Below are 63,181 nucleotides of genomic sequence, written 5' to 3'. Positions count from 1 at the left end.
GAGAAATCAAATGGATAAAAGCGAGCTAAACTTGTGTGCATTTTACAATCCAAGGAACCACCAGCCAGGGCTAAAAGAGGCAGTGGTTTTAGGTACGAGATGACTTCTGCCCCCCTCTCCCCACCTGTAGACAAGGAGGAGGCTGGGAAGGAGTTTGTACCTCTGATGTCTGAAATGAGTATGGCCAATGGGGCTGACGGAAAAGGAGGAAGCTTTTAGAAGGAAGGAGAGTGAACCAGAGCCACTTTCAGGAGCAGAATCAGAGAGACAGCACCCACTCCAGAGCAGGGGACCTCACCCTGGGACCAGGGTCCACACATGCACTCAGCAGTGTCTTGGAAATATCTCCATTCAGTTTAAGAAGTTCTTTTTAACACCACCATGTGTAAAAAAAAAAAAAAAAATGGGCTTCCCTTGTGGCTCAGCTGGTAAGGAATCTGCCTGCAATGCATGAGACCTAGGTTTGATCCCTGGGGTGGGAAGATCCACTGGAGAAGGAAAAGGCTACCCACTCCAGTATTCTGGCCTGGAGAATTTTACTATACAGTCCATGGGGTTGCAAAGAGTCTGAAGTGACTGAGTGACTTTCATTTTTTCACTTTTTATGCATAAAGTGCTGGTAAGAAGTTGCTGTATAACACAGGGAGCCCAGGCTGGAGTTCTATGATGTTCTAGAAGGTGGGATGGGGAGAGGGGAGGAGGCAATATATGTATAATTATGCTGATTTGCATTGTTGTACAGTAGAAACCAACACAACATTGTAAAGCAATTTCCCCCCAATTAAAAATAAATTTAAAAAATTTATACAGAAAAAAAGTTGTTTTTAGTCAAAAGTTACCAAAGAGGAGAAAACCACAGGCCAGAAACCAGGAAAAGATATTTGCAGCACAAGCAGAACAGCAAAAGATGAGTTGTCTAAATCAAGTGAGGGAGCCTTGCTTCAGTCACTAAATTGTGTCCGACTCTTGTGACCATGGACTGTAGCCTGCCAGGATCCCCCATCCATGGGATTCTCCAGGCAAGAGCACCAGAGTGGCTTGCCATTTCCTTCTCCAAAAAAGAAGTCTTACGTGTCAGTAAGAAAGAGGTCAAAAGACAATAAAATGAGCAAAAAATAGAGCTGTCACAAGCAAGCAAATTTGAATGGCACGAAATAGGGAAGGGCACTTCTCTGAGGTCAGTGGGCAGCACACTAAGGTCAGTGAGCTGAGTTCGAGGCAGGGCTGGTGAGGATGTGGGGCCACGGAACTCCTCACCGCTGGTGGACTATTGGCTGTCTTAATCCAGCCTTTCTCTTCTGAAATTAAGATGAAAATGCTGTCTCCTGTCCTCATCCACTGTAAGTAAGTATTCTCTGGCATGGAGAATGGTTTGTCTTGAGGCCATGTGTACAGGAATGCCTCTGAAGAGCACAAGAGCCATGAGATACTCTCTAGCAAGATTTCGTGGTCAAAAGTGACCACTGGGGATGAGTCTTACCTACGTAGGAACAGGGAGACGTGTCCGCGTTCCGTCTCGGGTCTCTAAGACTCTGTCGTTCGTCAGGATGGTCTCCCAAGCCCCAGGGTGTCAGGGGCCACGTGGTAACCAGGGTTAGAAGCGCATGAGCTCCGTGTGAGTGAGGCAGACGACGCCCAAGTCAGTGCGTGGGGACACATGCTCAGGAGTGGACGGGGCTGGAAGCCTTTGACTTGCGGGGGTGACGTGGCGTGCAGAAGGAAGAGGCAGGAAGCTGAGTGCTCTACGTTGGCAGCATCTGCCCCTCATGTCTACCAGGCACAGAGAACCCTATCAGTCTGCTTTCCTCCTGAGCTATGGCCGAGCGTGTGGGTGCTGAGCCCTCAGGAGACGACCCCACGTTAATGCAGAGAAGAACCTCGTCTCTGTCACAGCAGGTCGGGTGGAGGGAAGCTGAGGGTCGCGTTTAAAGCACGTTCGGTGTAAAATTGGTGCATGTCAGTGGGGTCATCACAAGCTAAGAGCCGGCTTTCTCAGGCTTTTGTAGCAAAGAAAATGTAACGTCAAAGACACAAAGTCAGGGACCAACACGAGCGTTTGTTTCAAGGATGAGGAATGGTAGCAGAGCACAAATGTTAATGCTCTGGTCAGCTCTTCAGATGTCACAAAATTCAGGGAGAACTGTGTTCCCCACCTGGCCCTGCCTTTGGGAACCTCCCCAACCACCGTTTGCCTGCCTGCTCCAGGTTTCCCACACAGACGAGAGGAGCACAGTCAAGTCTTTATTCTCAGGTCAATGCAAGTTTGTTTTCAGTTATTGATCGTGCGAAAAATGTTTTTCGACCAGCTTTTTTTTTCTTTCTTGGCTGTGCAGCATGGCTTGTGGGACTCAGTTCCCAACCCAGGGACGGAACCTGGGCCCCGGTGGTGAGAGACAGCCTGCACGGGCCCAGGCGCGGACGCCGGGGGCTCACTGAGGGAGGAGTTCCCCACCCAGGGACGGAACCTGGGCCCTGGTGGTGAGAGACAGCCTGCACGGGGCCAGGCGCGGACGCCGGGGGCTGCTAAGGGGTGGGAGCAGCTCTGGGAGGCGGGCTCAGCGCAGGCTGTCCCCCACTAGCGGCTTCCCTCTTTGTCCCCAGTGCTCCATGTGGGCCTCCGTAGTCCCCAGGGGAGCCTCTTGGGGCTTTTTCTGTCCCTGGGAAGCTCCCTGCAGGCCTTGGCAGAAGCCAGATTTCAAAATCCACCAGTCATTTTACTGGAATGGAAATGGTCAGGATGGTCGGTGAGTCCACAGTGCAGCAAAGGGGGCCTCACAGCCCGGAGCGGGGAACGCCAGGCTGGCCGGCCTAGGGTGCCTGGCCAGGCCCTTTGCTGGTGGGCAAGCCTGGGGCCAGGAAGGCACGAGACCAGGAGGCTCCACACCCTCAGCTGGTTTCCATCAACGCCAGCGTGTGGCCCCCGCCTCCGCATAACCAGGCTGGACCTCAGGCCAGCGACAGATCTGACTTGACGTTGATGGAATATGAAGCAACCACGGAAACAGGAAGGGGGTAAAAAAGCAGAGAGAAAAGAGGCAGATGCAGAAAGGTAGCGGTCATTTATATTAATTTCTCCGCAGCCGCCGAGGCTTGAGATAAGAAAAATTGCATCGGAAAAAAAAAATTCTAAGCATGAAACAGTGATTAATATTGCAGTCATTGGAGCAGAAGGCATGCAAAAAAATATCATGAACATTTCAGGGGACTATTTTCCTCATAGAAAGCTTATTCTTATAATATTACTGCATTTCAAAAAATACAATTTTAGAGAAAAAAAATGAACTCTAGCTCTTTGCCATGATAGGCGACAGGTCAGAAAAGCATTTCAGAATAATTTTACACCTTTTAACCTTAAAAAATACTTTGCTGACAATTGAGAAAGGGCCTTAAAAGAAGCTCTGATAGGCATTCTCACAGCAGGGTTGCCATGTCCCATCACCGCGCGGGCGCGTCTGGCATAATGCATCCCGTAATAAGGAAGGCGCTGCACATCACGGAGGCTGGAGAGGGTTTTAAGAGCGTGAGCCTCGGCAAGAGCCTCTATTAGTCGTGACACTGAAAGTTCGGTGCGTGAAACTCTTGAGAAGACATGAAGGAAGTAAACTGTTTAAAATTTTGATTTGAGCCAGGAAATAACGACCGTGTCGTGGGATTTTGCCTGCATTTAAATATATATCAGCCTTCTCCGTTTTTCCTCTCTGCTCGTGGTTGGACATCTTGTTCAATAAGAACCCTACATGGTGTAGTTCGAGGAATGGCCCTCTCCCCGAGTCTGTGGCTTGGAAGCGTTAGAAAACCATCACGACAATTATACAAATTCAAACACGATCGAGGATGGCCACGTTTCCCAGCTGCAAATCCTGTTCAGAGTTGCGGAAAGCCCGACGGTATTTCACTATCACAAATATGAAAACCACGGGTCAAGGAGAGATGCTCCAAGACGGACATCAGTGCGCGTTGCAGCAGGAATGGACCCCGGGCATGCGCGCTCAGCCTCGGGAGGGGGACGCAGGGGGCGGGGCGGGGGCTGGGGACAACGGGCTCTTGTGGTTTTCAGCACAAATATTCCTAGAGAAAAACAAGGAGAAGAGGGTGGGTGAGACATATTTCTCAGCAAAGGCTGCTTCTTCCTCTGCTGGGAGGGCCTGTCAGGGACCCCAGTGGTCCTGGGAGGCCCTCAGTATGTCTGCCCTTCCCCAGGACGGAGCTGACCCTAGGACTGGACTTGGCGTGGAGCGCTCGGTGGTTAGCGGCCCTCAGAGATGCAGTGTGTCGGGCTTGAATCCCTCTTAGAAGGGTGCAGAGACGCCCTCTGCTTTTATCTTTTCCTGCTTTCATCTTTTCCCTTCTTTCCAGTGTTTCTCTTCCAGTTTGGGTGACAACGTGTTTTTCAAGTCACGAGGATTTGCTCCAAATTTCCTTCTTCCTGCCCCACAGTCCACTCCCGGAAGCTGCCCACCCAGAGAGGGGGGAGGTTCTGGGCTTTCTCTGCTGCCTCCTGGCGAGGACCGTCTCACCCCTGAGGCTCAGAGGCTCAGACCCATGGCAGCATCCTCAGGCATTGCTCGAGAACCGGTGTTCTGATTTCTTGGCTGATTAGCTCAGTTTACAGGGGTTCTGAACCTCGCACCTCATAAATGCAGAAGAACTGGGGTGGGTTGGGGGCAGCGGGCTGTTTGTGCTGCTGGCAGTTGGGGGGGTGCTTCCAACCACCATCTGGTTTTGCTGCTGAGAGAACATTGCAGTGTTAGATCTGGGGTCTCACAAAATCACAGGAAATTGTTCTACATTGTTAGATTATAATTGTTAAATTATGACTTAATAAGTCATTTTATATGTTTTCACTTTGTTTATTCCTAAAATGACTCTATCACACCCCAGAACATAGGTTGCACATGATTGCATTTGAGTATTCCATGTTTGCGTCAAATGTGGAGACTTGTTTGGGCCTGTGGCACAGCCAGCAAGGTGACTGGTCCCAGTGTTGTGAGCTGTGGGCCCCAGCGTGACGACCCTGCACAGCTCCAACCATGGACTCATCGTGGACATGAGGCAGCCACGTTACCTGTCTCAGTCACTGCGGCAGTTACGGACTTTCAGGACTAACTCATCCATTTCTCTTGTCTTGTCAGAGAGCCTGGTACACAGAGACGTGTGTACACACAGACACACCCCCCCCCCGACAGGAGGCAGAGAATGATACACAGAGACGTGCACACACACACACCCCCCTGACAGGAGGCAGAGAGGCTGATACACAGAGACATGCACACACACACACGCACACACACACACACACACCCCTGACAGGAGGCAGAGAATGATACACAGAGACGTGCACACACACACACACACACGCACACACACACACCTGATAGAAGGCAGAGAGGCTGATACACAGAGACATGCGCGCGCACACACACACACACACGCACACACACACACCTGATAGAAGGCAGAGAGGCTGATACACAGAGACATGCGCGCACATACACACACACACACGCACACACACACACCTGATAGAAGGCAGAGAGGCTGATACACAGAGACATGTGCACACACACACACACACACACACACCTGATAGAAGGCAGAGAGGCTGATACACTGAGATGTGCGCACACAGACACATACACATACACCCCCGCCCCGCCCCAATGGAGGCTCTTCCGGGATCTAGCAGAAGCATAAATTTCACCTTTTCCTCGGGAAGCGCCTCCTGTTGCGTTTCTGGTAGGGAAGCGGCAGCTGAAGCAGTTAGTTCTTTCCCCAGACGTTTATCTTCTAAAGAGATGAAAGGGGAAGCCCTGCCCTTGGTGCCTATTCCTGGGATGCCCAAAGGCTGGAAAATATCCCCAGATCTTGCCTCCTGACCGTATGTGCCTGCCTGGCCCCACGTCAGGAATGGACTTTCGGTGGTTCTCAAGCTGAGTAACTGACCGGCGATGAGGGAGGAGAGGCCTCTGCTTCCTCGATGCCTGAGAGGGCGTCCGTTTCATTCAGGGATGCCCTCCATCTCACGGTGGGCTGTGAAGCCCAGCACTCACGTCTGAGCACTTCCTCACTGCGTCCAAAGAACTGGCATGTGAGGAACGAACCGGGGTCCTTTCTCAGAGGAAGACCCAGGATCTGGGGTCTGCACCCAAAGTTAGAAGGGCCAGGGCTGTGGCACATGGAGACCTAGATGCATTTCAGTCATTTAAAAAGCCATGACTATTCAGGAAGCTCAGCTCTTTGCAACGACTTCCTGACGACACCCGGGGACGGGGGAACGGATCTCTGCTCTGTGTACATGCCGCTTGCCCTCTGCACCTGTCTTGGTAGCGATGCAATTCAGTAAAGCTCTGCAGACACTTGGGCCTCCATCGTGAATGTGACGTTAAGCACAACAGCTGCAGAGGGCCACGATTCGGGCAAAGCCTCCGGTGTTTGGGTCCAGAGGGAGGAACTCAGGACCTCAGCCGCTTGCTTGAGTGGGGTCCCCACCCCCTCGTGGATGGATGGAAGGGTGGGAGGGCGGCGCGGCCCGAGGCGGCATCCTCTGGGAAACATCAGCCTTGGGCCTCACTCCCTGCCTGTCCCCTCCAGGCCCGTGTGCCGCCCCGAGGGGAGGCCTCGTCCACGGTGGGGTGGGGGGGATGAGAACCCAAGCCCCGGGGGACACCGCCCACACCTGGCGGGGAGCAGTGACTGACGGGGGCAGACACTTGGTGACAAGACCTGATCATGCCATTCATTTGCAATCACACGCTAATCAATGCTATTTACACACATCACTCGGCGCGGTTGAGCGGCGTGTTGGCACCTTCACTGGGCTGCCTGGTGACGAGGCCTCACTGTGGGGGGAACGTCACCCTTCTCAGCAGCAAGAGGCGTGTCTTTTCAGGTTCCATCCCCAGGACCAAGGCCACAAGAGCCTCGTGCTGAGACAGAGGCTGACGTGGTACCGAGCGGTGGACTCGGGCTGGTACCGAGGGGTGAGCTCGGGCCGGGGCGAAGCCAACCCCGGGAGCATTGACACCCCGACCCCGGCCACCTGCAGCTCGGGCTGACCAGTGACACAGGTGCACTTAGCGATGCTTAATCCCAACCTTCATCCACTCAGGCAGTCACTCTTTCAAAGAACCATCACGTTTACTAAACTCCACTCTCTGTGCAAGTGTAAGTCCCCTCCCTCCTGCAGCCTGCCTCGCAGCGAAGCACTCCAGAGGTCCCATTCCATCCTCTGATCCACTTCAATACTGCGGGATCCTGCTTTCCTCTGTCAGGTAAAAGCCCAGGCTCGCAACAGCACACTCTGTTGGTACCGCCATCCAGTAAACACCCTCACTCCTGGCAGGGAGACGCGCGGCCCAGCCCCCGTGGGGGAAATCAGGGCTGGCGTGGGAAAATGTTAGGTCCTGCTCCCAGGAGTCTCTTCCAGAGATACATGGGCCAAGATACAGAAGGAGATTCACGTGGCTGCTCCCTGTAGCAACGACTGTGATGGCAGAGACAAAGACATTCCCCAAATTGGAAGCAACCTTCTCCCCTGAGTGGGCTTCCCTTGTGGCTCAGCTGGTAAAGAATCCACCTACAATGCAGGAGACCTGGGTTTGATCCCTGGGTTGGGAAGATTCCCTGGAGAAGGGAAAGGCTGCCCACTCCAGTATTCTGGCCTGGAGAATTCCATGGGCTGTATAGTCCATGGGGTCGCAAAGAGTCGGACATGACTGAGCGACTTTCACAAATTTACGGTTTATTCACATAGGCAGAGAGGAAGCCTAGACAGGGTCAGAAGAGCTAGGTGTGTGGTCTGTTACCATTTACATAAGAAGGGGAGGAGGGCACCTTCAAATTTCTGTACACATACAGAGACAGATAGAGTTATGCTTCTTGTGACAGAGGACGAGGTGATTGTATGGCATCACCGACCCAACGGATGTGAGTCTGAGCAAACTCCGGGAGATGACGGGAGTGATGGACAGGAAGCTGGCGTGCTGCAGTCCGTGTGGCCACAAAGAGGCAGACAGGACTGAGCCAGTAAACAAGCAAAATGCATGCGTGTGTCTGTCTGTACATGAGGCATGCGTGCCCAGCTGCTCAGTGCTGTCCGCCTCTTTGTGAACCCACGGGCTAGCCCGCCAGGCTCCTCTGCCGTGGGCTCCTCAGGGCCCAAGGCTGTGCTCACAGAAGCGCAGACGGCTGAGCGGGCGGCGCTCATCTCTAGGTTTCACTTTCCTGCTGGCATGAAGTCCCTCCCCAGGGCCTGGGGTCCACAGTCATTGCTGGGTACCTGTCTCCCCATCTTGCCACTCTGATCACCTTCTGGGGAACTGGGCGGGTGAGTAAAGCTAGAGATAGTTCCAGCTTGAAAGACGTCCTTAAAACGACCAGTTCAGTTCATCTGAATGTGACACATGGACCATGCTGTCAGCAGCCCCTAAGCTGCGCTGTCTTCCTAGATGTGATGCCTGGGAAAACCTACAGGAGGAGGCTTGACGTCCATGCAAGGTGATGCTGTGGACAGCTGTGGTCCCATGTTGCTGATAGAAAGTCGGCACAAAACTAGGTTAGCTAGCAAGCGATGGAGGGGCTAGGTTGGCTAGCAGGCGATGGAGGGGCTAGGTTGGCTAGCGGGCAATGGAGGGGCTAGGTTGGCTAGTGGGCGATTGAGGTGTACAAGCACTTCTTGGTGTAATCTGCAGCACGCTTAATTACTCTTTAAGTTCGACCCATTAGCCTAGAGATGGAACCCAGGTGCTCATTTATGTACACCCCACACCTTCTAGGAGGCAGCCTCCAGTCCAGCCCGAAAGATCTGCCCATGGCCACTGGGCAGCCTGAGTCCCCGCGGAACAGCCCAGAGCGTGTATTTCCTGAGGCGTGGGGAGGGGGCACATGTGGCTTGAGGGACAGCCCGCCCTTCCACACCTCTCTCCATCCGGCACTAAAGCTGAAAGGAAAGAGAACGTGCATAATCAACAACAAAGATACACCTGGCTTTTCTAACTTTATTGCTTACCTGCATTTTCCTATTTTATTTGCATTTTGAAGCATTTTCCTGCATGTAGATCATGGTTATGGAGGCTGAAATTCTAATGGATTCCGTTTAGAAAGATGAGCAGGAAATAAAATCAGCAAGCACTTCCCAGAACCACTGTCAGGTGGGCTGAGAAGGGTGGGCCTTGCAGGCCCTAGTCTACTTGTCTGGTTTAACAGTCTAAGAAATTACTTCCTGCGTTGGCAATAGCATTGATAAAATCATTGCATTTGCGACTTCTCCTGTGTTTGAAGAAGTACAAAAAAATTCAATGTGGAAAAAAAATTCCTGAATTTATTTTTTAAAAAGGAAAAATGTTAATGATGAAATATTTACAAAACCTTCCAAAAATGAGTTTCGTTAGAAAATAATATACTCCTGTAATTTATATTTTAAATCTCATAAAACTGTGTAAACTTTTAAGGATTATTTTAAAGGTTTCCCGGAAAATGTGTAAGATAACTGTTTTTCTCCTATCTGAGATAGAGCTCTCTGCTTTTTCTTTTTGTAACATTTGTAAGTAACAGAATAAAACCCAATACAGTGTCAGTGTCGAAGAGGCCTGTGGGGAAAAGAACATAGGCTACAAACCGGAATCCTGTTCTTGGTTTTAAAACCATTTCCACACAGACACTGTATTGAAGCCTTCCTTTTTTTCATGTACAAAGTCCAACTGGGAAGCCAGGAAGGCTGAGATGGATGCGCTCCATGGCAGACGTGGGAAGACATCGTGTTGTCTTTGTAACTCTTCAGTTCAGTCACTCAGTTCTGTCTGACTCTTTGCCACCCCATGGGCGGCAGCACGCCAGGCTTCCCTGTCCATCACCAACTCCCAGAGCTTGCTCAAACTCATGTCCATTGAGTCAGTGATGCCATCCAACCATCTCATCCTCTGTTGTCCTCTTCTCCTCCTGCCTTCAATCTTTCCCAGCATCAGGGTCTTTTCCAGTGAGTCAGTTCTTGGGCTCCAAAATCACTGCAGATGGTGACTGCAGCCATAAAATTAAAAGACACTTGCTCCTTGGAAGAAAAGCTATGACCAACCTAGACAGCATATTAAAAAGCAGAGACGTTACTTTGCCGACAAAGGTCCATCTAGTCAAAGTGATGGTTTTTCCAGTAGTCATGTATAGATATGAGAGTTGGACCATAAAGAAAGCTGAGCGCTGAAGAACTGATGCTTTCGTAACTCATTTCCTCTGTAAATCATACCTGAAAACAGACTGGCTTGATACTGCTTGCCAGCAGCACAGAGGGTGCTCTGCAGAAATAGAGTTTACCGGCCCTGGAGGGCAAGGGGCTTTCCCGAGAGGAGACTGTGGACCCTCAACCATTGGTGGTGGCAAGTGTGCGTTAGTTACCCAGTGACCATCACACGTGCCTGGAACCCTGGGCCAGAACCCACTTCTTATTTTTTAATTAAAAAGGCTTTTGAGTTAATTTTTCAAAATACCTCTGTTTTCAGGGGAGAAAAGGATATTTTGCTATCAGAACACAGTGAGGCCTTTGCTGTCACAAAGATCCATGCTAAACTACCCGAAGTCCCTCTCGATTTATGAATGTCAGGCTTTTCATTGGTTTTCAATATTAACATTCCAAGTAAAGGAACACAGTCGCACAAGTTAGTAATTTGAAGTGGAGTCATGACCTGTGTTCTTAGAAAAAGAAACCAAAAAATAAATGGGCACTGAGAGCCCACCTCTTTTCTGAAAATCACTGAGTGTTATGAGGTTTCTGGAAATGCTTTTCCCTTTTCTAAGAACTAGATGAGCCCCCACCAGTGGGATGGGGCCTCTGGGCTTGGGCTCTTGGGTCTGGAGGGGAACCACCTCCTTATGGACACCATCCTGAGGCTGAAGAGCTCTTTCATCCGTGGCTTTTAAGATTTTCTTGAAAACCTGTATTCTCCATCAAAGGAAGGTGAGGAAGATGGGGAGTCTCGGGCCGGAAGACACAGCCCCCACTGCCTGGGGACAGTGGTCCCTTCCAGACGACACTCAGCTTTACCCCGAGGTGATCCTTGTATGTGTGTGCAGACTTGCTTCCGAGAACGCTCCCTTTCTCGCTGGAGTTTCAACCCCGTCTTCCCATCCCTGAGCAGGGGCTGCCTCCTTCACTCCTGGGAAGGCCAGGCCTCGGCCCTGGGGACGCAGCCCCCCGCCCCGGGGCTGCCGATTCCCAGGGGAACCCCTGGTCTCACCCGCAGAATGTGGAGGAGGCCAGGACGGGGCGGCCAGGGAGGCGTCAGCACGTTTGCAGCCCGCGGGACAGTGCCAGCCAGGAGCCGGCCGCCACCCCTGACTCTCCACCGCATTCTTCTGTGCGGTTCCCACAGACCAGGGGCGGGAGGTCAGAGGGGCCGACACAAAGGGGACCCCCTGCCGCTGGGCCTTGGCGCGCGGTCAGCACCCCTTTCCCGACCTCACCTTTCACCCGCAGATGCCTGGCAGCCAACAGGATGCAAGTGTGCTGAGCCGGGGAGGGGACGGGGCTGAGGCACCCTAATCAGGACTCAAACCTCCTGCTGCAATAGGCGTGAGCGGGCTTCTTTCCCGAGCCGGCCTGATGACGGTGGTTGGGGGGAGGTGGCAGCACGGCGCCCCGCCCCCGCAGCCCACGCGCAGGCTCTCAAGCTGCCGTCTGCGGCGCCGGGCGTGCCTCCTGTCTGCAGGCTTACGTTTGGGCAGAAACCATAACTGGCCAAAGTGCTGCTACGGAGACCAGCCACGCGTCTGTGACGTCGGACAGTCGGCGTGCGAGCGTCTGGCTTGACGGCGGGATGAGCACAGACGAGGGCGCGAGGCGTGCGTGTCCAGAGGCCCTCTGCTCTGCGTCGCCGCGTGTCCCCGCGCTCCGCGTCTGTCTGCTCTGAAACCTGCAGACGCGTTAACTCGTCACGCGCTTTTACCAGTGATGGACACAGAGTCTCCCCAGAGAAGTCAGTCTCATTTCCTTTTAATCAACAGGGCCTTGGCCCTCTGTCAGGGTTTTCTGGGTGTTTTTAGGCGGTGCTTTGAGGATGCTGGGGGCGGGGGTGGCCTTCCAGGCAGCGACGTTCGTGAAGGGAAGGGCCTGACGTGTATGTGTGTGTGTGAGCATGTGAGTGTGCGCGTGTGCACGTGTAAGTGCAAGTGTGTGTGTGCACGTGTACGTGTGTGCATGCGCGTGTGCACACATCTGCGAGTGAGTGAGGGCTTTCACCGGAAGGTCTGCCCCGGGCAGCCCAGGCCCTGGGCCCTGGGCAGAGCTGGCTCGATGCCCCGCAGTGTCTGCCCTCCTGAGCCAGTGCCCCGGGTCCCCTCCTGCAGACGCCCTCAGCAGTCCCTTCCCCGGGCTGCCTCCGGTTGTGGCCGCTGGACCAGAGCCTCTCGGGACCTGGTATCTCTCTTTGTCAGCAAAGGCCTTATCGGCCATCGCCTCAGAAACGGGTTTCTCTCTTTAAACGAAGAGTTTTCAACGAGCAAGTTGCCAGGTGCGCAGCTGGACGGTCAAAGCCCCACCCGAGTCAGTAACTGGGCTTTTGTTCTCTGGCAGAAAACGGGGGACAAGGAGGCCCAGGAAGGCCACCCGGCTTGATTTTCCGCTGGGCACAACTTTCTCACGGAGTGGCCTCTCGTCTCCTCCCGCCTCCTCCCTGGGCGCCTCCGTCACCAGTTGCTGCTCCCGGGACCGACGCTGTGAGACCAGTGTCTTCCGGGGCCGCAGCCTGGGGGGGCCCGGCGGGGCTGGGCTGTGGGCGTCCCCGGGCGCGCGCACGGCGCTGGCAGGTGCGTGTCCCCAGGCCTGTGGCCAGGAGGGCGGCGAGGGGAAGGGAGGCGCTGGGGCGCCGGCAGGACCCGCCCCGCCCTGTGTCCGGAGGCCCTCCGCCCGGCCTCCCTGCCGGCTGCCCCGCGCTCGGCCGTCGGCACAGTCCTCATGGGCTGCTTAGAGAAGCCGGCGTTGAGGGGTGGGTGGCGGGGCTCAGATTTGAGGTCTGGGGGAGGAAGATCTAAGGACCCTCCTCGGGGCCCTTCCCACGGGGTCAGCCCGGGAAAGCCCCTCCATCCTCACCCTGCGCCCTTCCGACCTCTCAGGACCGCAGAGGCCCGACTAGGGGCGGAGGACGGGGGCGAGGACTTGCCCTCGCCCCTCGGGGCTGAGGAAACGGGGTCCCGGGCTGGGCTGGAAGGAGGGCGGGTGGCGGAGCGGCCCGCGCTCTTGGTCACAGGGTCCGCGCCCCTGTGTGTCCCCCGTCTGGGACCTACAGCCCAGAGTGGAGACGGCCCTTCACTGCGCAGCCGCGCTCCTGAGAGACGACCTAGAAGCGACTGTGTGCAATCCGACAGGCCTTGGGAGCTGACGAGTGAGAACTCCAGCAGCGCGTCTCCTCTGCCCAGCGCGCATCCACGCTGACCCTGGGACCGTGCCCCCGCGAGCATCGGCGCAGCCTGCCCGCCGGGACCCTGAGGGCCTGTGCTCACCCGGCCCTGCCCGCTCTGTGCCCCCGAGGGCCTGTGCTCACCCGGCCCTGCCCTGTTCCCCGACACCTGCCCCGCAGCTGGTGTGACACACGTGGGTGGACTGTTCCCAGAAGCACAGTCCTAGGGGTCGCCAAGCGGGGGGCACGTTGGCCGTCGGGGGCCCGGGGGGAGGAGCCGTGCAGCGTTGTCCCAGGCAGGCCGGATGAGCTGGAGTCTTTCCGGAGGCGGGGTGGGGGATGGGGGGGCTGTAGCCCCGCATACCCCTCCCCCCGCGTCCCTGTGCTCACCCGGCTGCTAGGTGGCCATGCTGCACCCCTTCCTCCTGTGATGCTGGAAATGGAAGAGGACCCTTTCTGACGTGGTCAGAGCACAGCCTTAGCATCCAGAGGATGGGACCCAGGGCCACCGGGCCTGTGCCACTGTGCACCCAGGAGAGGTCACGGAGATGGAGGAGCTCTGGCTTCTTCATTCGCTCAGGGGTGGGGGTTCTCCCACCTCCACGGAAAGGCCGCTCTCCAGTTAACTGAGTTAACAGGTGGGAACAGTGCTGGTCTGTGGTGACCCCTCGGGGAACGCCCAGTCTGTTCCCTGCGCCCTCTGGGCAGTGGGCCCGGGACCCACGTGGCCTGAGGAGACAGGGCAGGGGTCAGACAGATTCCAGGGAAGGACACGGCAGGAAGGCATCCGCCTTGGGCAGAGGCTGTGGGCCACCGTGACCCCGAATCTGCCCGGGAGGCGGGGGCTCCCACCACGAGCAGGTGGCCCGTTTGTTTCCAGAACGCTCGCTCGAGGTCTGTGTCAGGGGGTGGGCCTTGCTTGTCTCACTTTGTGAACCCAGCACCCTCCTGAGATGCCAGTGCGATCAGCAAGGCTGTCCCCACTTTGCAGAAGGACAGACTGGGTGACTCCCTCCCAGCTGATGGCAGGACACGGTGAAGACCTCATAAGACTCTGCCTGCCATCGGCGCGCTGTCAGCTCAACGCTGGGGCGTCCAGCTCTAGGGAAACCCGATTCCCCAGAAGGAAAATGGGAACAGTGACTTTCATCACGTTACGCCTTAGGTGAAACAAAGTTGAAAGAAAGGTGAGTGTGAATCAATTCTTCTAACTGAAAGGTGTTTAAGACACACTGGATTTGTATAGAACTTAAAAAAAAAAAAAACTGCAATGAATCTTCCATAAAGCAGTGCATTTTTTTTGACATGTGAATAGTCATCCTTAATGTCTCTGCTCTGTAGGGTTTTTCCCCCTCAAATTTCACCTTCTCTTAAAACAGGTCACACCTTTGGAAATGGTCTAGAAGACAAAAGATTTGACAGATGGGTCTCCTGAGTGTGTGTTGGGGGGTGGCTTTCTAAATAAATGCAAATATATCTTACAAAAAACGAGGATTCTGGTGGCAGTTTCTCCAAGCTTCTTCCCTCCGCATTTCAGTGTGTGTGGCTGGGCCTACACACACCGAGTGGGCCCTCGGCCAGGGACTGCGGGGTGCCAGGCCCCAAGGTGGGGAGCAGGCAAGACCTTGGGAGACCCCAGATTCAAGCCATTGCTGACCCTGAACGCCAGGGCCCCAAGCAAGTTGTTGGCACTTACTGAATACCTTTTACAAAGAGATTGAGAAAACCATCCGATTTAGTTTGAGAACTGCATTTTTTTTAACCAACTTGGAAATTCATTTTGTTGGTTTAATGTTTTTAGAGACCTCAGTGTTGGATATTAGGCAAAATCTTTGTGAAAAAACTTATTCTACAGTAAAAGCAGTGCGGGTCGACTGAGAGAAGCAGAGGGTGAGTGATGGAGAAGACTTTTTCTCTTCTAAGTCATTCAGTGATGCTGGGCCCTGGAGCCCCTCTTGGCGCTTTCTAATGGGGCTCCTTTCTTTTAAACACGGTCCACATTGTGTGCTGATGACTTGCTTACCTGCTTAGCTTGAGAGTGAGACCGTCGGGTCCTGGCAGCTTGGAGGGAAGGGAGCTCGGTTCTGGAACCTCGCTTTATAGGCAGAGCCTGATCCATCATCAGCCACCTGATGGTAGACTTGGGCCTCAGACCCGCAGCCCTGCTCCTGCCTTTTGGAATTTGCTCCTGTGGCCTCTGGGCCAGTGGCTTCCACAGCAGCCAGGGGTAACCCCAACCACAGCAGTGCCCCGATGTGGCCGGGCTATGCCCACAAACCTGGGGGACACACGGAACTTTAGCCAGCTCGCAGAGTGGACAGGTGTGCCTTGACCTACAGCACTCACCGTGTCAGTTACCAGGGAGGTTTCTCAGGGGTGTTGATAGGTAGGTAAATAGACATATGATAGATAGAAGATAGGTGACTAGAGAGATGAATAGCTAGAACATAAATAATAAGTAGGCCATAGGGTAGGTAGGTGGATGGAGATGTAGACACAGGTGATACAGACACACATGCTGTAGACAGAGCACAGAGGGACAGCTGGGTTTGGGGTCTCCTCTCTCGCTTCCTGCCAGCTTGCCCAGTGACCCCAGGAACAGCCCCAGCATGAGGGGATCCTGGAAGCAGCCTAAGTGGGGAGGTCCCCCGTCCGGGCTGGACCTTGGGAGGAACTGGGCCCTCTGTCTGGGCCAGGCCTCGGGGGGAGCCGGGCCCTGTCTGGGTCGGACCTTGGGGTGATCGAGCTCCCTATTCAAACTTCATGCTGCTTTCCCAGGTGCCCCGGATTCTGAGACACGGCATTTCCTGTCCTGACCGGCCTCTGCCCGAGGCCCCTTGAGATCACCACCCGGGGCCTTTGTGGAGGAAGGAGCAGAGCTTCCTCTGTCCCAGGGATGGATTTCTGCTGGAACAGTCTCTCTCTCTCTGTCAGTCCATCTCCTCTGTCTCCCTTCCCACAGGTGTGTACAAGCCGCTCGGGGCACATGGCATCCGCACGCCTGGAGATCCCTGGGGTCGAGCAGGTGGTCCCTTGAAGGGACCTGCGAGAGGAGGATGGGGCTGGCTGACGTCAGGGAGGCAGGGGAATGGGGTGAGGAGGAGCCGAGGGCATCACAGGGCCAGGAGCTGGGCTCCAGGTGGACCCTGAGCAAGTTAGGACCAGTCTTCATTCAGCTAACGGTTAACAGACAGAGCAATCATGGGGGGAGGTGTGCAACCCTGAGCTCAGAGTGAGCACACCGCATCTCTCCCCGTGTCAGGATCTGCTTTATTCTACTTCCTTTGCGGGATCGAGCCAGCAGCTCAGGAGACTCTTCTGTTTATTGACGCTTCTCTTCATCAGCACTCTGACAGAAAGAAGACTACTTGATTCCCATTTGTTTTCCTTGCCAAAATAATGAAGAATGTTTGTATTAATACCCACCCACCCCCCTTTGGGGGAAGAAGAGAGCAAAGAAAAAGCAGGGAGGAGGGAGCAATAATTACCTTAATGTAAGTGGAAAAAGTACAGTGTGTGAATAATGGATCTGACAGTGATAGGAGCCTGGGGCCTTGGGGAGAGGGAGGAAGGGAGGGAGGAGGGAGTGGAGGAGGGAAGGGAGGAGGGGAGGGAGGACAGAGGAGGAGGGAGAGGAGAGGAGGGAGAAGGGAGGAGAGGAGGGAGGGGAGGAGGGAGAGGAGGAGAGAAGGAGGAGGAGAGGAAGGAGGGAGAGGAGGAGGAGGGGAGGGAGGAGGGGAGGGAGGAGGGGAGGGAGGATAGAGGAGGAGGGAGAGGAGAGGAGGGAGAAGGGAGGAGAGGAGGGAGGGAAGGAGGGAGAAAGAGGAGGAGAGAGGAGGGAGGGGAGGAGGGAGGGAAGGAGGGAGAAAGAGGAGGAGGGAGGGGAGGAGGGATGGGGGAGGAGGGATGAGGGGAGGGAGAAGGGAGGGGAGGAGGGAGAAAGGGGAGGAGGGAGGAGGGAGAAAGGGGAGGAGGGAGGGGAGGAGGGAGGAGAAGATGGGAGGAGGAGGAGGGAAGGGAGGAGGAAGGGGAGAGAGGAGAGGAGGGTGGGAAAGGGAGAAAGGGAGGGAGGGGAGGAGGAGGGGAGGAGGGAGAAAGGGGAGGAGGGAGGAGGGAGGGAGGGGAGGAGGAGGAGGGGAGGGGAGGAGGAAGTGGAGAGAGGAGGGGAGGGTGGGAGAGAGAGAAGGGGAGGGAGGGGAAAAGGGAGGGGAGGAGGGGAGGGAGGAGGGAGAGGAGGAGGAGGGAGGGGGGAGGAGGGAGGGGAGGAGGGAGAGGAGGGTGCAGGGAGGGTGGGGGGAGAAGGGTGTGTGTTACTCTCGTGTGCACAGTGCTCTCTGTCCAGCAAGGGGACAGCAGTCTGGAGAGCAGAGGCTGGGAAGGCACAGACAGAAGAGGCCCTGCCTCTGTGTTCTGGGGAAAGGAAGGAAGAGGCCACGGAAAAGAGAGGTGATCTGGAGGAGAGGAAGCGTGTCAGAGTGCCACGTGAACACGCCTGTTGAGGTGCCCTCCGACCACGGCTCCTCACGTTGAACTCAGCCGTGTCCGACTCTGACCCCATGGGCTATAGCCCACCAGGCTCTTCTGTCCATGGGGCTCTCCAGGAAATAATGCCGGAGTGGGTTGCCAGGCCCTCCTCCAGGGGCTCTTCCTGACCCAGGGATCAAACCTGAGTCTCTGTATCTCCTGCACTGGCAGGGGGCTTATTTACTGCCGAGACCTCTGAGATTGCAGGACACCTTTAGTGCCGAGGAGAAACCCTTCCAGAAATATATGCAGCGTGTCAGCAAGTGTTCAACTGAAAATACCAGAAATGACTGCCAGGTTGGAAGTAGGATGGATATTTAGCTGGCTCATGCAGAAACACCTGTTAGCAGGTTGTTCTGTGGAGCCCAAGACTCAACAGTGCTGGGAAAACAGGGCTTTTCTCTCCTTCCGTTTAGAAAAAAATTACCCATAATTCCCCCGTTGGAAGGTTACCAGTGTTGGCATGTTGGTCTGTAACCTCCCACTTTCTTTCTTTTTTATACAAACTCACACATATTCACAAAAAATGCTTCCTACAAACTATCTGTGGGCTTCCCAGGTGGCACAGTGGTAAAGAATTCGCCTCCAATGCAGGAGACACAGGACGCCTCACCACTGCTGGGTACTCCACGCAGCCCCTTCCCATCAGGATGCTCACTGCACAGGAAGGTGAGGCGCGGGCCCACGACCCCCGCGTCCCCACCCTCAGGGAGCAGCTGGCTAGTTGGAGCCATGGTGTGGCCTCCTGAAGGATCAGTTACAATGCCAGCTGGGTGGCAATGCCCTGATGGGCTGGGCAGGGCTCCCCAGAGCCGCACAGGCTCCACATTAGTGTCCACAGAGGTGCTGCCGCCGCTTCTCTCGGTGGCTGAGTCAGGCGGTGGAGGTGCATCTCCACCCTCCCTGTTAGCACAGGAGACCTGTTAACATCAGCGCTCACAGGCGGGAGGGATGCTTCCATCAGGAGACGGGAGAATGCTCCTTTGACCTGAGGTTGAGACGGCCGCCCCAGCCACTTTGAGCCCCTCGTACCTCCGAGTCCACAGGCAAGAAGGGAGGGCCTGTCCTGGCTGGGACGAGTGATCGCAACGGCCAAGGGGAGATCTGGCCGCCGCTCTTGGTGGGTGAGGAAGAGCCCAGGTGATGGCTTGGGTGTCTCTCAGCATCTCCTGTCCTGGGAGTGAGGCCACTTGAGAACTGTGGCGACCCAGTCTAGGCAGGCCTGCTAACGGCCCAGACCGTCCGGGGCGAAGCTTGGGGTCACCCTGCCAGGTGAAGAGCAAGGCCAGCTGGGAGGCTTGCTGAGGGCGAGGGGAATCCAGAGAGGGTGGTCAGAGAAGAATAGCAGCAAAGCAGCCACGACCGTGTGGTCAGCTGCAGAAACCGGGATGACCGCTCTTGTGTTTCTCCCTAACGTGAGTCCTGCGAGGTCAAGGAGAGCAATGGACGTCGTCCCGAGGTTCTTCCGCCCTCTTCTGTGGAGAGAGCAGGCGTTTGGTTGCATCGTGTTGGGCAGGCGTGTGGCTGTGCTGCTGTCTTTATCTGGGGATGAAGCAGGGCCGCAGGAGGTGCCTGCCAGCCCTCTGACCGGGGGTGGACCATGGTGTCAGCCTGGACCGCTGATCTCACTGTGGCTGTGAAGGTGTTTCGTGGATATAATTAATACCTGCAGTCAATTGCACAAAGCAGATTATCCTTGATAATTCTGATGGGGAGTGGGAGCTGACCCACCATGACATACTTCTCTCTCTAGGTGGCCCTGGGGGCTCAGGCGGTAAAGAATCCTTGTGTCAAGGCAGGAGACCTGGGTTCGACCCCTGGGTTAGGAAGATCCCCTGGAGAAGAAAATGGCAAACCACTCCAATATTCTTGCCTGGAGAATCCCCACGGACAGAGGAGCCTGTCCTGACACGGCAGGCTGCAGTCCATCGAGTCAAAAAGAGTCAACACGACTGAGTAACTAACACACACACACACACACACACACACACACACGCTCTGGAAGACTTGGGGCTTCCCAGGTGGCACTCATGGTCAATAACCCTCCTGCCAATGCAGGAGACGTAGGAGACTTGAGTTCAGTCCCTGGATTGGGAAGATCCCCTGGAGGAGGAAATGGCAATGCTTTCCAGTATTCTTGCCTGGAGAATCTCATGGACAGAGGAGTCTGGAGAGCTACAGTTCATGGGGTCACACAGTCAGACACGACTGAAGTGACGTAGCACTACATACACACACAGGCACACACACACACTTAATGCGAAGGTGTATATTTCTTTTTCAAAATGGGAAAGCGAGCATGCTGTGATTACCAGCCAGAAGGCCTGGAAGATTCAGGCAGACCGCAGCATTGAGCGGGGCCCTGGGAAGCCCCAAGGGTGGGGGGTGCAGACTGCCCCCCACGGGAGCTGGTGCTGGTTCCATGGGAGAGCACGTGAGTCAGGGTAAGCGCCCTGCACAGCCGGGGTTGGAAACCTTTCTGCGGAGCAGGTTGGCATCAGGCTCACTCGTGTCAGCCGAGCGTCACGGTAAGGGCAGGACAGGAGGATCTCCCGAGCCTCTTTCCGCGCTGCTAGGCTCTCAGCCCTGGGCCAGGGGGTGGGCTTCCCACCCGCGGGAAAAAGTCCTAACAGTCAGAGCAGCCCCGCGTGAGCCATGCCCTGAGTTTGCTCCCGTGGCTGTGTCACCGGCTGAGTCACGCCCTCAAACTGCACGGACTGAAGCTCCGACTGCAAGACCTCAGGGAGGCACTGCATTTGGGGTTGGGCCTTGAAAGAGGCCCCGGGGATGAGCCCTGATCTAATCTGACGTAAGAGAAGAGGAGGTCGGGACACAGACACACACACGGGATGACCCCAGAGGCCAAGGCGGGGAGACCACTGAGGGGAGAGGCCTCGGGGCCTGCCAGCCTGCACCTGGATGCCAAACTCGAAGCGTCCAGGACTGACCGAGAGCAGAGAATTTCCCTGCTGAGGCCGCCCCGTCCGCTTTGCTGTGGCAGCCTGAGCAAAGTCACACAGGCTGTAACGAAGCCTTTTTTAAAATCTGAGCATTTCCAGCAGAGGCTTTTTTGCACATCACATCAACTGCTCGGGCAGGCAGGCTGCTTTTCACGGTTGCCTCTGGACGTGTTTTCGTCACGTAGGCTTTCTGACGGTGCCCTGCGTCCACAGCCTGAGCACGAGTGCCCGCCCGTTCCCCAGGAGTCACACTTGTTCTGTGGGTCTCCCCGAGGCAGCACCTTAGACCCTGGGGTCCGCGGGCATCACTGAGGACCGGCCCGTCCACCGATGCCCCGGTGTCCCTGGTCCAGGGTGCCTGCGACTGCAAGTCACCAAGTTGAGACCATGGGCTCCGACGCATGCTCCTCCCACCTGCATCTCTGGGTTGGGGGCTGCGTCCCGTCGTGAGATCGGGCGCCATGGTCAAAGGCAGGGGTGCGGGAGGAATAAGCTGACGGCTGGGCCCCGGGCACCACAGCCTCAGAGACAGGGCTGGGCAGGGGGACTCGACAAGGACCCAGTAGGGCCCGCTCGTGAGGGGCAGGCACAGCCCTGGAGCCGCATGGACCTGGTGTCTCCAGAGGAGGAGGGGTCTCTGGCAAGGATGTCGCTGAGTCCCTAAACGGCCTTAGTTTACTTGTTTGGTTTAAATTCTTGCATTAATTATTAAATTATTTATGTCGTTACACGGAAAAGCCACCTGTGCATTTTATGACCGTTGAAAGTCAAAATCTGTTGAAACTGTCCCCCTGGGAATGTGTGTGCCTGTGTGTCTGCAGGCGCCCCCTTCGTCCGCTCTCCCGGCTGGGGAGACGGGACGGGGGTGTCCGCACGGCCCTGACGCTGACCATGGACACCCCTCTGTGGTCCCCACTCCCTTCCCTCCTGACCATCCCCTGCAGACTCGAGGGAGGTGACTCGGGATTTAAACCTCTGAGCAGAAGTGACAGGTGTGGGTAGGAGGGAGGCCGAGGCACAGAAGCAGAAGCTGTGCCGTTCAGCCGCTCAGTCGTGTCCGACTCTCTGTGACCCCATGGACTGCAGCACGCCAGGCCTCCCTGTCCATCACCAACTCCCGGAGTTCACTCAAACTCATGTCCATCGAGTCACTGATGCCATCCAACCATCTCACCCTCTGTCGTCCCCTTCTCCTGTCCTCAATCTTTCCCAGCATCCAGGGTCTTTTCTAACGAGTCGGCTCGTCACATCCGGTGGCCGAAGTGTTGGAGCCTCAGCAGAGGCTGCAGCCGAGGCAGGCTCCCGCCCGTCTCCCTCCAAACAGCTTTTCTTTGGCTGCTGGCCCAGGAAGTTATTTCTAATCCAATAAAAATTAAAAGGACTTATGAGGAGGATTTACTTACAGGGCGGACTGGCTGTGGCACGCAGTTCATTGCTAACGTTAACGCCTCTTTACGCTAAAAATTCTGGGTGCAGAGCCTTTCTCTCTACAGACAACTTAGCCGGTAAACGACTGAGACCCTATTTTCCATTCACCACTGGATTCTCCAGGCCCAGACAGTGTCTTGGGCTCAGTAGATGTGAGCAAACATTTATTTAGTGATGATGACATAAAAAATAAGAAGAAAGCTTGACAGCTGTGATTGTCACGGTCCCAGAGAAGGCAGGATTGTACTTCCGTATAAATAGAACACGCTGAACTTGTAGGCTTGCAACAGAAGAGAAACGAGGGTTATCAGACTTTCGAGAAAGGCCCAGTCGTCCTGGGTGTTGAGGGCAGCCCTCGTGTGGATGTTCTAACCTCAGCTTCCGCTTCACTTCCATTCGTTCACTCAGTCATTCATCCATTCTACACCCTACACCCTGAAGGAACATGAACGCCTTGCAAAGCACGGGTAAAGCAAGACCCCGTGAAAGTCCGAGGTTGCTGCTGAAACAAGCCTCTGAGGAGTCAGCACAGGGACCGCTCATGGGTGGAGCGGAGCAGCAGTCTGGGCGGTGTTTGTGCCTTTTCCAAACCACGACGCACGGAAGTGTGAGCCTGTGTGTCCCACCCCCGAGCTCTGCAGACAAGGGGGCCCGGGCCCTCAGGGGGGCCGCTGCTGGCCTGGCCCCTGGTCCCAGAGGTGAGGAGAAGCCACCGTTGAGCATTTAAGAGACATTCAGAGTAGAAAATAGCGTTCTTAGACATAAGGAACACCCGTTACAGTGTGAGAGATACTATATGTGTCCACAGAGTTCCTTATCTGCTCAGAAGTATCGCTTATCATGTATACGTTTTAAACTTGCACAGAATCTTAAACGGGGGCTATTAGAAGTGTTCCTGCATGCGTATTTGAGTCAGTATGTAATCTGTATACATAAATATTGTTTGAATCAAGTTAAATTGACGACATCAAAACATTTTTGACCTAGACAATATGGCAATTTTATGGTTAACCGAATAACCTTAATGTATGAGACTAATTTAATTCATTAATCTTAAATGGGGATTACAAATAATTAGGTCTTTTGGGGGACATGGCTTAATATCTAAACGAAATTTGATCAAAAGAAAATTTAACATTTCTGAAACTTTTGTGTGAAATAATATATTATTCAGACATTAAGTTTACTGACCAAACATTTTATTAGTTCACAACTTCTCTAGATGTTAAACTTAGCTATATATATATATATTTTTTAACTAAAAAGCTTGTAACAGAACTATGATTTTTTATGAATGTGTGTTTGATATGTTATTTCCAAGAGTGTTAAAAATAATATGCTGGAAAACATGCAAATAAAGTAATACCTTCACAGACATTTGTTTCCCCGTTAGGAAGAAACAAATTGAGAGACTGCCACGGGGGTCTCACGTGGGCACAACCAGCACAGATAAACCCTGAGGCCTCAGTCCATTTTCTACAGGCTGCGCCATCGGGGATGCAGAGTGGCCACCTCGGAGGTAAAATAAGGACTAAATGCGAGCTGGAAGCGTGTTTTGTTGACTTCTTCGTGGCTGGGCCGGGTCCTCGCTGCTGCGTGGGCCTTTCTCTGGTCGTGCTGAGCGGCGGCCACCCTCTAGGCTCAGGCTTCTCACCGCGGTGGCTCCTGTGCTGTGCATCAGGGGCTCCAGGGCCCGTGGGCTTCAGCAGGGTGGCTCCCAGGCTCCAGAGCGCTGGGTCAGCGGTTGTGGTTCATGGGCCTCGCTGCTTCGCGGCCTGTGGGACTCCCTGGACCAGGGATCAAACCCACAGCTGCTGCATTGCCAGGTGGGCTCTTTACCACTGAGTCACCTGGGAAACCCAGGATGAACTACAAATTCAGGCTGAGAAAAAAGGGTCCTTTGCTTCCTGGTCCCATCACTGCATGCCCAGCATCAGCATTTGCTCCTGCCGTGAGCCTGTGGTGGGTTTATTTGAGACGCTCCTTCTGGTCTCAAGCCCCCTTGAGGGGTGGGGAGTCGCGCATCGTGAGTCCATGTAGCAGCAGCGCTTTGCTCAAGACTTGGGGTGTGGAGCTGCTGGTGGGGTGGGAACGACCCCAAACCAAACCAGACGGGAGAAGGCGTTCTCCAGCCCGCCCGCTGCCTGCCTTTGCACACCACCCGTGTGAGAGCGCCTCGCCCCCTACCTTCAGAAACCACAAGGATGGCCGGGACCGAAACCCTCCTCCCGTCCCGACTCTGCGGGCAAGACTCGGGGCTGTGTCTTCAGTGAGGAAGCTTTCCCCACCCCTGTAAGATCCCTGTCACACGCACCTCCCAGGAGACCAAAATACACTTCCCTCTTACAGAAAATGTATTCCTCGAGACATCCGATTGCCGTGATCAGAGGGTGCGATCCAGCTGCTACCAGCCATTCTGAGCCCCGCGCTTCCTCTGAGTTGGTGGAGGCATTTTGTGTAATTATCCTGCTTGTTTTTCCGCTCTAACGATCTCCCCGGTAGCTCCCCGGATAGTTTTTCTTGGTTAATTGCTCGTGTTGCATCTTGCCCCACCGTGATTTCGGGGTGCTGTGCTCTGGGAGGGTGTGCTCAGTCACCCTGGACTGAAGTCTCATCTGAACGTGATGGTCATGCGCTCGGGGAGACGACGGGACTGACCCGGCGGTCAGCTGATCACCGGCTTCGCCCCCTGCTAGCGCGGACAGCGGAGCCCTTGGCTGCCGCGTCGCCCGCATCCACCCCCGCGGCCAGCCTCGCACATGGACACAGGGACACACTGCTCGCCCTCACTCACCCCGGCCAGAACACTGCAGCCACCACTGACTCGCACGAACTCAGGAGAGGCAGCAGCAACAGAGAGGCAGGGGGGCGGGGGGCTGTGTCCTCACACGTCCCGACGTAGCAGCTGGTCTGGGGCGCCCCGTTCGTCCATGTGCTATGGTGCTGCTGGTCTGCGGTGCTCTCCTGGGCCTGGCCAGCCTCTGCCCCCTTCTCCGCACCCTTTGCTGGGGTTGCTGGCTGAGGAGCCTCCCTGGCAGTCCATCCGGGGTGAGGAGGCCAGGCGGTCTGTCTGGGTGGTCCCCCATTGTCCGTCCATCTGGGAAGCCATCCAACCCGCAGCTTGAACCCCAGATGTCCAGCAACGCCTAAGACATTGGCCAATCCAGGCTGGCAGAGGAGATAAGCATCTTTTCACAACTTGGTGGCTTCCTCTGGTTGATATTTGGAGCAGGATTTGCAAAATATGTCCCCTCTGAGCTCATGATTGTAGGGGAACTAGAAACTTGGACTGGCTTTTAAGTAATAAAAATGTTTAACCCCTAAAAGCACAGTGGTAACGGGTTGAATTGTGTGCTCCTCGAAAGACACGCTGACATTCTCAGGACCTGAGTACCTGAGGCACCTGAGATGAGACCTTATCCGGGGATGAGGTCATTGCAGATGGCTGCAGATTCCCCAGGTGGCTGAGAGGTAAAGAACCCACTGCAGTGCAGGAGACGGGGGTCTGTCCCTGCGTCGGGAAGCTCCCCTGGAGGAGGGCATGGCAGCCCACTCCAGTGTTCTTGCCTGGAGAATCCCACGGACAGAGGAGCCTGACGGGCTCCATACAGTTCATGGGGTGGCAAAGAGTCGGACACGGCTGAGCGACTGAGCACTCGTAGCAGATGGAGTTTGTTAAGAGGGGGTCACTCTGGGGTAGGTGGTCGTCCCAGAAGGAGGGGTTTGGATGCAGATGCAGGCAGAGCTGGGGGTGGCGTGTTCACGAGCCGGGGACCCGGGGCCGGGAGGCGGGGAGGCGCGGGGCGGGGCCTCCGTCACGGCCGTCTGCGGGCCTTGCTCTCGGCCCCCGACCTCCAGACGGGGAGACGGGATTTCCGCTGCTTCAGCGCCTGGTCTGTGGAGCTTTCATCACGGCAGCCACAGGGACTGGATTCTAACAGCATCTGACTAAACACGTAGAACAGGACAGGAAATGTTCGCATCGTATTGCAGGTGAAAATAGAGTTATCATTCACTCATTTTTTCTGGAAAGCCACACTCCTTCCATTGACCCTGAGCGCTTTCATGAATTCTCTCCCCGGGAATGCAGGGGAAGCCCAGACTCCTTCCTCTCTCCTCTCCAACCCCAGCCGATTTTGCTGCTTTCACGGGGTTCTTCAGGGCCTCCCCGCCTCCCCATCATTGCCCAGCTACCAGCCTGCTCATCACCCTCCTCACCCAGAACAAAGCCCGAGCGGCTCCGTCCTCACCCATCACCAGCGCCCCGCACACCCCACTGCCGAGCCCCTCCTGGCATCTCCGTCCCACCCACAAGGGCCCTGCGTCCTCCCCCACCTGCTCTGCCCACCTGGCCGGGAGGTCCTCCCGCCTCCTCACAGCCCAGCATCCTTCCAGCTTAGCCAGGGGCCCCTCCTCCAGGCAGGCTTCCTGGCTGTTCCCTGCCAGGGTCACGGACGACTGATGCAGGTCAGGGACACCTTGCTCCAGGCCGAGAGGCTCTGTAAGTGTGTGTTCCCGGATTGGACTCTCAGGATGGCACCCGAGTGTGGGCATCTCAGGCGTGGGGCCAGGTGGCTCCAGGGATCGAGGGCTGCACTGCAGCCCTGAGCCCCCAGCCCTGCTCCCCACCCCGCTTCTTGAGCCCCTGACACGGCCTCTGTCTCCTGCACCATCGCACCTGCCAGACTGTGTCCTTCCAGGACACACGTGGCCCAAAGGACCCCAAGCCACTGCAGAAGGGAGCTGGGCTCCTCCCGGATGTCCTCACCATGGAGGCAGCTGGGTGGCTGGAATTCTTTTATTCTTAAAGGTCCTCCCTACAGCTGGGCCTACATTCGGGCCTTGTCCTCCACTCTGGTCCACCTGCCGTGGGGAGGAGCGAGGCGTGGGGTCACAGCTGCGCCTCCCCCCGCCCCCAGCCCCCACCTGGAGTGCAGCCCCCTCCAGTTCAGGGCCTGGTGTGAGTTACGGTACAGACACAGCAGTGGTGCTCTAGCACAAGCGTCTCCATCAACAGCCCCCACCTGGTTCCCGGCTGCATCCCCACTGGCAGCCCAGCACAGAACCCTTCGTGGCGGGGTGGAGGTCACAGAGAAGACAGATCACAGAAAATAGGAAAAAGAAGAGAGAAAGGAAAACCTGCCTGCTCCCCAAAGTTTGCGGTGCAGAATCTCACAGGCGCCTCCCCAGGGGCTCACGTCTGACAGGAGGTTCGGGGGTGCGTGGGGTGTGCCGTGAGCCCGGGCATCCCCAGTGCCCACCCTGCCAGGGCAGGTGGGGGCCTGCACGCTGGGGGTGCTCAGCATGGACCCAGTGGCTCGGCCAGGGGTGGGGGCCTCCCCGCGGCTGCTGTTCCCTCCCCTTCTCAGCACTGGCCCTTTCCCCCAGCCCTTCACGCTGACACAGGACCCCAGGGGCCCCTTCCCCCTGTCCCGTCACCGGAACCTCACAGGGACTGTCCAGAGAGGATGGATTTGATGACCATTTCCAAAGTGAGCCTCTGGCGGGAGACGGTCCAGCCATGGGGTGACGCTCTGGGCTACGTACTGTTAATAGAACAAGACTTGGGGGGTGGGGCGCAGCGGGGTGGGCTTTCTGAGTCCCAGTCTGGTGACCCTGTGACTTTCAGGAGCCAAACACTACTCCGCTTTTAAATTAACACCTTGTGCTTCTGGGGTAATAGAGTTAAGCTATTTTAATAAAGTTTTCCATGGACTGGAGAGGAAGGCATGAACCGAAAGGAAGAAAGACAAGAATGAATTTCTTATCGGACCATCAGAGCTCGTGGAGAAATATATAAAGAGGCCAGGAAGATGAGTCAGATCGGAGCTCTGTGCTGCTGTGCCCTGGGGACCCGGCAAAACCTCCAATGTCTTCTGTCGAGTACTCCAGAGATACTTGCTGAGCTCGTTACCTGATTATTAATGCGGGTAAATCCAGGATAGAATAAGGGTTCCATGAATGAGCAGATGGACCCCTGACCTTTTGCTGTTTACTGATGGGGACACTGTAACGTGTGAAAACAGAGCCATTTTCAAATGGGTTCTGGTGTGGGCTTGGTAATATTCTTACTTGTCTGAGAGAACACAAGGAAGGAAACGACACACAGCGGCAGGGAAAACCCCGAGATTCAGATCCTCAGTAAATGCTCTTCCTTAGAAGACCAATTTGAAGAGTTCCCGCTTCACCTGGCAGCTCCGAGAGGCTTCTCTCCTCCCCCGATGAGCTTGATGGACCTCCCATGCCTCAGTTACGCCTGTGAGGTTTTGGATCCGTGGGGTCTCACAGCGGACACTCAAGACACTCGTCCTAAGCTGGATTTTTAAACATCTTAACTTGGTGTGTGGTTCTAATGCTTGTGCTGCAGACCCGGTGACTGAAGGCAGGGGATGCTGGCGCTGCCCTCGAGGCTGGAGAGACTGCAGGTGCCAGGGCTCAAGCTCTCCTCCAGAATCTATTCAGGAGACAGGCTTGTTCCCCGGGCTTCCCTGGTGGCTCAGTGGTAAAGAACCTGCCTGCGATGCAGGAGACGACGGAGACGCTGGTTCGATCCCTGGGTTGGGAAGATCCCCTGGAGGGAGACACGGCGACGCACTCCAGTATTCCTGCCTGGAGAATCTCAAGGACAGAGGACCTGGCGGGCTGCAGCCTGTGGGGTCGCATCGCAGTCAGATGACCGAGTGGCGGAGCACAGCACGCTCCCTGAGGGCTTCCCCGGTGGCACTATGGTGAAGAACCCGCCTGCCAATGCAGGGGAGCTAAGAGATGCTGGTTTAGTGTCTGGGTCAGGAAGACCCCCTGGAGGAGAAAATAGCAACCCACTCCAGTATTCTTGCCTGGAGAATCCCATGGACAGAGGAGCCTGGCGGGCGATAGTCTATGGGGTGGCAGAGTCGGACGTGACTGAAGCGACTTAGCACGCGTGTCCGCACACTTGCTCTCTTGCCTCGGGCTCCCCTTTATAAAGTGGGGGTGGGGGCACCAGCAGTGGCAGCAGCACAGGCTGGTGGGAAGACAGGCTTCACATCCGGGGCCGCGGTGACACCGGCTGCTGGGCGTCACTGTCCCCAAGGTAGGACGTGCCACCCACTGGGGCAGGACGGAACCTACCTGGAGGAAGAAAAGCCGACCTCGGCTCAGCAAAGAGCCCAGCGTTGGGAAAGACCAAGGGAGAGAGAGAGACACACACACACACACACGCACACCCGCGGAGGCTGGGGGCCCGCCTGGGGGAGACGTCTAACCCGCCAGGCGGCTCACCATCAGTGGGCGGCGTCAGAGCCCACGTTCACGTCTGAGCTCTGGTCCTCGGAGACCTCTCTCTACCCCCTGAGCTAGGGACTCACGAAGCCTGGTTAGAGTGCATCTCACATGTTCGCAGCGTTTGACCCTGACCTTGGATAACCATCAGCCCACTGGCCAGATCCTCGACTCCAGCTGCAATAGCTTCCCCAGTTTGGTGTGTGGGACCAATTGTTGGAAGCAGCTGCCCTCAGCATGCACGCCTGCCCTCTGCGTCCTGCAGACGTGCTGGCAGCCAGCACGGGAAAGGTGAACACGCTTTAAGTGTGAAGGACGCTCAACCTTTGGGCACCTTCTGTGCGTTGGCTCTCAAATCTGCTGTGCTGGCTTCTCCCCAGGTGGACCCGAGCGTGCTCATCCTGAGGGCTGTTCCACAAACACGGTGCTTTGGCCTGATGGAGGGTGTGGACAGGGCCTCCTCTTCCTCCAGCAGAGTCCACTGCAGAAAAGGGGCTGCACTTTCATTCTCTCCACAGGGAGCCCGTTTCTTGTCTCAAAGAACTATTCCAGGCGATCTTTCTCTTCGGTGGACACTTCGCATAATGAACATCACACTGTGCTTTTGTTACACAGGCGTCATTCGAGACCAGCCCTACCTGGGGTGAAAATACTATCATTATGTCCATTTTACAGTTGATAAAACTGAGGCTTAGTTGAAAAGAACACAGAAAAGAAAAGTCAGGATTTTAAAGCAGCCTACATGTCGTCAGTGCTATTTCTTCATTTTTCTCCCTTATAACTCTTCCTAAAATCTGGAGGCAGTTTTTTCCAGGATATGAACAGAAAAGGGCCCAGTCTGGGCTTAACTTGCTTGTGTTTTGATGTTGGGACCGCGGGCTTGTGTTCAGAGATCGAAATGTTGCACGAGGCAGATGCCACCTGTCAGGACCAGAAACCCCCGAGGCCACTTTTGGTGAATCGGTGTGAGGGGCCCCGGGGGGACAACCTGGCTTTTGTCCCTGTGTCTCCCACCCTGCTTTCTAAAGATTCCTGTCCACAAACCCGAAGACAAGAGCTCGCGTTTCACTTTGGGTTGGGTCTGGCCTGCCCGCACGACATGACCCACATTTCTCTGAGAAGGCAGCCCGGAACGAATTTAGAAAACCAGGAATTTAATAATGACCCTCGCTTTAAAAGATTAAAGACGTGATCCCAAGGCAGAGCTTATCTTTCCTAGTGTGTGCGTGCTTGGGACTTACAACCATTCACAAGTCAGACAGAGTTTTTGAAATAATTCCTTAAGAAAATACTGACCATCTGTTTTCCTTCTTGAGGACAACTCGAATCCTCTTTGTCTTCTAAATCTCCTCCTGGAGACAAGAGGAGTTTTGCTGTGCGTGCACCTCCCTGGGGGTATAAAGGCCGCCCCAACTGTGAGAATCCCTGTACAGACTCCTGAGCACCCCCAGAATCGTCAGCCCATGGAGCCTGTCAACCCTGCTGGCGCACAGCGCGTCCTGACTCTGAAGGGTCGCCTCCTGGTCAGGTCTGAAATGTCCTTGCGGGTGTTGCACATATTTCCGTCTGCTTGGCTCCTTTCTTCTCTTCTAGACTGGCCAGAACTCGGGGCTGCCCACCCACCACCTGCCCACCTGCCCAGAGCCCCTCACCCATCCCACGGCCTCTTCTGGGCAGGGTGGGTCAGACCTCGCAGCCCAAAGCCCCATCCTCAGGTGACCCTGGTCACCGCATTGGGGCAGCCAGGAGTCGCCTCGTGGCCTCGATGGAGAGACTGACTGGGCTAATCATCGTCATTTCTGTCCTTTTTCATCCATGTGTTAACAGGAGAGACTGAGCAATTCAAGAAATCACAGGTTTCAAGTTTATCTTTACGGCCTGACAGTCAGAAGCAGCGAGGGATCGGCTCCCGCGATCTGACTGCACAACCGTCGCTGGGAGGCCAGTCCTGGAGCGAGGCCCTGAACCATCTCTGCAGCCTGTACAGGCCCGCACCCTGCCTGCAGGAGGTCCTTCCCAACGGGCCCTCTTCTGCGGGGCGCGCTCTTGGAGGGAGAGGTGAGTGCCAGGGGATGTGGTCAAGATGAATGGGCTGAGCCCCTGCCACAGGGGCTCAGAGGGTGGGCATGAGCACAGAGTCCAGTGCGGGCTGAAGTTGAAGCTGTGACTCAAGTTTTATCAAAATAATAACATTTCTGCGGGGAGGGAAGAGGGAGAAAGGGGTGGGAAAGGAGAGGGAGGAGGGGAGGGAGGGAAGGGAGGAGGGAGGGGGGAGGGGGAAGGGGAGGGAGGAGGGGCCCTCCCCATGGGCTGGGGAAGGAAGTGGGCTGCCGGTTTTACCTCTGCTCAGTCTTGGTGGTTCTGGGTGTCACTTAAGATCTCTGAGCCTCAGTTTCTATATCTGAAGACAGAGGATTTGGATTAGAGGAATTTAGCATTTCTAGCTCTACAATCCCATGTTCTGAACTTCTAAACAGTACCAGTGGGTTAAGAACATGTCAGTATAGCTCTAACATGCTTTATACCCTAAGAAGAGTTCTCTCAGGCATCAGGCACCATTTTTACAAACTCCTTTGGCCCCAGCTTGACTGCTCTTTTTAACCAGGTGAGTTTGAGTTAAATGCTTTCAGTGCCATAGAGACAATCTGAAGTTTTAAAATTAAAGCACACTCGCTATCTGCAGGATTTTGACCGGTTGGTGAGTTAAGGCACATGCTCCCATCTCAAAGGACATCGTGGAAATTAAATTAGCAGTTCCTAGCCAGGGACCGGCTGCGTGATGTGCTGATTGTTGCTGGCTCTATGTTTGAGGAGGAGAGACTGAGAAGTTAAGAGATCAGGCCCGAGCAGGAAGCAGAGGGAGACACTGGACTGAAACTCTGCGCCGGCTTCCTGGAGCCTCACAGGGAAGCAGCCAGTCACGTTCAGCTTGTCGGCTTCCAGCAGCCAGGGAGGGGGCAGCACGTGCTTTTCCAAACTCCCATTTACCCGAAAATCTTCCAGCCTTGAGAATAAAAGCTCCAGGGGATCAGAGGACAAATTAGGGCCCCGAAGGGCCTGGCACAGCCCCGTCCGGTGGATCTTCACCTGGCCGCCGGAGGTCTGGTCCGGACGGAAAGCCACGTAATCCTTTCACTGGAGAATCCGTCCCCACTCATCCATCTTTTGTTGCAAGTAATTCAACGTCTCATTTGCCCTCATTTTCTTTCTTTATATTTTTGTATTTGAGCTTTTTGTCTCCCCCATTCATGTCCCTTGCTAATTGGAAGGTCTTTTGAAGAAAGTTCTCCCCAGCATTTGGTCCTTTGGTTATTTTGTTTTCTCTTTTTTTGTATTAATGGAGAAGTTTTAGATTCAAGTAAGAGTTAAAACTTTTCCCCCCTCAATCCTAAATATATTGATGTACAAAACTAATTTTTTAAAATAATACTTCTGTTATGGAAAGAGTAGTTTTTCTGAACAAATAACACGAATGTTAGTATTAAGTGGAAACACTCTATGGGATAAATGCAAAACTCCTCCAAATCCTTTTTAGGGAAAAAAAAAAATCTCAAAAGTCTCAAGTTAGCAAATGAAAACACCGTGTCCAGGGATATTGTTTCCTAAATCTGTCTGAAATCTGTCATAATCTGTTTTCCTGGAACAATAAAGAAGTGGTTCCAAGACCCACATCACTATCATTCTCCAGACAAAGGTTATCTGTGCATTATGTTCAATATAGAATTTTCAAATTTTGAAACATTTTATTATCACTGTAATGGCTATTGCCGTTTCTAACAGACACCCTGTCAGAAGGTTTAAAAAATGTATGCCTCGGTTCACGCAAGAGAAACACAAAGGTCAAAACTTTGAAAATGTCACTTCTACTGCAGTTTTGCATAGAAAATACACTGGATCAGTGGGAGGGCTCCTAGCCCATAGAAACAGGCTGCAGGGAAAGAATGTTACCCGCTGCTGAGTTTCCACTTTCCCTGCAGCTGCGGGCTGAGCAGAAAGGCACTGTGGGGGGCTATTGTCACCCAGCTGGGTAATAGTTTTCTTATTTTACAGTCAGCAGCCAAGGGGGGCTGGGGTGTCTCCGTAAAGTGCCTGAAAAAAAATATAACTCCTGCAAATAGATCGCTTTTCCCCTCCTCGGTGAGAAAGGGGAGTCTGTGAAACATGTATTTCATTTGGCCCTAGCGGCGTAATTAACCAGCAGAAACAAAAGCAACCCAAGACGGGAGCCTCGCGTGCAACATCCTTCCCTAACAGACCTGGGCTTGAGGGGAGGCAGGCGTCTTCAGGGTGTGCAGGCTGGGCCCCACGATCGGTTCCTTCATGTGCCATCGGCCAATAACTCCCTCCTTGCTCATTATTAGAAAGTCACCTGCCATGGAGTGGAAGGCAGGGCGCTGAAATGTTAATTTCCAGTGTTTCAGCAAAGCCAAGCTGCAGGCACTGGCCGGTTGCTGAGTTTCTGTAAACAGCAGTTCGGTTGTGGGGTGCATCTTTCTGGCAAAGTTTGAGCAGCGCTTGCCCTTCAGGCTGGTTTTGCTTCGGTTTTGTTTTGAACTGCGAAGTGTTTGGGCCATCGTGCGTTTGCTACCATGGAAACTCAGTGTTTTTTTTTTTTTAAGGTGAAAAGTCAGCGACCTCTTAGCATTCCCGCCACAGGAATAAATATTCTAGCGGCTCGGCAGGAAGGAGCCGCGCTGGCAGGAGAGGCAGTGACAGCCCTGTCGTGAACGCATGTGTTTCCAGCCACGAACCCACGAGGTGACTGGGCTCAGATGTTTCATGAAGTCAGGCCGCCTGGACTGCATGTTTTCAAAACCGATGAGACTGTTCCGTGCAGGGCCTGAAAAATGAAATGGATACAAACCTCCTTGGCTTTCCCAAGCCACAAGGATGTAGCCAAGGCCGAGTCTGGGAATGTTCACTTTGTCTACCTGGTCTCTGGAAATCCAGGAAGCGAACACTTTTAAACAGAAACTAATAGTGAACACTCTAGAGGGCGGTGGTGCAGTGACCAGGCTTGGAACTTCTGCAGACTCAGAGAGGTGAGGAGAAACCTGGCGGGGTTTTCTTTTAAAAGTGCTGAATCAGTGAGATCGGTGTTTCTTCTGACTGGTCTGAGGAAGGCTTGGGCTCAGCACGGCTCTTGGAGGAGGAGCAAGCACCCTCCTCCATCCCTGGGTGTGGACAGACTGGAGAACGGGCAGGAGAACGCAGGGCGTGCTCAGCGAGCCTTTGGAATGGTGCCCCAGTGCTGCTCCGGAAAGTTCCAGAACGAGGTGCGCTTGGCAAGACTGACAGAGGATCAACAGGGCTGCGTCCCTGAGGGTGCCGGTGCCCTTCTCTCTGGGGGCTGCTTTAGATCGCGTGAGGGCACTGATTTAAGCAGAGCTTCTCCGATGTGACTCCTCAAATGTAAAGGCGAGGGAACAGCAGCAGCAAGAGGCAAAGACGAGCACAAGGGAGAATGTGGTGTTCTGACTCTGCTGTGTGTGAGGGGACGACACCCCAGAAGTCACAGGGCCAAGGCAGGCTGATTCCAGCAAAGGAAGGGGGCCTTGGCAGAAGCACCTCCCAGGCGCACAGCTCTCACTTGTAGAGACGAGGGTGGGTGTGCTGGGCGCTGGGCACCAGGCTGGGCAGCTCCCGTGCCCCTGGAAAGGCGGTGTGGACTGGGCCTGACGCGTCGCCTGCTTGATGCTCCACCCAGATTTGCACACACGTTCCAGAACCATTCTTTAAGGGCAAATGTGCAAAACCAGCCTGGACAAAGGCCGTCGGTGACCTGCCCCCAGCTGGCACGGCTTCCGGGGTGGGGTTGGGGCCCTGGCTGCTGTCGGGGGCTGGGGGGTGCGGAGGCGGGCGGACTGAGCGGGGAGACAGTGTTCCACGACCTCAGAGCCGGGGCAGCCGCGGGTCCTGGACTTCCGGGTCGCGGGTCCTGGACTTCCGGGTCGCGGGTCCTGGACTTCCGGGTCGCGGGTGCTGGACTTCCGGGTCGTGGGTCCTGGACTTCCGGATCCTGTGCCTTCCCGCCAGGCTGAGAGCTTCTCCTTGGGGAGGATGTCCCTGAACACGGGCGCCCAGCCCAGGTCCGAGACTCAACGGAGAAGACGGGTGAGTGAGGGGTGAAGTGAGACCACAGCACGTCACTGCCTCGTGGGCAGAGCAGAGACTGGGTGCCCAGAGACCTTTTCACTCTACCCCCCGACTCACCCCATCCTACCCACCCCACGCCCGCCCACCTCGTCCACTCCCTGGCCACTACCAGTGTGAAGAAATACCCTCTGGACAAAGCAATTCTTCCTTCTGAAGAAACAATAAAAACTTCGATGCAAGGAAATAAGTGATTTCAAAGAAAATGAATGTTCTATTTTGTCTCTCTTACACAAGCTTTGCTAAACGCAATTACTCATTTCAGGTTTCCTAGCATTCCTTTTGGGACAGCAGCCTCTTTTACTCAAAGCTCATTTGTTGAGATCCTGGCGTTTATCCTTAATAAACAGATGCCCTCAGAGACTCCTTTTGGCAAACTGAGAAACTCCTTTTTAGCAAAGTGTTTGGAGGGTGGGGAGAGGGCTCGTGGCATCAAGGGGTGACCGTGCTCAGGTTTCTCAGAGTAAAATGGGGGTGACGACAACGTCTGCTGTCCTGGATCCACGGGGTCATGAGGATGATGGGGACAGTGGCAGTGAGCGCTTTGGGATTCAAAGTGAAATTCAAGTGAAAAGCAGAGCAAATTTTCAAGACAAACAAATGGGTTCAATCTTGAATTCATTGCAACTTCAAGAAAATAGAAGGTAAATAAGAGAAGGAACATTGAACAGTGATGAACTTTGCTTCCAGTAGAGCTGATCCCAAATTAATATTAATAATGGTTGAACATTTGTAGTAGAGAGTGAAAAGTATTAAGAGAGAAAAAGTTGGCGTCCAAGGAAAATCTAATATTTTTGCCATGAAAATGCTCAACTGTCTCAGCAAAAACTAGGAGTAAAAGGAGAGAACAGCGTAGAAGATTCCAGCTCTTTTCAATCTTAACTTGTTTTGTGTGAAGGGAGAAATAGAGCCTTTTGCTTTCTGGTTTTCAACCAACAGTTGAAAAAAGTGTGTGAATTCTGAGTGTGAGGAATTGGTGAATAGTTACCAGCTCAACAGAGAAGCTCAGAAACACATAATTAACAAACAAACAAACAAACAAAAAAAAGAGCAATGAACATTAATGAAATCAAACCATCCAAAATGAGGAAAAGGAAAAAGAAGACAAATTATAACAAATAAGGATCATAAAGTAAGAGGAATAAGATAAGCACATTCATTATTATACTAAAGGTGAATGAGATAAATTGCTCTATTAAAATCAGAGGTTGTCAGACTGTATCTTAAAAAAAACAGGTGTATGTTATTTCCAAAAGACCCAACAGAATGGTAAAGTTGGCAGCAAAGGAGTGAGCAAACAGATGTTAGCAGATACAAATAGAAAGATGCGGCGATGCTGGTATCAGACAATGAAGACTTTAGGGCTGATGGCTGGAAATCAGATGAGAGTGTGCATCATCAAAAGTCACAATTTTTAAGATGAGGTGTATATGTCAAACAATGTAGTGACTAAATATAAACAATAACAAAAATAAATAAATGACCATAAAGAAGGCTAAGCACTGAAGAATTGATGCTTTTGAACTGTGGTGTTGGAGAAGATTCTAGAAAGTCCCTTGGACTGCAAGGAGATCCAACCAGTCCATCCTAATGGAGATCAGTCCTGGGTGTTCATTGGAAGGACTGATGTTGAAGCTGAAACTCCAATACTTTGGCCACCTGATGGGAAGAGCTGACTCATTTGAAAAGACCCAGATTCTGGGAAAGATTGAGGGCAGGAAGAGAAGGGGATGACAGATGAAGTGGGCGGATGGCATCATCTGAGCAAGCTCCGGGAGATGGTGGAGGACAGGGAAGCCTGGTGTGCTGCAGTCCACCAGGTCGAAGAGTCCAACCCGCGTGAGCAACTGAGCGACAACAGCAAAGCAGCACGACAGCAGTCTCTGTTTTAAGGAGACGAAGACATCCGCAGACAAAAAGCATCAACCTGGATGACCTGGAAGTGCCAACGGGAGCCTTGGCACTCAGGCGGCTGCCAGTCAGTGATTAGAACATTCTGAACTGCAAATCCAGCCTGCGTTCCTGGTGTGGATCATAAGAGTCAACACAAGAACCAATCCCCAGAACTGTCTCGGGGCTCTCAGGTGCCCCAGGAAGTCCCTAATGAACAGGTGCCTCAAGCAGATAGGCGGCTGTCATCTGGGTGGTTGACTGGCTGGCCCACGTGCTCAAGGTCAAAGACCGAGTGGTGCTGGGAGAGAAAGCCTTTCACCCCCTGCACTCAGGGTGCCTGAGACTCACACAGCTCTGTCTCCTCAGGGGAACCAGGACAGTCATGAACCGTATTCCTCACCAAGTGCAGTTTCCCTCAGCAGCGAGTGCCTTCTTCCCGCACCGACGTGTCTGTGAGAAGTTTTATGTAAATCAGATCCCATTTTCCAGCTCACTAACCTACCTCTTCAAGTTTGTTTTCTTTCTTTCTTGATTGATTCCCAATTGACAGCGGCTCTTACATTCAGCTCTAAGTGTTCCTTTCCTCAGCCTTTCTGCTGAAGCCTCACTGATCACTGAACAAGTGATGAGCTGCATTTGGAGACAACCGCCTGAAGGAAGGCTTCTGTGAAGCCTGCTGTAAAGTCTCCTTTTGTTCAGCATAGCCTCCTCTGCGGCAGTAACAGTAACCCCGTAATTTATCTGTTTGGGAAGTGCAGTGGATACATCTCTTTGTTCTGCAGCATCCAAGGGCCTCCTCCGGTAACTGTACCTTTGGTAGCGAAAGCTCGGCGATATGACCTTTTCTCAGTCCATGTGGTCCTGGCCCAGGATCCCTTCCCAGCTCCAGGGCTGGAGGATACAGCCCAGGATCCACCAGGAAGGGCAGAGCATCCTCATGCTCTCACGGAGGGCACCTTGCCTGACCACAGCCAAAGAGGTGCAGGGGGACTGTGGCTTCTGGAAGAGAGAAGCCTGATGCCGCCGGAGCTGAGCCCCACAAGGATGCTGGAGATGGAGCCGCTGACTCCATCTTGTTCGTGCGTGAAGAGGAATACTCGGGCTGACTTAGCAGAGGCCAGAGCAAACACCCTTCAGCTCCTGATGCTGCTGGCTGCCGAAGTACTCGGGCCCGAAGCCTAGCTTAGGGGAGCCAATGACTTTGGCTTTTTATTTAGTCAGGTTTAGGATGGGTTTTTCCTCTGTCTTGCATCCCTTCAGACACTGGAAGTCTGAATTTCTGTGCACTGAATTTTCTTATAAAGAGGCCTCTGCTTATCCCCCCAAAGTAACAGCTGATGAGTCTTTGGTCAACATAGTTCTAATACTTGCACACAGAGCAGCAACTCCAGGAACCAGGCTTTAGAATCACTTTCACCGTCTGTCTCGGAACCCCATAACCCCCAGAGGTTGAAAGATGGAGTCTGGGGGTTCCCTCTGCCAAAGGAGAAGAGTCTTTTGATGACACAGTTGATATTTCCCGAAGTTCATCGCCTGAGCTTTCCTAAGTATGAAACTGTGTATCCAGTGGGTTGAAGTGCCGGAAGGAACCCACGTCTGCATGAGAACTTGGAAGCCAGTGGTTCCATGAATGTCTGCACTTGGAGAGACCTCGTTCAGAGCAGAGGAACCTCAGACAACGACTTTATTTTCTAAGATGGTAGACGCCCTGGGCTCCAGCCACGAGACTTGGAGCCAGTTTGTGGCCATAACCCAGATCAGAGAAGTGGACTGACAGCATCTCTCAGGCATCCAGACTCTCCTCCAGCTTTCTGACTTGCAGACAGACAGTGCTTTTGCATTCTGTTGGTTAAAACATGAACAGCATAAAACCCGGGATGAAAATGTATAAGGTATTGAATTCTGTGGGCTGTCAAGCGACTGAAAGTGCATTTACCATCAGCTCGCTCTCCCTTACCCCTTTCTCAATCAGAAATAAAGCTCTGGGTTCTGCAGGAGGTCCGAGACCCTTCTCGTGACAGTGACCCTTAGTGAGTGTGTGTGGTTGGAGAGAAGCCCAGACTAGTCCCTCATCCCTGGATACGGCCGAGTCCCTCGAAGCGGCACGTCCGGGTCTCAGTGAGCCCCGTCCTCTGGGCAGACACCGCCCTCTCGCTGGGTCCTTATGGCTTTTCCTGGTTCAGGAGCCTGCAGCTGCGGGCAGAGCGATCCTCTCTTCCTCTCATTATAAAGGCTCTAATACCATCACTCCAATACTGTGGCCGCCTGATGCGAAGAACTGACTCACTGGAAAAGACCCTGATGCTGGGAAAGATTGAAGGCAGGAGGAGAAGGGGATGGCAGAGGATGAGATGGTTGGATGGCATCACCGACTCCACGGACATAAGTTTGATCAAGCTCCAGGAGATGGTGAAGGACAGGGAGGCCTGGCGTGCTGCAGTCCATGGGGTCTCAAAGAGTTGGACACAACTGAGCGACTGGGCTGAACTGAATCCCATCACGGGGCCCATCCACTCAAGTCTAGAGCTGGAATTTCTCTCACTTGTTTTAATGACTTGTTTTCTAGTCCGTCCCCCGGACTGAGCAGACACTCCTGAGTGTGGAATCCTGGGGGGATCGTTCCCCTCGCTTGGCGCCTGGCTGGCCTGTCTGGAAATGGGGTCCGTACACTGCCCATGCGGCGGGTGCTGTCTCGGTGAACTGAGGCCACCGTGCTCGGCATGTGGTTCCCCTTCAGTCCTGCCCCTGCCGTCCCCCAGTGGGGGGACACGGAGGTGACTGCTGCCCAGAAGGAAAACATTCTGGAATCTGGAAGCATTCGGAGGAACTGTGGAAGCAGGGTGCTCAGGGCTGCCCCGGAGGCCTTGACTCCTGACGGCTAAGTGCCCTCAAGCGTCTTGCTCAGGACAGCACGGCAGGCCTCGAGGCAGGCGCTCCACGGCCATTCCCAGCTTTCCCGTGACCTTGACGCACGACCTTGCCCAGCTGCTGCCGCCTTTCTCCCGTCTCTGGAGCTGAGTTCATCCTCCCTTCAGCGTGCAGGTGGGAGTCGTGAATATTTGTCTCCTGCGGGCTTGGTTTTGTAAACCTCGGATAAAAGCGCCAGGCAGCTGTGGAGCATTGTTCGTATTAATAATCTCATCTTGGCATAAGCTCACCCACTTCATACTTCATACTAATATTCCATGCCGAAAATACGCTGCAACAACAACTCAGGCTGATACCCTCTGTCTCCTCACGTTGAAGCTGATCTGTACACAAGACAGTTAAACTGTCTGAAAACAGACACGCTTTTTTCTCTTTCTGTGTCCGTGTAAAGGTGCCGGGTCTTATAAAGAGGAAGGTCAGGGTGGGTCCTCTTGTCCAGCTGCCTGTCGCCAGAGGTGTCAGCGTCCTGGGCTGACCTGACAAGGTCCCATAGCCTGGGGGCTTAAACAGCAGGGGTTCGTGCTCTGGAGGCTGGCAAGTCCAAGGTTTGGGTCCCTGCGAGGGCCTGCTTCCTTATTCACAGATGAATCTGTCCTCACGTGGGAGAGAGAGGGAGACAGATCCTGGGTCCCGTCTTGATCCCATCGTGAAGGCCTGCCCCTCATCCAAACGTGATTATCTCCTGGAGGCCCATCTCCAAGCCCTCTCCTGCTGGGAGTTAGGGCTTCGGTTCAGCATTTGAGTCGGGCATGGGGCACAGCTCAGTCCACGGCTCCAGCGTTAGATTGTTCACAAACAGGATTGTTCTGTTTCAGTCTGCTCAAGGCGACTCTTAGCTGGCACAGGTGGCTTGCTATGGTTTCCTAGGGCAGATGCAGAGATGATAAAGATACGAGGTTCACGTGCAGAAGCAGCACTGCCCTGGGGTGGCCGCAGTCTGAGCTCCCTGTGGGCACCCCTGGCTCCCGGAGAGTGCCAGCCTTTGGTGCAGGCATGGGAAGCGGGGACACTGCCCTGGCTTCAGGTGAGGCAAGGGTTTGAAAGCTCAGCCTCGCCCTGTCTGGGTGGCAGGACGCCCCGAATAGCGGGTTCTGAGCTCCTGGGCAGATAGTCCGGGGCACCCGATTGGGGTCAGGAAGGTCGTTAACCTGTTCTGGGCTCCCCAGAGTTAGAGGACATCTCTGGCCTTGACTGCTGAGACCCCAAACGTCTGGGGCAACACAGAACTGTGTCTGCTGGCCAGCCTCTTCCGCCAGCTTTGGGATAAGCGGAAGACGACCGTGAGTCAAGTGCAAGATCACCCATGCAGCCCTGAGCCAGGTGGAGCCCTCTGTGCTCTGTGGCGAGCAGGTGCCAACCTGGGCTCCCGCTGGGCGCCTCCTGGGACTCTGGTGGACACCGCCCTGGCTTCAGCTGCGGCAGCAAAGGGAGGTCGCTGATGCTTGGTGCCACTGGTGAGGAGCCCGCACTTTCCCAGAAAGCTGACAATACTGGGGCGAGCAGACGTGCCCACACCAGAGCTCCTGCACGAGATACGGAAGCAAAGGCTCTGGATGCTGAATGTTGGTCGGTGGGTGTCAAGTTAGACAGCCCCCAGTCACAGGTGTGTCCAGGGGGCTGTGCACCCTAGGCTGTGAAGAGCGCTGTGGTCCATCTCCCCAGGCCCGTCTCTGTCGATTTAGCTTTCAGGTCAGACCTTTTCTTTTTTTTTAAAGAAACTTTGTATTCTGTACTGGGGCATAGCCGACTAACAGACAGCGTCTGGCAGCTTCAGGTGGACAGTGAAGGGACTCAGCCATCCACACACATGTATCCACTCTCCCCTAAACGCCCTCCCATCCAGGCTGCCACACGACATCGAGCAGAGCTCCCTGGGCTCTTCAGCTGGTCCCTGTTGGTCTTCTGTTTTAAGCGCAGCAGTGTGTACATGAAGCTCAGATAGAGTGTGGCAGGGCTGCAGCCAAAACCACAAACACCGCAAAACCACGAACCTCGGGAAATCTTCTTGCCTGCTGAGTCGTTTTCCAGTAGAAGTGTTTTTCCATAAAGTGCCATTAATAGCCCACCAGCCTTTGTCAGGCTTCACTGTGTTTGAACAGAGTGTGAAATACCCACAAGTGTTTGGCGCCGTTCTCCTCCAGATGATGAGCGCGACCGGGACAGAACGGCTCTGCCAAGACACCAGCGCTGCCACGCCTGTGTCGGTGGAAGGAACACGGACACGCCTAACCAGGGCTGCCGGCGGAGGGGGAGAGCCGGGCGGCCCGCGCACAGGCCCGTCGCCCCTCTGACAGCGGTTGAAAAGTATATTGGTTTTTAGTAAGGGTGGTATTTTCGTGGGGGGATCAGGGCTAAAGGGTTAATTCGATGCTTGACCCGTCAGAACCGCTGACGGCAGGGAGAGCCTCACGGGCGATCGGATGATTGCTTCTGTGGGAGAAGTGGTTGAAAACTGAGCCTCGCTGGGCCAGGTAATCAAGGGAAGTCGGGCAGAGCCCGCGTGCCACCTGAGACGCCGTTACTAGTCCCCTTTCAAGCATAATAATGAGATTACCGTAACCTGAACCTGGCTGAAAACAGAAATCTGGCTGCCCGTCAAGTTCATTGTGTTGAGTTTTACAACAATCCAGGTCTTGTTCCCCTGAACCTGTGATGGTTATGCTGGTGGGGGGAGCTCAGAGAATCCTGGCCAATCCACAGGCTGGCTGGAGTTCTGGCTTCCGATCCATACACCACCGTGGACTGCATTGAAGGCCTTGCTAATGTTTATCTTCTCGCCGTGTGACTTACAAATAGTAAGAGCTGTTGCTGTGACCCTTCCCTGCACCCCACGCCAGTGCCGGGCTTGCTGGGCGTCCTGTGAAGGTGTGTTGGTGCTCTGTGCCTGGATCCAGCCGCACCTGCACGCTCGGGGCTCACATCCATCCCCACCACGCCCATCACACTCCCTGGGGTAACCCTGGGCCTGCCTTAACCCCACCTGCACAGAGAGGAAGTAGGGAAAAAAGGGGCAGGAAACAGCCTCACCCTAGAGGGAAAAGGCTGGTCTTCCTGGACGTGGCCGGGCGTCCTGTTCAGTGGGTGCCCTGATGAGGTGCTGAGCCTCTCCCGCCGCAGTGGTGGCGTTTCTCAGCACGCCTGAAAATCGCGGGCTGGCGTGCTCTTTGCACAAGCCACCGCCCTCCCCCTCCACAGCTGGAGGTCTGCCCCCAGTCCACGAGCTGGCCTGTGGGTCCTGGCGTGTGGGCCTGAAGGGCGTGGTCACCTGAGAACCTCTGCTTCTGCGGGACCTGAAGGGCCTGGCCCAGCTCCTGCCTCACACGCGGCACAGACGTAAGGCGCAGTCTCCACTCTGCCGGCCCCGGAGCCAGCAGACTGGCCTCTCCTCAAACCGCCCGGCCCTGGCCTGCACAGCGGGCGGTGGGAGCCTCCTGACGGCCTTCCTCGCCGGACTCAGAACTGAGTGGTTGCCCGCCGTCCCACCCAGAAGGAGCACAGAACAAACCATAAATAACGCTGTGGTCATTGCAGCCTCCCACGGTCAGTGGGGACATCACAGTGACGGGCTGGGGCCCAGGGCACGTCGGAGGCCAGCACGCCAGGTCCTCAGTCCTGTCCAGCGGGGCTGTGCCCGCCTGGGGTCCTGTGAGTGACGGCGCTGAGCTGGAGTGCAGGCCCTCGGTCACCCCTTCACGTCTGTCCTCTCCTGGGGGCCCCACCCCAGGACCCGCTCCATACCCTCAAGCACCGACGGGGCCTCCACACCTCCAGCCTGGGTGCTTTGGTGACCTGCTCAGGGCTGCCCCTGTGGTGGGTAAAATGCTGACCCCAAGCTGGGAGCACCTACACGCCAACAGTGGGCTTTGGTGCCCACAAGTGTCTGTTAAAACAACACTGTAAATTGACTACATTTCAACAAATGGTTTTAAAAATGCAACAGATGACAAATGACCTTTATAAAAGCAGAACGTGGGAGAAGGGGGGACTGCAGGGGGAGCGGTCACTTCGGTTCCTGTGGGCATCGTTTGGGAGAAGACGGCAGGGACTGAGGGGCAGGTGTAGATGTGGAAAACGTTCTGGGCCGGGGGTTGTGGATGGAACCCCAAGGCGGCAGCTGACTGCCATGGAGGGTGGAGCGGAGCACGCCCCGGGGGGTGGGTGAGGGGCATCCGGACGTTGCTGGGGGCACAGGTCGGGGCTGCAGGTGGCATGCAGGGGGAGGGGAGGGCGCCCCTCCTGCGTGGTCACGAGACCGGCAGGCTCGGAGGGACAGACTGGGACCCCACTCTGGCGCCTCAGTCTTCCCTGGTCTGACACATTCGCTGCCGTCCACTGGGGGCTGCACCTGCCCGGGCTCCCGGTCAGAGGGGCCGCCCTTCCCCCAGGCCCTCGCTCCCCACTGGGCGGACCTCACCTCGGAGGAAATGTCCACCACTGACCAAACGGGGCCGGCGTGGGACAGGTTCTCAGCACTGAAGGGAAAGCAGGCTCCTTCTTGAGGACCCGTGAACTGACCTTGACAAGGCTCTGCGAGGCCTGAACCTGCCACCACTCAGCTCTCATCCTGGCGCTTCGATTGTAAGGGCCCTATAACCACACCTTGACGACTGACACGCCTGGGAGAGCGCAGGCTTGAGTATTTCCGTGACTTAATAACTCCAGGAGGTGGTGCAGGACAGACGGGGAGGCAGGCGTGCTGCGGTCCAGGGGCCGCAAAGAGCTGGCCACGACTGACGACTGAACAGCAGCAGGACAAAGCGAGACAGCAGCAGACGCGCCACGTCGCTCACAGCGTCCGCCTCACGCCTGTGAAGTTACCGCTCAGTGCTGAGATGGACCCGGACGTGGTGCTTTGGCGGCAGTCTTTGGGTGTTGCCTCGTGACTGGTTTTCATTGAAGACTGACATGGTGCATACTGGAGGGAGCCCAGACACAGCAGGTCACGTGTATATATGGGTGCGTCCAGGGCCCGCGCTGTGCTCTTGAAATGCAGAGTCTCACTGGAGCTCCGCGGAGAAACAGCCGCCCTGACCTAGACGTTTACCAGGTGACCCCGGGACATCCTGTCACCCGTTAGTGAGAGAGCCAAATTAAGGAGGCTTCTGTTGATCAAAGAAGAGACAATTTGATCCTCAGAATATCGTAACCGCAGGGGATCAAAACAAAACACGTGTTTAATCCACGAGCCGAGCCCTTCATAAAACTAAACAAAATCGCCTGGCACCCTCGAGGATGCTAATGGAAAATTCATTATTTTGAAAACTAGTAAATGAAGGGAGGGTATCGAATATTTATCCCAAGTTTCCAATATAAACCGCACCCTGGGCAGCCTGCTACAGTATGAGGAATTTCTCTTCTTACAGATGTGCTCCAGCTTACGGACCAGCGGTGAAGAGTCAGCACGGGAACAGGGCCGCGCGCCAACCCGGAATGTACGCCTGTGTCCTGACACGGAGCAGCGACCGCCGCTACATTGCAAGGATGGAGGCGGTCGGGCCTCTCCGGTCTCCTGACCCCACAGTAGAACAGGCGCCTGGGGAGTCGCTGTGCCTCCCCCAGGGGCACCGGGATCCGCTGCGCCCCAGGTCCAGGCACACCTCACAGGAAGCTCTGGAACGCACCTGGGGGAAATCCTCAAACTGGGAAACCCTGTAGATCAGTGACTGTTTCCTCAATGAATAAATAGTGAGAAAAGAAACTCATCAAGACCTACTGACTGAGACTGAAGACGCGTGCCAACCATCACAACGTGGGGAGCCTCATTCTGATCCTGGTTTGAGCAAACTTTTTTTTTTAAACTGAAAAAATATATTTATTTATGATCTCTGTAAGTCAGATAAGTGCGTGCTAAGTCACTCAGTCATGTCCGACTCTTTGTGAGCCCCATGGACAGTAGCCCGCCAGGCTCCTCTGTCCGTGGGATTCTCCAGTCAGGACCACTGGAGGGAGTTGCCATGTTCTCCTCCAGGGGATCTTCCTGACCCAAGAATTGAACCCACATCTCTTCTGCATTGGCAGGCAGGCTCTTTACCGCTAGAGCCACTTTGGAAGCCCCATAAGTCAGATATATGACATTAAATGAGACAAGTAGAAAATTTCAACAATGGCTAGGTATTTCATGATACTAACCAGTCCAATCTAAAGGAGATCAGTCCTGGGTGTTCATTGGAAGGACTGATGCTAAAGCTGAAGCTCCAATACTTTGGCCACCTGATGCGAAGAGCTGACTCACTGGAAAAGACTCTGATGCTGGGAGGGATTGGGGGCAGGAGGAGAAGGAGATGACAGAGGATGAGATGGCTGGATGGCATCACTGACTCGATGGACGTGAGTCTGGGTGAACTCCAGGAGTTGGTGATGGACAGGGAGGCCCGGCATGCTGCGATTCATGGGGTTGCAAAGAGTCGGACACGACTGAGCGACTGAACTGAACTGAAGGAATTATTGTTACATTTTTAGGTGTGACTATGTAATCATGATTTTTAGAAAACGATTCCTTTAATTTTAAAGATCCATAGGAGGAATATTTACACACAAAAGCATGCCTTTGGGGATTTGCTGAGGACAGGAAGTGGGGGTGGGATGGGCAGACAAAATCCTTATGAATTATTGAAGTATTGAAGTTGGGTGGTGGCACATGAAGGCTCATTACACTATTCTGTCCCCATTTACACGTGTGGCATAATTTTTAAAATAAAACAGACACGTGTAGTCTCAGATTCTTAGAAAATAAAGTCACCACTATTGCTGAAAAACTAAAGACCTTCTGCTTCTGCTTGCAGCGTTTCCAGGTGTACACACACACACACGCACACACAGACGCACACACACGTCAGTGTACGCCCCTGCTAATGTCCGTCAGCGTCTGTCTTCAAGGAGAGCTGTTCTAATCTGCTGAACAAGATAATGCATTCTGGAGCCGCTGATTAAAAACATGAAGTGAACTGAAAATTATGCTGTAAAGTTTAGAAAACTTTCGGAGGTTACATTTGACAAACTGATATCTCGCCTTTAACAATGACAGGAAGCCCCACAGAAATACCGTGTCTCATCCGGTGTGGGTCTTTATCTTATCTTGACAGATCATTGCTGGTTAAATTGTAGTGCTGACTTAAAGGCAGGACTCTTCAAGGAGTCAGAAATTAAGGCTTCACCAAATGGTAATAAAGCTATTAAAAATGCAAACAGCAAACAGCAGCGCTGTACAGGTTAGACAGCTAATCCAAACTAGCAGTTTAAAAAGCAGAGCAATTACACTTTTATTTAAATGCAAGGAATATGAGCAAGAATAGAATGAGCAGCCTTGTTTAAATGCATTCTTTTGAATATTTATTAGAAATAATACATGTAGTTAAGCCACTTATCTGATTTCAGTGAATAAGTAAAATGCAAAAGATCAATTTTCATAATTATACCGAAGAAGTCTGTCTTTCATAAAAATCTCATTAATAACACCATTATTACTGAAAAAATATCTTGGTATTATTATTGTTATTCTAATTATCAGCAAAATGCTACTGATAATGTTGTCATAAAATTCCCTTTTAGTATCCTATTAAGAGAGAGAGTCTAAGTACTGGTTTAAGTTAAATCTAGACCTAAGTGGCATTACGAAAATCTCCTTTGTGTATTTGGTTAAGATACATAATGTGTATAATTACAGAAATTACCACGAGTTTGGCAAACAGGACTGTCTGTGCGCCTGTGTCTACGTGTGGCGCGTGGGCCCTGAGCCCATGGGTGCCAGACAGTGGCCCTGGAAGCCTCGGACCTGGGGGGACTCTGGGGCCGCCCTCAGATGTCACACCATTGAGCGTCTCTCCTTGAAACGGTCTTGCCTCTTAACCGGGACCGAATGTCACTTTGGAGAGCGCACGGTCACTTGTTTCTACTTTCGCGCTTTGGTGAGAGTCCACCTCTGCTCGCCGAACCCACCTTCCAACGCAGCTCTTGCTTTTCCGTCTGAGAATCTGTCCTGACTTCCGCCTGCACACTGGGGAAGGGACCCGGCTCCTCCGGGCCTTGGTTTCCGTCTCAGGGTGATGGTCCTCAAGAAGCAAGACCTCCACGACCCCTGGATTCCTGAGTGTTTGGCTCAGCGTCAGACAATGGCTGCCTGGACCTTTGGCAAATATCGCTGCAACAAAAAAGACAAAGCAAAACAGCCAGGGCTCTCGAGACTTCTCTTGTGTAATGAGCTCTGCTGAGAAAAAGGGATTTGAGGCAAAATTAACTCTGCAGTTATTGTTGGGACTTTGCTCCAGTTCCAGTAGAGGAAAGGATTCGGCAAACTTGAGTGTCTTTGTTTAAGCGGCGTGTTTTCCTCCTAACCTGCTCAACCCAACTATCTCGTACCCAGGCGATAAACAGCCCTGAAAATTCTCAGGACTGTCTGTGTTGTGGAAGCAAAGTTTCTCTTCTCACCAGACTTAAAAAGACGTGAGCAAGACCTTTAAAAATTATACAGATGACTGAATAAAAAACTCAAATAAACCCTCTTTTTAAACTAAAAAATAATTTATTCACAATGTTGCGTTCGTTTCAGGCGTATAGCAAAGTAATTCAGTTACACATGCATATAAATCTATTGATACAGATTCTTTTGCTTTATAGATTGTATCAAAATATTGAGTAGAGTTCCCTGTGCTTTGCAGCAGGTCCTTACTGTTTATCTGCTTCATATAAAGTCGTGTGTGTTCACTCATCCCAAACTCCTAATTTAGCCCTCCTTCCTCTCCCCTTCTATGGGGTCGCACAGAGTCGCACATGACTGGAGTGACTTAGCAGCAGCAGCCCCTCTCCCCTCTGGTAATTGTTAGTTTGTTTTCTATGTCTGGGGTAAACCCTCTTACTGTAATACCTGTTTGTGAGCATATCTGAATATCTTTCTGTGTCTTCATAAAGGTCCGGGACGCGTAGAGCATTTGCATGTCAGCCTTGCTTAGTGAGTTAATGATGACGTGGCTCTTTGAACTGCAGGAGCAGTGCTTTTTGAAGATGGAAATCCACAACCAAATGAAAAGCCTGTTTTTACTTGTTTTGGAAGGCAGCTCTGCTAACCGCTCTACCATCAACGCCTGTTAACCTCTTGTGATTTCCAACTCAAAGCTGAAAACTGAAGAGATTTTGGACCACGAAGTAGAAGGCCCAGCAGGCCCACGGCTGCCTCCGGGGACTGTCCACAGTGGTCTCCAGTGGAAGGGCCCCCGGGGGGGCGGGCTGCAGGCTGTCCATGCCTGGCTCCGCCCCCTCCAGGGAAGAAGCTCCAGCTTGGCTGCCAGACCCATCCCAGTGTCGGCCTTGGTCGCAAGGTGAGCTAGGAGCTGGGCCAGGACTCCCCTCATCTCAGTGGGACGGGAGGTTTCAGGTGCAGTTCCAGACCTCAGAGGGCAACCTCCCACCCAGACACCCCCCACTCCTCCAGCACCCCCGAAGGACGCCTCTGGCCACTGCCCATGCACCTCCGAGAGCACCTTGGCGGACAGCTGGGGTGGAGCCTTCACCCCAAACCAGCTGAAGCTGCAGCTTAAGTCCTACCTGAGGGTCCTGCTCAGCCTGTATGAGGGGCTCAAAGCCCTGAAGACCATTGTGATGATGCTCTAAGTTACCTGTTTCTTGTACTGAAGTCCCTAGCCCCACCTCCCACCTTTGCTGGGACCTGATCTGATGCCCTGACCGTATTCACTGCTCTGCTCTGCAAAGATTCGGCTTATCCCAGTTCCTCTCAGTGTGATCCCATCTCCGGAGTCTCTGAGAGGGAGGGGAGGGAGAGGGGGCGGAAGGAAGGGACAAGGGAGGGTGGAGGCCCTGGCAGGGAGGACAGAGAGGAGAAAAGCAGGTGTCCCGGCGGCAGGATGCCCACAGCAAGGCAAGTCTCGGGCAGAGAAGGCTCTTACCTGGAGGAGGGCCTGGGGTCAAGAGCATCTATTTGAGAAAAATTCCCTTAAGCCAAGACCTGGTGGCCAGACAAAGGGAAGAGGAGTCTGACAATCTGGCAAGGGGACAGAGGGCGAGGGCCACCCTCCCGGGAAGCTCCCTCCTGTTCCCAGGGCGGGGTGCAGCCGGGCGGACATTTGGCCAGAGGAACCCAGGAAGGTTGCGAGGCAGGAAGGCCAGGCACAGTTAGCTCAGAAGCATCATATTTAAAATAAATCTAGAGCAAAACCTAAAGACAAGAAGAGAATCCACACAGTCCCAGCTGCCTTGGTACACATAACTTCTACAGCCCTCTCTTTTTAAATTTTTATTTTAGGGGAAATATATGCTCAGCATCAGGCTTCTCTGGGGGCTCAGTGGAAAAGAACCTGCCTCCAGTGCAGAAGACGAAGGTTTGATCCTAGAGTCAGGAAGATCCCCGGAGGAGGGCATGGCAGTCCACTCCAGCGTTCTTGCCCGGAGAATCCCCTGGACAGAGGAGGCTGGTGGGCTAAGTCCGCAGGTCGCAAAGAGTCAGACACAACTGAGCAACCAATACTTTCACGCACATGAAAGTATTACTCAGCATGAAAGTAAAAGTTACAGTTTCCAACCCTGAAGAAAGAAGCAGCAGCATCTCTGGCTGCAGCTCGAGGGACGATCTGGGTGAGCAGATGTGGAAGCAGAGAGCAGTTTGGGGTGAAGCAGAAGGATGGGGAGACCCCGGCAGGCTTAGGAGACCCCGGCAGGCTTAGGAGACGTCTGCGATGCTTTCCTAAAACATTCCTTTAACGCTTTCTGTTATGGGTTAAATCGGCTTTGATGGGCTTACCTGGGACCCTAGTTCCACTGCTTCACATTATTTTCATGAAAATGTATTCTAAGGCGCTGACAACTAATGTGGACCCGAACTTGGGGAGGAACCTGTTTGGAAGCGGAGAGCTACTTAAACTCAGACTCCAGCGGGGCTGGGGGAAGGGCCCGTCTCCTGACAGTTCCTGGCACAAGCCGCATCTCTCCCGGGCCTGGATCAACGACAGATCATTTCCTCAGCTGACCAGAAGTCTCTAGGACGGTTTCCCAGACGGGAGCATCAGGACAGAGTTTGTACAGGCTGCACAGGAGCCACTCTGAAAAGACCTGGGCTGGTTCCCATGACTCTCAAAGTCTACCAACAAAGGGCAGAAAAGCTTGCGCCTAGAGATGGTTCAAAACACCTTTTTAAGAAAGTCCTAAAGTTAATCCATCTCACAAGGTGGGTCTCGGCTCAGCATGGGTATGGTGCAATTTTTAGGAAGAACTCAAGTGTCCAGCCTGTGTGACCGAGATCACCTAGCCTGCAGTGCGGGACCAGTATTCCATTTCCCATCTGTTATGGAATGACACTTCTTTTGTTGTTCAGTCGCTCAGTCGTATCCCACTCTTTGTGACCCCATGGACTGCAGCACACCAGGCTTCCCTGGTCTTTGCCATCTCCCAGAGCTTGCTCAGACTCATGTCAACTGAGTTAGTGATGCCATCCAACCATTTCATCCTCTGTCATCCCCTTCTCCTCCCGCCTGCAATCTTTCCCAGCATCAGGGTCTTTTCCAATGAGTCAGTTCTTCTTTATCAGGTGGCCAAAATATTGGAGTTTCAGCTTCAGCATCAGTCCTTCCAATGAACACTCAGGACTGATCTCCTTTAGGATGGACTGGTTGGATCTCCTTAGTCCAAGGGACTCTCAAGAGTCTTCTCCAGCACCACAGTTCAAAAGCATCCATTTGTCAGCTCTTAGGCTTCTTTATGGTCCAACTCACATCCGTACATGAGTACTGGAAGTACATGACATTTCTATAAAACATAATAAAAACAAATTACTGTAACTGACCCAGTGGGTTTTTCCTAAGACATACCACCTCCACCATCCCCTGCTTCTTGTTTGTAAAAAAGCTTCAATCTCCTATGCCTTTTCCAGGCTCCAAAAAGCAAATTTAATCAGAGAAGAGAGAAAATACAAAACTGGAGGCAACCAGCCAAGCAAAACAAAAATAATAAAAATTCAGTAATAAAATAAAGTTGAAGACCTCTAGTTCCTCCTCAAGGGCTGTAGATAATATCCTGAGCCATGTCCTTGAGCTGTTGTGCAGATACCAAGACCCCCTCCACACACACACACCAAGAGGAAGAAATTGACTTCATGCTGACCACCAACACTAGACCCCGTGATGAAGAATCCCAGGTGGCTCCACGGTAAAGAATCAGCCTACCAATGCCAGAGATGCAGGAGTTACATCCCTGGGTCGGGAAGATCCCCTGGAGGAGGAAAAGGCAACCCACTCCAATATTCCTGCCGAGAGAATTCCAAGGACAGAGGAACCTGGAGGGCTACAGTCCATGGCCTGACGGGCTACAGTCCGTGGGGTCTTAAAGAGTCAGGTACGACTGAGCTACAGTCCATGGCCTGACGGGCTACAGTCCGTGGGGTCTTAAAGAGTCAGGTACGACTGAGCTACAGTCCATGGCCTGACGGGCTACAGCCCGTGGGGTCGTAAAGAGTCAGATACGACTGAGCTACAGTCCATGGCCTGACGGGCTACAGTCCGTGGGGTCGTAGAGTCAGATATGACTGCGAGACCAAGCAAGGATGCAAGCATTAGACCCCAGACAGCTGGAACCAGAGGCTGATGATGGAGATTCCTGAGCCATCACGCCATTACGTCACCATCAATCAGAGAGTCGTGCACGCGCTGGTCAGGGTCCCTGAGTCCCTCTCGCTGGCTCTGCCTCTAAAACCCCTAGTCTGCAAGCCACCGGGCGCTCAGGTCTTGAGCCCGAGCTGCGGTCCTCCTTGCTTGGCCCTCTGCTGGCGCCTGCAGGGATGCTGCCCTTTCCTTCACCACAGCCTGTGTGGGTGGGTTGGCTTTGCTGTGGATCTAAGTTTGATCCCATAACATCACTAAAAAGGTGAAATAAAAATAACCTTTGAGGTTCAAACTGACTTCTAAATTATGAGACCCAACAGACATAGCATTACTTGTGAAAATGCAACAAAAGTTTCTAAATTTTCACTCTGCAAGCAGCCCTCTCCTCCCAGACATGGCCACCCATCTCTGGATCAGACACTCACAGCATTGAGACGGTATGGATTCCGACCCACCTGTAAAATTGGTCCATCGCCTGATGTGCGTGGAACATGGTGTGAAACAGGAGTAGCTGGCTTGTTTCCCTTTTGCTGTGGTTCCCAGAGATGGACGTGGGGTTGTGGGCATGTTAGATCTGAAACCCAAGGCTCCAGGGTCCTTTTTCTTTGAGGGGGATTATTGTTATTCCTGCAAAAAAAAAAAAAAAAAAAAAGTTCTAGGACGGCCAGGGAAAGGGAGAAATGGTTGCTGTTTAAGTCACAGAGCAGGCTTCTGGGGGATGAATCGGGGGTGTCCACTCAGCACAGCGGTGACACCTGTCCCGCATCCACGGCTGGTGGGCATGAACCCCTGGGGATGGAGTCGCGGTTTCAGCAGCCTCGGGGACGTCACAGTTGTCCTGACATCTCGCCAGTGCGGTTTGATGGCGCTTGTCGAGGTTTTGCTAGAGCAGGCGAGCGAGGCTCTTTCCTCTCTCTCCGGCTGGGCTCTGCTGGTCTTCTGTTTGCTCAGAGCCCACCACGTGCTCCTCCATCTCAACAGAATCTCCAGGGCAGCCTCCCTGGTGAGATCGCGAACAATGGTGGGGTTTCTAGAACCAAGTGACGGTGTGGACTTCTTGCAGCCTGCTGTGGGCAGTGGGCAGGGCCCATGTGCCCAGTGACTCTGGCTCCTCACCTGCCCCTTCCTGCACTGCTGTTCGTGAAGGCATGTGCAGAAGTGACTGGGTTTGCTTTTCAAAGAAAGGACCTACTGGCAGAAGTGACCCTAATGAATGTCATTAAGGCGGAAGTGCTGTGCTCTCCGTGGCCACCGAGCCGGCCCTCGGGGCCAGGAAAAGCCCAGGCTGTAAACAGTCCAGGGTCTCCATGGCAACAAGCAGCCAATCTTTAACTTTTCAGAGTAGAAAGCAGGTAATTACCTTCTTCTTTACATTTGTATAGTTTATAATAGCAATAATGCTGCCCCACCCTGGGTTGGACAACTCTGGTGATTAATGACCAACTGGCCATTTGCATTCGCTTTTTTCCCTGAAGGGCCTTTGATTTCACCCCAGGTTTTGAACTCTTCTGGTCACTTGCTAACTGCCAGAAAACGTCCTCCTCCTGGGTCACGACGGCCACCCCAGGCTTGGTTTTAAAACAAAGGCAGAGGGACCGGCCTTGCTTGCAGTGGGGCCCCAGGCCGCCTCTTCCAGGCGCTGTTTCACTCCCACCCCGTGTGTTTGTGCAGATGGGTGTGGGCGGAGGAACTGGGGTGGGACGATGCTTGTGGCACAGTAAGCACCTGCTTGTAAGGACCAGTCTGCCTAATGCCTCAGTTCTCGGGCTCCATCCCTGAGCCTGGTTCTCTGCATTTCACAAACGGAAACAGCAATATGTATCTGACGCTTCATCCGTTCATCCCCTGTCCACACAGGGGTTTGAGCCTTATTTACAGCACAAGAAACATTGGTCCGTCACCAGCGGGGTGTGCGCACTGGGTGGCGTGGGAATGCAGAGAGACATTTGGTCCTCCCGTATGGAGCCTTGGCCGCGCTCACCAACAGAAGAGCCGGGAGTGTGACGTCATCCCGATTTCAAAAAACCCCAGTGAGGCTGCTGTCAGTCTCCTACAGACGACGGAGGTGGCAGTTAAATCCGGCTTGTTAGAGTGACTCAGGCACTAGATTTTACCCCAATATTCACTGAACTGCCGTGACAGGCTTTGAAGATGCGCGTGTCGGAAGTCAAGGTCACGTAGGGTTGCTACCATTACTGCCCCCTTGTTTCTGCGCTGGGGTGTCATCTGCAGCTGAGAGCCCCACCGGCACGGACCCCCCTCCATCCCAGGTGTCCTGGGAAGTTCCTCTGGGCCCAGGTTCCGGGAACTCAGTTACCTTCGTTCCCTCTGACGAAGAACAGAACCAGTGACAGGGCAGCGGCTGAAGGAGCTTTTCTCTCAGCCTGAACTGTAGGCGAGCTTTTTAATTCTTCATAATTGAACAATTTAGCTGAAACAGATGATTTCCGTTAACACCAGGCAGGAGTTTCTGGTGAGTTTCCTGTGTTATTTGTGTGTCCTCGGGATCACATGGGCTGTCTTCATTTGGTTCTGAGTGTTACTCCCCTTTCTCGGGTCTCTTATCTGCAGGTTGCCCCCTGCAGATGCCCGCCAAGCTGTCCCTGCCACACTTCCCTGCAGATGACCGCTGTCACTAGAGCTGGGGCTCACTCACCCCTGTGGCTTGACATCCCCCCCCCAGATAAAAGGAGGGCATGGCCACCTTCACAACTATTCAGCGCCTTTGACTTTGATTTGTGAAGTGTGTTTTTAGGATTCGTATAGCATGTTCTTTTATTTAAAAGAAAACTTGAGAGAATAACTGAGCAAATAGAACATGTATCAGGCAGGTTTGCAGCCAAGCAGTGCAGAAAAGCAATTGATCTGAAGAAAAGGAAAAGGAAGGGAGAGGGGAGGGGAGGGGAGGGGAGGGGGGGGGAGGGGAAGGCAGGGCAGGCGGTGGGTGTGTGCGGGGCCCTCCAGGGCCAGGGTAGCCCAGGGCACTGGGCACCAGGAGTGAAGAGCTTCTCCATTGAGCTTCGGGAAGAGCCTGAGTCCCGGCTCAGGGAAACACAGCCCCAGCGCAGTCAGGGCCTTGACTGGTCGACAACTGGAAGGCAGGCAGAGCGAAAGGGATGGGGAGCCCCACCCAGCGCCTTGGAGAGCCCCAGGCTCCGTCCTATCACCCAGGCCGACCATGTGGAACGTTCCGTGAACGTCAGGGTCAAGTCGGTCCATGGTGTTGATCATGTCCCTCTCCCCAAGAGGTGCACGGAGACCAAGGGAGCCCCTGGTCAGAAGGGCTTCTGACCCTTAGATGACCCCTTAGACGGCCATTGGTAGTTAACACACCCAGGGAATTGCCAAGGGGAGAGGGATCTGCCATGACCCTTGGCAAAACTCTGTTAGCCTTTGCCCTGCTTCATTCTGTAATCCAAGGCCAAATTTGCCTGTTACTCCAGGTGTTTCTTGATTTCCTACTTTTGCACTCCAGTCCCCCATGATGAAAAGGACATTGTTTTAGAAAAGGCAGAGGAACCAGAGATCGAATTGCCAACATCTGCTGGATCATCAAAAAAAAGGAGAGTTCCAGAAAAACATCTATTTCTGCTTTACTGACTATGCCAAAGCCTTTGACTGCATGGATCACAATAAACTGTGGAAAATTCTGAAAGAGATGGGAATCCCAGAGCACCTGACCTGCCTCTTGAGAAACCTGTATGCAGGTCAGGAAGCAACAGTTATAACTGGACATGGAACAGCAGACTGGTTCCAAATAGGAAACGGAGTACGTCAAAGCTGTATATTGTCACCTGGCTTATTTAACTTATATGCAGAGCATATCATGAGAAACACTGGGCTGGAAGAAGCACAAGCTGGAATCAAGATTGCCGGGAGAAATATCAATAACCTCAGATATGCAGATGACACCACCCTTATGGCAGAAAGCGAAGAAGAACTAAAAAGCCTCTTGATGAAAGTGAAAGAGGAGAGTTAAAGTTGGCTTAAAACTCAACACTCAGAAAACGAAGATCATGGCATCTGGTCCCATTACTTCATGGCAAATAGATGAGGAAACAGTGGAAACAATGGCTGATTTTATTTTGGGGCTCCAAAATCACTGCAGATGGTGACTGCAGCCATGAAATTGAAACATGCTTACTTCTTGGAAGGAAAGTTATGACCAACCTAGACAGCATATTAAAAAGCAGAGACATTACTTTGTCAACAAAGGTCCATCTAGTCAAGGCTATGGTTTTCCAGTAGTCGTGTATGGATGTGAGAGTGCCAAAGAATTGATGCTTTTGAACTGCAGTATTAGAGAAGACTCTTGAGAGTTCCTTGGACTGCAAGGAGGTCCAACCAGTCCATCCTAAAGGAGATCAGTCCTGGGTGTTCACTGGAAGGACTGATGCTAAAGCTGAAACTCCAATCCTTTGTCCACCTGCTGGAAAAGACCCTGATGCTGGGAAAGACTGAAGGCAGGAGGAGAAGGGGATGACAGAGGATGAGATGGTTGGATGGCATCACCAACTCAGTGGACATGAGTTTGGGTTGGTGATGGACAGGGAGGCCTGGTGTGCTGCAGTCCATGGGGTTGCAAAGAGTCGGACACGACTGAGCGACTGAACTGAACTGAACTGAAACATTGATTCTTTCTTCCTATTAAAAAATTAAATCTGATTTTTTTAAAAATAAAGAGTTCAAAGAAGGGAAAATCACCTCCACCCTTACCCAGAGATGACCCCTGATGGACCTCTTCATGCTCTTCTACGCCTGCGTATTCTTAGTTTTGATCTTTTGCACTTTGGGCTTCTCCGGTGGTGCTAGTGATGAAGAAGCCTCCTGCCAGTGGAGGAAGCATAAAAGATGCAGGTTCGATCCTGGGATGGGAAGATCCCTTGGAGAAGGAACAACTGATACCCACTCCAGTACTCTTGTCTGGAGAGTCCCCCAGGGCAGAGGTGCCTGGTTACAGTCCGTGGGGCAGCAAAGAGTCGGATGTGACTGAGCGCCTTGCACAGGCTGTCGTGGACGCCACCCACACTCAGCCTCCTGGAGGCTCTGAACTCCCTCTCCTCTTGGGATAAGGTCGAGGCGCCTTGCTTTCATCCCAGCCCACCCGTGCCCACATTCCCTTCCTCCACTCGCCCAGGTCTTTGCACAGGGGCGCTTCTCCCCATCCCGTTTGTCCCCCTAAAGGACCACTGTTCATCGTGGGCAGCTTGGGCTCCAGGACCAGCCTCAGCTTGAGCTGCTCCCACAGTGACGTTCCCTCGATCCCTGTTCCCCACCGAGTCCAGCCACACGGGTAGGTGGGCCTCAGATCTTCTGAAGGCTTGCAGTCCCAGAGCTGCCTCCTGGGGGTATTGCCAAGGTGTTCTGAGTTATACTAATGTCTCTGTAGAAACCTGTGGCTCTGAATCTGTGTCTAAGGTCTCCCTTGAGAGTAGACTGGGCACAGCTTGCTGAACATTAAACGTCACCTCCTCCAGGGTCTCTGGCCATTCTTCCCACGAAGAATCTCCCAGCCAAGCCTTCCCCACTGTCGTCGAGACAACGATTCTGGAGAGACCCTGTGCTGAGCACCGCATGGGGCCTCCCAAGGGGCTGAGTCAGAGGACCTGGGATGACTCGCATTTGCTGCTTGGCACGGGTAGTTTCTCACACAGCCATCGGTAACCAGCGCAGAGGTCAGCAAGGACAGGACCGTGAGCCGTCGGCTCGTTACCTGCAAGAGAGACACCCTGACTCTTCAGAATATTCGGTATGAAGTACGGGCTTGGAGCAAAAGACCTATGCTGCATCCAGCAATGAAATACATGGGAAACCAAGATAATTAAGGAAATTTGGTCCATGAAAGAAGGTCAAAGAAATGAGGGTTTCCTTATCCTCAGAAACAGGAGGTGCAGCAACTGAAGTCATCAGGGGACCCTTGTCGGCCCCAGGAGAACAGAAGTCCTCCGCTTCAATGCCAGGTAACTCTTAGAAAAAACCACAGCGTTCAGTATGAAAGTATGAAGGAAAGATGTCTTTATTCTGAAGAGGGACTAAGGATCACTGTTAGAACTCCATTCTGGTTCTCAAAGTCAGGCTTATTGATATCTAATTTGAAGCTGTATAAATAGTGAATGGGCTTCCCTGGTGGCTCAGATGGTAAAGAGTCTGCCTGCAATGCAGGAGACATGGGTTCAATCCCTGGTCATGAAGATCCCCTGGAGAAGAGAATGGCTACCCACTCCAGTATTCTTGCCTGGAGAATTCATTGGACAGAGGAGCCTGACGGGCTACAGTCCATGGGGTTGCAAAGAGTTGGACATGACTGAGTGACTCACAGACACACACACACACACAAATAGTGAATACTAACATAAGCCTTGAAAAAGATGATTTTTTTGAAGTCCCTAACTGGGTTGAAGGAAGTCAATTATTCTTTACACTATGAGCCCTTGTACTTGGCGCAGCAGATAAACTAGAGACACTAAGGGGGCAGACGTCTGTGGGCCCACAGAGCCCCATGAAGCGGGCAGAGGGCTGCCCTGCGGCTGGGGTGGGTGGAGACGCGATTCCGGAAGGAAAGGACTCCGTCCTCTGCAGCGTCTTAAAATCCCGCCTGTGCCCTCGGTCGCAGCACAGTGCACACTCTGTTCTGCCGGGAGGCCTGGTGCATCAGGGTGGCGCCTGTCTGGGCCCCCTGGGGTCTCCAGTGGCCCAAGCCCCACCCCTATCCCCAGAAATGAGGATTTTGCAGACCCGAGACCGGAAGTCTCACTCGTGGGAACCACAGTCTCCAAACAGGTTTCTCTCTCTCTCTCCTCCCAGGTGACGTTCCCTTCCATGATCAAACATGTTTAAGGGGAAAAAGACTCCTGATTTCGCCGCACACACACTCACGCCCCGAGAACAGGGCTTGCGTCTTGAAATCTGCACTGAAAAAGCAGTTGTTGATGTCTTCCGGCTGCTTCCCAAAATAGCTGCAGAGTGAGTTTAGAGCTTCTTAATTCAAATAATCGAACCCAACAGTAATTATGCTGGATTTTCACGTACCTTGATAAACTGAGCACAATCACAAACAGTTTTATGGCCGTTTTCTCTTAAACAACTGTTTTCATGAAATCTATAAATGACTATAATTAATCTCTGTATTTGGGAATTTCTGGAACATCCCTAAGTAATTGTCCTCAACACGACTTCTCTGAGAACAGAACGAAGGCTCAGTTTGTACACAGATGGAGAAGGAGGAGACGCAAACGCCGCTCTCCGCCCAGGAACTCAACAGGTCGGCGCGGTCTCCTCATCCCTGGCTGCGCTGACATCACACACGCTCGTTCTGTGGACACCCTGCTCGCCCACCTACCTCCCAAAGATGGTGAGGTTGGAACCGTCCAGAGCTGTGTCTGTGAGCTCTCATCGAACAAAAACAGCACATCTCCACGGCCAGGAAAGCTCTTTGCACCCACACTCAGGGGTTTGGGCTCCAGACTTGGCTTTGTTTTTTTTTTTTTTTTTTTTAATAAATCTCTTTGAAATTTATTTATTGGCTGTGCAGGGTCTTTGTTGCTGGGCCCGGGCTTTCTCCAACTGTGGTGAGCAAGGGCTTCTGAACCGTGGTGTTCCGGCTTCTCACTGCGCGGCTCGCCCCGCTGCACCACGCAGGCTTCAGTAGCTGTGGCTCTGGTGCTCCAGGTGGGCAGGCTCAGTCGTGGTGGCACACGGGCTTGGTTGACCCACAGCACGTGAGATGTTCCCGAGCTGGCGGTCGAACCCGCGTCCCCTGCATTGCAAGGCGGCTTCGTAACCACTGGACCACTGGGGAAGCCCCAGCTCAGGACTTTGAAACGGGGATGACAGCTCTCAGCCTCAGATCTCCCACCTACAGACGAGGTGCTGACGAGCCCATGTGAACCGCGAGGCTGGAGCCTTGGGCTTCACGTGACGGCCACAGGAGCGCCTTCCCTTCTAGAAGCTCGCACCGGCTGCCCGTCTGCAGCGTGGAGCCCGCCTGTGCCGCCCGCTCCTCATCCCGCCCGTGTTCATCGGTGTCTGGAGCAGCTGTGCTCAAACACCGCCGGCGCTTCTCCAGGGATCCAGCCATGGAGGCGGGGCCGGGGGGAGACCTTAGACTGTTCCCAGACATGTGTTCATTACTCTCTTCAACCAGTCCTGAAACAGTGTCTTTTTCCCAAAGAATATATTTCATGGAGGGTAAAAATAATACAGCTTTCACAAGCCACGCCAGCCAGTCCCAGAACATCCTCTGCCCTTAAAGAGGGAAGTTCGTTAACTTCCCTCTGTCTGCGCTGAGTCCAGTGGAAGCAGGGCCTTTGGGACAGTGGGGAGGCGGATCTGCGAGGGCCCCCGCCCGGGGCACAGTGCCTCTGCCCCGTCCCAGGAAGGGCCGAGGGGGGCGAGCCTCACCCGCGTGGCCGCGGCCGCCTCCTTGCCCGTCCGCTCCTCCGACCCTCAGCCGGGTCTGCTTCGGCTCCCTGTCCCAGCGCTGGGGACACAAGGCCCAAAGGGGTGGGGGGACAGAGCAGTGACCCATGACTGCAGGGTCCTGCTACCAGCTCTAGCTGAGATCCCCACGTCCCTCTGGGGGCTGGAGGGGAGAGACAGCCTTGCAGAGGGTCCCGGGCTCTGGGCTCCGGCACCCAGCGCCCTGGTGGGAGGATGGGGTGGGGGTGAGGAGCCGCTTCCCAGCGGCTGAGGGGCTGACCCCGCTGCCCAAGACCCCCGACAGCCCTGAGTCTCCAGGCCCAAACTGTCTGTTCCGAAGTGTGTCTCCGAGCATTTACTCAGCCCCCCACCACTACGCCTCCCAGCGTGGCTGTGCTCGCTGTAGGAGGCGGCAAGGCTTCATTGCTCATCTGTTACTCTTCACATGCAGATTTAGGGCTTGGGACTTCACCCCGAGAGTGCGGCAGGCAGGGGTGAAGGGGGCCAGTCTGTCCTCGGCCTGGAGCAGGGCCCCCTCCCCAGCCTCTCTGGTCTCACAGCTGAGGGCCCTGAGCTCGTGGGGTCTGGGGGGCGTCCGCCGGCTCTCGAGCCCATTAAGGACCCCGAGGTCGTTTGGCCTCAAGAGCAATCTGGGGACCACAGGGCAGCCCTGGATGGCCTGACAGCCCTGATTGGGGCTCGCCAGCCCAGCAGGGCTCCTGGGGCTGAGCGTGAAGCACTGTGAGCCCCGTGTCACCTCAGGGGCAGTGAGGCCCGGGACCTGAGTGGCATCCGCGCTCTGCCGCAGGTCAGGATGATTGCAAGGTGGGGCCTGGCCATGCGGGCCAGCTCTGAATCGCATCTCCTCGGGGCTGATTGGCAATCAGGCTGCTGAGCCCATCGGCGCAATCAGATCTGAAATCGTCTCCGCCCAGGCCCTCTCCTGCGGCCGGAGGAGCAGCTGCACAGAGGCAGGCCCTGAGCCAGAGCAAGAGGAAGATGACCAAGGGGAGGTGGGGCCGCTGGGGCCGGCTGGCTCGGTGGGAAGGTGGGAAAAAGTAACTGAGAGGAGGACTTGAAAGTTCACACCAAGCGTGAGCTGGGCCCCTGGGCTGCGGCGTCTTTATGCACAGAGTCTCCTTGTCTTTCCCACACGCGGATCAGAGGTGGCTGGGGTGTGTCCTCCCCCACCCCACGCAGCCGTGACTTGGCCTGGTTCTGCCTGTCCTTCCAAGAACCTTGGCCCAGGGACGTGTGGACAGACGTGGCCTGTGGCTGAAGCTCTGGGGAGGCTCTAGGGAGGCCCCGCCCGCCCCGGCTCCCGGGGGCTGCAGGCTGGAGGGGTGTCCACTCTGCGGGCTGCTCCGCACCACCTCCTTCCCCGGGCCGGCTTGGGGACATGGCCTCCTTTGTCCCCTCGGGCCTGAGGGTGGGAACAGCCCCTGGTCACAAGCCCAGGTCCTGCACCTGCCGGCCCCGTCGCCGCTGTCCTGGCTCTTCTCTGGCTGAGGAGCGGCCGGCAGCCTGGACAGCTCCCCGGAGGGGCCTGCCTGCTGGGCTCACGTGAGTGAGGGACGGGGGGACGATTCCCCTGCAGGACTTGTTCACATGGGAGAGCTGTTCCCCAAGGAGCAAC

General features: G+C 54.1%; 2 long non-coding RNA genes across 9 annotated transcripts; one reads left to right on the top strand and one right to left on the bottom strand.

Moving 5' to 3' along the window:
• Positions 1-3,040: 3,040 nt before the first annotated feature.
• On the bottom strand, positions 3,041-11,716 carry LOC133258626 (uncharacterized). 4 transcript variants are annotated; one of them, XR_009740113.1, is made up of 4 exons: positions 11,452-11,715; positions 5,702-5,787; positions 4,213-4,725; positions 3,041-4,068 (listed from the first exon to the last, which is right to left on the bottom strand). It is a non-coding gene; the product is annotated as an uncharacterized LOC133258626 (long non-coding RNA). The 4 variants fall into 4 exon arrangements; XR_009740115.1 differs by having other exon boundaries at positions 3,041-4,728; positions 11,452-11,539; XR_009740114.1 differs by lacking the exon at positions 5,702-5,787 and having other exon boundaries at positions 3,041-4,728; positions 11,452-11,537.
• Positions 11,717-11,872: 156 nt separating this feature from the next.
• LOC133258625 (uncharacterized) lies at positions 11,873-21,623 on the top strand. Of its 5 annotated transcripts, none has more exons than XR_009740111.1 (7): positions 11,873-11,963; positions 12,560-12,792; positions 13,272-13,964; positions 14,374-14,569; positions 15,238-16,344; positions 16,645-16,876; positions 17,725-21,623. It is a non-coding gene; the product is annotated as an uncharacterized LOC133258625 (long non-coding RNA). The 5 variants fall into 5 exon arrangements; XR_009740109.1 differs by having other exon boundaries at positions 13,272-14,569; positions 17,725-18,575; positions 19,327-21,622; XR_009740108.1 differs by having other exon boundaries at positions 13,272-14,569; positions 17,725-18,575; positions 19,660-21,621.
• The last annotated feature ends 41,558 nt before the right edge of the window (positions 21,624-63,181 follow it).

This window comes from Bos javanicus, chromosome 12 (genome assembly GCF_032452875.1).
Source record: "Bos javanicus breed banteng chromosome 12, ARS-OSU_banteng_1.0, whole genome shotgun sequence".
Classification (NCBI taxonomy): Eukaryota; Metazoa; Chordata; class Mammalia; order Artiodactyla; family Bovidae; genus Bos; species Bos javanicus.
Note: the sequence above shows the minus strand (reverse complement) of the source record. Positions and strands in the feature narration are given on the sequence as shown.